This window comes from Podarcis muralis, chromosome 16 (genome assembly GCF_964188315.1).
Source record: "Podarcis muralis chromosome 16, rPodMur119.hap1.1, whole genome shotgun sequence".
Lineage (NCBI taxonomy): Eukaryota > Metazoa > Chordata > Lepidosauria > Squamata > Lacertidae > Podarcis > Podarcis muralis.
In genome coordinates, this window is record NC_135670.1 from 14460620 (window position 1) to 14531168 (window position 70549).

At 48.4% G+C, this 70549-nt stretch overlaps 3 protein-coding genes across 3 annotated transcripts in view; all 3 read left to right on the forward strand.

Annotated features, from left to right (window-relative positions):
• Positions 1-15303: 15303 nt before the first annotated feature.
• On the forward strand, positions 15304-27560 carry OVOL1 (ovo like transcriptional repressor 1). Its single transcript, XM_028711015.2, has 4 exons — positions 15304-16033; positions 25188-25378; positions 25722-25908; positions 26794-27560. The coding sequence occupies exons 1-4, from the start codon at positions 15934-15936 to the stop codon at positions 27090-27092; spliced, it is 777 nt and encodes a 258-aa protein (XP_028566848.1). The 5' UTR covers positions 15304-15933; the 3' UTR covers positions 27093-27560.
• A 7954-nt stretch (positions 27561-35514) lies between these two features.
• LOC114587066 (solute carrier family 22 member 6-A-like) lies at positions 35515-57674 on the forward strand. The gene is made up of 10 exons (XM_028710981.2): positions 35515-36630; positions 40203-40306; positions 41352-41506; positions 44071-44239; positions 45311-45434; positions 46525-46640; positions 48640-48854; positions 49638-49746; positions 50777-50980; positions 55475-57674. Exons 1-10 carry the CDS (start codon positions 36229-36231, stop codon positions 55560-55562), a joined length of 1686 nt encoding a protein of 561 aa, XP_028566814.2. The 5' UTR covers positions 35515-36228; the 3' UTR covers positions 55563-57674.
• Positions 57675-62197: 4523 nt separating this feature from the next.
• The window catches only part of LOC114587004 (solute carrier family 22 member 6-A-like), a 15366-nt gene continuing 7014 nt past the window's right edge, over positions 62198-70549 (forward strand). Inside the window, exons 1-4 of the mRNA XM_028710886.2 lie at positions 62198-62919; positions 65912-66015; positions 68481-68635; positions 70038-70206. Of these exons, the coding sequence (XP_028566719.2) occupies positions 62536-62919; positions 65912-66015; positions 68481-68635; positions 70038-70206 (812 nt within the window). The 5' untranslated portion in view covers positions 62198-62535. The remainder of the gene's footprint in view (positions 62920-65911; positions 66016-68480; positions 68636-70037; positions 70207-70549) is intronic.

Consider the following 70549-nt stretch of genomic DNA (forward strand, 5'->3'; position numbering starts at 1 on the left):
GTGCTCTATGGGCCTCACTGCCCCTCTGTTCCCTTGGGGCTCCTCTGCCCTTTCCTCCTCCTGGTTTTCTCCCGGGAATCGTCGCCGTATCTGGTCGCAGTGGCGGCGCCAGCATTGCCCCCCATCCGTTAGCACCTCATACGACACGGGGCCAGTGACCCTGGTGACTGTGGCGGGTACCCATGCTGGGCCTGCCCCAAAATTCTTTGCGTACACTGGGTCCTGAGCCTCGAAGGTCCGGGGGTTCTTGCCTTCCCCCACCACTACCTCATCTTGAGCTCTATCGGGGTGAAGGCGGTCCAATCTGATTGCAAGGCGCCGACCCATTAGTAGTTCAGCGGGGCTCCGGCCAGTCGTTGAGCTGGGGGTGCTGTGCTGTGCTAGAAGGAATGTGGCAAGGCGGTACTCCCAATCCCCTTGCGTCATGCGGCGAAGGGTGTCCTTGGTGGTCCGCACCATGCGTTCTGCTTGGCCATTGGTGGCAGGGTGGAATGGCGCCGAACGGATGTGGCGGATGGCGTTCTGCGCTGTGAAGGTTTGGAATTCTCCTGACGTGAACGCAGTCCCGTTGTCTGAGACGAGAGTGTCAGGGAGCCCGTGGGTTGCAAACAGCCTGCGTAGTACCCGGATGGCTGCGGACGTAGAAGTGGACGGTACCAGTGCAACTTCCAGCCATTTGGTGTAGGAGTCCACCACTATGAAGAATGTTTTCCCCTGAAAGGGGCCAGCGAAGTCCACATGCAGGCGTGACCATGGTGCTCGGGCGGACTCCCAGGACTGGACTGGGGCCCTTGGGGGATCTGGGCGGGATTCTTGGCAGGCCTGGCAGTGTTTGACCCAGGCCTCTATCTCTCCGTCGATCCCCGGCCACCACACATAACTCCTGGCAAGGGCCTTCATTCTTACTACCCCTGGGTGTGTCTCATGTAGGGCTGTGAGGACCCTTTTGCGGAGGGGCTGGGGAACAATGACCCTGCTTCCCCATAACAGGCACCCCTTGTGGGCCGACAGTTCATGTTTGCGGGTTGTGTAGCCGGCGAATTCTGGCCCGGGGCTGCTGCTGGGCCATCCCCTCCACACCCAGTCCAGGACCCGGGAGATGACCCTATCTTTCTTGGAATGGTGTGCAACTTCTTGTGCCTGAATGGGGCGGTCGGGAAGCAGCTCCAGGCTCATAACCTCTTGTGCAGGTGCTGGGTCGGGGCCTGTTTCCGGTAGTGGTAGCCTGCTGAGGGCGTCCGCATGGCCCATCGCCTTCCCCGGACGGTGAATCAGTGCATACTGGTAGCTGGCAAGGAAAATTGACCACCTGAGGACGCGAGGAGACAGCACTTGGGGGGTCTGCTTTTCAGGGGCAAACAAGCCAAGCAACGGCTTGTGGTCAGTCACCACGGTGAAGGGCCGCCCGTACAAGAAATCATGGAATTTTTTTACTCCCTTCACGATTGCCAGACCCTCCTTGTCGATTTGCGAGTAGTTCCGCTCAGTTGCGTTGAGTGTCTGGGAAAAGTATGCCACTGGTACCTCTCTTCCATCCGGGAGTTGGTGTCCCAGGACAGCGCCAATTCCATAGGGCGAGGCGTCGCATGCTAGCACCACCGGCAGCCTCTCGTCGAAGTGTGCCAAGACCGAGTTTGAGACAAGCAAGTCCTTGACTGCCTGGAATGCGGCCTCCTGGCGCTGGCCCCACACCCAAGGGGCCCGCTTGTCCAGGAGTCTGTGTAGGGGCTCCGCTACCGCCGCCTTGTGGGGAAGGAAGGAATGGTAAAAGTTCAATAGTCCCAAGAAGGCCTGAAGTTCAGTCTTGTTCTTGGGCGCTGGGGCATCACAAATGGCCCGTACCTTGTCCCCAGTCGGGTGGACCCCTTCTGCGTCCACCATAAATCCCAGAAAGTCCACCTGAGGCACTCCTAGTAGACATTTTTCCCGCTTCACCTTGAGACCCGCCGTCTGGAAACGGTGCAGAACGGTGCGGAGGCGGTCCTCAAACTCCTCTGGTGTGGGCCCGGCAATCAACACATCATCAAAGAAGGGGGTGACGCCAGGGATCCCTTTAAGTAGAGAGTCCATTAGATTCTGGAATATGCCTGGTGCCACGCTGACACCGAATTGCAGCCGCTTTACCCTGAATGCTCCTCTGTGCGTCACAATCGTCTGTGCCTCTGATGTGGCCTCATCTACTGGCAGCTGTTGATATGCTTGGGCCAAGTCCAGCTTGCCAAAAATTTTCGACCCAGCCAGGGTGGCAAGAACATGGCTGACCACTGGCACTGGGTATGCATGGGCCGTGAGGGCCTTGTTTATGGTACATTTGTAGTCTGCGCAGATGCGGACCGAACCATTAGGCTTGACGGGTGTGACGATTGGGGTTTCCCAGGGGGCATTAGGCACCGGCTCCAGCACTCCTTGCTCCACGAGCCGGTCCAATTCCTCGTCAATACGGGGTTTCAGGGCGAACGGGACCCGGCGGGCCTTGAGCCTGACCGGTCGTACTGCGGGGTCAAGCTGTAGAGCAATGGGGGGGCCGGTATACTGTCCCAATTTCCCATCGAAAACCCCCGGAAATTCCTTGCATATGGCGTCCACGTCCACTTGTAAGCTAGTGTGGTTCACCCCAGTGATGGCTAGTCCCAGTGGTCCAAACCATGACAATCCCAGTAAGCTAATGTAGGGGCCCTTGACCACCAGCAAGTCCAGTTGCCGCATCCGCCCCCGATATTGCACCCTGAAGGTCCCCACCCCCATTGTGGGGACCTTACGTTTCTGGAAGTCCCGGAGGGTGAATGGGGCCGGCCTGAGTTTGGGACCCCCAGTAGGACACAGTTTCCTTAAGGTCCTTGCCGAGATTATGGATAGAGTTGAACCCGTGTCAAGCTCCATGCGGCATGGGGTCCCCTCTATCTGTACCTCTACATAAATTTTCTCTACGTTGGGGTGGGGCAACTGGTATACCTGGAAGTCCGTGAGCTCTGTCGAGTTGCCTTGGTGCGTTGGGCCCCGGGACCTGGGGCTCTTGGATTGGTCATCTGATGCCTGGCGTCGGGTGGGCCGAGCCCGACACACCCGGGCGATGTGTCCCAATTTTCTGCATTGCCTGCACTCTGCGTTGCGGAAACGGCAGGTCCTCCTCTCGTGACTTTCTCCACAGCTTGCGCAGTTCCCTCCTTCTCGTCGAGGCAGCTGTGGTGTGTGGGCTGCTTGAGTGCGCTGCTGTACTCGGTGCACCTCCTCCCTGTTGGATCCTGAGTCGTCGGTGAGGTCTTCATGGTGGACCCTCGGTTGGGACGGCTGGCTCGGCCGTGCCTCTTGCGTCGACCTCTCGGCAGCTTCCGTTGCCAGGGCCTCCTCCAGAGCGACCTGGAACGTTAGGTCCTTCTTAGCGTAGAGGCGTCGTTGAAGCCTCTCATCCTTCAGGCCACCGACGAGGCGGTCACGAAGCATGTTCTCCAGCTCTGAGAAGTTGCAGAACCGGGCGGCTTGGCGGAGGGAGGTCACAAACCCAGTTATGGTTTCCCCAGGGGCTTGCCGCTTTGCGTAGAAGGCATTTCGACGAGCCACCACTGAGGGCTGTGGCGAAAAGTGCCCCTTCAGCTGTTCCATTATTGTTTTGTATGGAACAGTAGCGACGTCTTCAGGCGCAAGGAGAGCCCGGGCGATTTCAAACGTCTCCTCTCCGCAGACGCTGAAGAATATCGCCCTCTTCTTGGCGTCTTCTTCGTCGGTGACCCCTTTGGCTTCTAGGAGGAAGGTGAAACGGGAGGCGTACGCTTCCCAGTCTCCAGATGCTGGGTTGAATGGCGAGAAGCTGTTGTCGGTTGCCATTCTGAGTTCCTTGTGTCCCGGAGCTGAAGCCTGGATACACGGTGCGAGGCAGCGGTGCGGCAGGTGGCGGTGCTGCGGTGCTGTGTGTGGCAGTCAGCTCAGCGGGATCCCATCCTCGTCGCCAGTGAAATATACTCAGAGTCGCAAAGTGATTTCATGCTCTTTATTCAGCTCATAGTGGTGAGGAGGAATGAATGCATGTCCCCTCAAAGTATCTGCTTTATATACATTATTTACACAATGGGCTGCACATGATTGGCTAATTCCGGAATTCTACTGTAAGCCAATCAGGTTGTGGATTCACTTCTATCTGGAGCATGATTGGGTAGTTCCTGCCAACCAATCATACTGCTGCATTGTTCTAGGACCAATCAGACTGCTGCCTTTTGGATCCTATTGTTCTAGGACCAATCAGACTGCTGCAGTTTGGATCCTATTCAACTCAGTACATAACAGAACTGTAGCTTAGAGGGAGACCGTTCCAATGTTGAACGGCTTTTACCATCAGAAAGTTCTTCCTGATGTTGAGTCGGAATCTTCTTCCTCGTAACTTGAATCCATTGGTTTGAGTCCTACCCTCCAGAGCAGGAGAAAACAAGCTTGCTTCATCCTCCTTGGGCCAGCCCTTCAGATATTTGAAGATGGTTATCTTATCTCCTCTGCATGCATTGATTGTGGAGATGGAACAGTCACCATAGTGGTTCTTGGCAACCAGCCAGATAGGCAGAGTGAAAACAAAACAACAATCCATTGGGTCCTAGAATGGGTGTAGCCAGGATTTATGTTGGAGGAGCAAGACACCCACCTGCCATTATCCTCTTGTCTCCTTTAGTTAAGTATTTTTATTTGTTTACTTGATGGGGGGCGGACAGCAGTCCCCCTGCTTCCCCTGCCTACACCTGGGTGGTGCTGTGGTCTAAACCACTGAGCCTCTTGGGCTTGCCGATCAGAAGGTCGCCAGTTCGAATCCCCACGACGGGGTGAGCTCCTGTTGCTCTGTCCCAGCTCCTGCCAACCTAGCAGTTTGAAAGCACACCAGCACAAGTAGATAAATAGATACTCTGCGGCGGGAAGGTAAACGGCGTTTCCGTGCACTCTGGTTTCCATCACGGTGTCCCATCGCACTAGAAGCAGTTCAGTCATGCTGGCCACATGACCCAGAAAGCTGTCTGTGGACAAACACCGGCTTACTCGGCCTGTAAAGTGGGATGAGCGCCGCAACCCCCTAGTCCGGACTTAACCGTCCAGGGGTCCTTCCCCCTTTTTTTAAACCTAGCGTCTGGAGCAGGGGGGAAACAAGCTGGCTCCATCCTCAATGTGAAGATGCCCTTTATGCAGGTTCATATGGCTGCTGGGAATTATAGCTCTGTTGGCGGGGGCTAAGCTAGGTGCCATGAATTGGGGGGGGGGGCAGGGAGAGAGGTAAATGTGCTTTAACATAGGGGATGTAAACAGCCACTGTCCAAAGATGGCTGCTCCTTGGGTGCGCCTCTCCCCCAGTCTCTGGCCGCTTCCCGTCACTCCAAAACACCCTTTCTTGTTTGCGGGAGCCTTGGCACTCCAAGTGCCGTTTGGAGTGCCAGAGGGCGGAACGCAGAGAGCAGGTGCCTGCTGAGCCAGCCCCAATTAAGCACCCGGGACCTGGCTCGGGAGCTCCTGTGGCTTTGCCCGTCGGGCATCGGCAGGGCCCCAAGCAGGAGCGTCTGCCAAGGGACTCGACAACGCAGCAGCAGTAGCAGCAGCAGCCACCCCGCGTGGCAGGTGAATCACGTACGGTCCGGTCCTCGCCCAAGCAGAGGAACCTGAGGAACCGCACGACGCCGACGCCACTGGGGAGGCTCCCAGCCGGCACCGCAATGAAGTCGCGAGCTGCTTCTGAGCACCCGCTCCCTTCCCCGAGGGGGAAAACGCAAGATTGGATTCCAGCGCGGATTCCAGGAGCGTTGCCGCATCCACACCTGTTGCAGGCAGCCACTACAAAGAGCTTTCTCCTGGCACCTGGAAGGATAACGCATTTGCTGAGGAAGGGCCTTCACAGAACCGTAGAGCCCAACCCCCTGAAATGCAGGAATCCTTTTGCCCAACGTGGGGCTCAAACCCACAACCCTGAGATTAAGAGTCTCATGTTCTGCCGACTAAGCTATTCTTCCGGAAGTCATGGGGCAAAGCCAGCTTTTCAGGGATACAACCCCCAGCTTCGTACCTGATTACTACTACTACTACTACTGTTGTTGTTGTTTTGTTGTTTTTACTATGCCCATCTGACTCTGGGCAGCTTCCAACAGTTTTAGAAATATAATAAAACATCAGACCTTAAAAACCTCCCTATACAAGGCTGCCTTCAGATGTCTTCTAAAAGTTGTGCATTTATTTATCTTCTTGACATCTGATGGGAGGGCGTTCCACAGGGTGGGTGCCACTACCGAAAAGGCAGAGGCTTCTAGCTTCACTTCTCGCAGTGAGAGAACCGAACAGAAGGCCCTCGGAGCTGGGAGCTCAGTGTCCAGGCTGAACGCTGATCGTTCGCCAAGATCCCAGCTCAAGCCTAAAACCGCTCAAGGGGGATGCAGTGTCCCCTTCCCTCCTCCATCAACAGCCACGAGACGCAGTGGCTCCCATTTGCCCTTGCTGATGGAGGCAGTGAGCACTTCCAGATGACCCGTTCACTGAGCATTCACCTGGATCCATTTGTGGGGAAGTCAGAAGATACTGCATCATCCCTTTACTGTGCATTTTTCCATCCCTTTCTTTATTGCAAACAACAACAAAAAAAGGTTGGCTCTTTTGGGGAAGTGGGTTTCTTGCCCAAGAGCTTGTAATGAACTATAAATCTGCAACCTGAATTTTCTGGGGTGTGATTGAACCTGATCCCAAAATAATGACAGGTGGGGAAAGCGTGTTACCTGCAGGCACCTGTAGATTGGCACTAGGACGCTGGACTAGATGGGCCACTGGCCTGTTCCAGCAAAGCTCCTCTCATGTTCCCCCACTCCTGTCCTTGTGCCACAAAGAGGTGCACTTGGCTCTAGCCATTAGGCCTCACACCCTTTCGACATCCGGGGCCTCGTGGTACCAGGGCACCAGGTTGCCCTCCCCCACAGCTCATGGGAGAGGTGCTTCTAGGACCAAGGTGAAAGCTCCCTTGTTATTTTTGCTCTTCGGGTTTGGATGTTGCTAATGTAATCATGTTCTATTTACAGTGCTGAAATGTTTTTTTGGGTGCCTCGTTGTATTATGCTATTGCGTTGTTTTTATTATGAAACTGTTTTTTGCACGTCTAAATTTTCCGATGCGTTCCTGCGATCTTTGTTGTAACACGCTTTGAGCGTGACTGGTGTTTTTGTGTGTGGAAAAGTGGCGTACAGATAGCATTACGAATGAATGATTGGAGACCCTCCCCCAGCTTTGTTGTCCCCCCTCCCCTCAAACGAACTTGAACCCTAGAAGACGGGCTCCCCTCATTCAACCACCACTGAGCACCACAACTGCAAGCGCTCCAACCTGCTCTGCCAGAACTACAAAGAGGACCCAGGAGTCCTGGTGCCTGGCTACCATCCTTTTGAGTGAAATGAAAGGGTTTGCTTTGAGAAGGGGCTCCTCTGGAAGAGGGTCACAGCTTGTCCCCTGATCACTCACTGCTTCTTTAAACAGGTTACCTTTTGCTTCTGAGCTGGCAACCGGGGGCTGATGGTACATTTGAAGACAGATGTGGCCCTCGAGCCACCTGCTGTTGAACCCTGCTGCTACCAGAAATATGTACAGTTGCATTCTTTCTGTGGAGTGTATGGGGTCGTTTGTCCAGCGTTGGTCCTCACCCTGCACTCAGCTCTCCCCTGTGGCTCCTAGAAGCTGTCAGCATGTGACAGCAGCCACACCCCAGGAAATTGCTTCGACTGGCTGGCTAAACCAGGTAGCCTATTGGTCTCAAAACACTTGGTGAGTTAGAAATTCTGCCAGCAAGCGAGGATGAGCTTTGGCGGATTGAGCAGACGAGACCGATGGCAGCGGGACTAATGGTCAAGAAGGCGGTTTCTGCACAGGCTGCGGAGGGAAGTGAGGGGCAGATGGGGGCTCACCCACCTGGGAAGGTAGCCCATCTAGGAGAAGGAAAACTCTGCTCCTAAACTTCTGCTGCCTTGAGGGATATATTCAGCAGAAGAGAAGGCTAATAATAATAATAATAATAATAATAATAATAATAATAATAATTTATTTATACCCTGCCCATCTGGCTGGGCTTTCCCAGCCACTCTGGGCGGCTTCCAACCAAATATTAAAATACAATAATACATCAAACATTAAAAGCTTCCCTAAACAGGGCCGCCTTTAGATGTCTTCTAAAAGTTTGGTAGTTATTTTTCTCTTTGACACCTGGTGGGAGGGCGTTCCACAGGGCAGGCGCCACTACTGAGAAGGCCTTCTGCCTGGTTCACTGTAACTTGGCTTATTGCAGTGAGGGAACCGCCAGAAGGCCCTTGGCGCTGGACCTCAGTGTCCGGGTGCAGAGATGGGAGCTAAGGAGTAAACCCTACACAAATCCAGAGTGGAGTCCCTAAGGCGGTTGGGGGGTGCGTTGTATGCCTCCTTTTGGCAACTCTTGCAGTCAAGCCAGAGCCAAATGTATTGCTCTGCTTTCCTTTGGACCATAGCAGTGAGACAGGTGGAAGGGGGAGATCTTGTTGTCTGAGCAGCCCAGGACCTCCTGGTTTGTTCCCTAGGAGGGCACTTTGGCGCTGCTAATGCAGACATTCGACTTCACCCCCAGAGGCGCACTCCATTGTCTCTAGAGACAGATGGATGCCAACAACTTAATTTCATCCACTCCAGGTCTGCAATGTCCACTTCTTCACTGCTCATACTATCCATGCCCAAATTTGCACCAACTGCCCCTCGCACCACTGCTGTTCAGCCAAGCATGGAGACAACACTTCACCCATTTCATTATTAAGCCTTCACCCTTTTCACAAATGAAAACCAAATTATCTGAAACTCAGGCCCCAGAAACGCCCAGTTCCACCCCCTCCCTTCATCCATACGATACTAATTGAACCCTTCCGTTACTTTTTCTGTTTGCAAAACAGTTCACAGCCTTCGTTGTGTTTGCCACTTCAACAATCCCAGACCCGCCAAGTGTCCCTATTTTCCCGGATTTAGAAAAGCCGTCCCTGTTTGCGATTTGATCCCCGAATGTCCCGCTTTTCCTTAGGACGTTCCTATTTTCATTGGAGAAATGTTGGAGGATACGGAGTTATGCGACCCCTCCCCCCAGCCAACGAGATAAGTAAATCTACCACCTTTAGAAGACACCTGAAGGCAGGCCTGTATAGGGATTTTTTTTTAAATGGACAGTGTATAAATAATAAAATTATTATGATCATCATTATGGAATAGGACGTCCCTATTTTCTTAGGAGAAATGTTGGAGGGCATGCAATCCTTGGAAACAAAACACATCCATACCCCCCACTCTATTCACAAAACACACAGAACTCATTATACACCTTTAGGCGCCAGGCTAAAACATTTCTCTTTCAACCAGGCCTTTGGCTAATCCGATGTACATCCTATACCCTTTTAAAATGTGGGGTTTTTTGGGGGGGGGCTATTGGGCTGTTGTTTTATTTTTATTAAGTATATTGTGGTTTTATATCTCGATTTTATTCTGCGAACTGCCCTGAGACCCCTGGGTATAGCGCGGTATATAAATTCAACAACAACTGTAGAGGAAAGTGACAGTGACCTGACCAAGGTTGCACACCAAGGTCTGTAGCAGAGGTGGGGAATTAAAACCAGCTCTCTCTCCTTAAAAGCCACAACGATCTCCATAACCCTTGGGGAGATTCTCCTCCTCTGGGGCCCCGCAGTCCACACCCAGGGCTCTTCAGGAGACAGCAAACACGATTTGAAAAGGCACCAGGACTTGCAAACCCACGCAGGAAGGGCCTGATTTTCCACCTCACGCCACCCGCCCAGCTGACTTACCGCTGGAATATGCTCCGCCGCCCGCCTCCAGCAGGATCCTCCGTGCCGCAACCTGGAGAGGAACAACAGCGCAAGCTTCTCCTCCGCCGCCGCACCCCGCCCCATTCCCCGGGGCGCTGCGAGGCAGTTGTTTGCAAAAGCGCCCTGTCATTTCTTCGGAGGCCAGCGAGGCACACCTGGACCTGACCTTGCCCAAACGCTCACCTCAAAGAATCCAGGCACGCACCTCGGGAGCAGGTGGGGACATGGGCGTAGCCAAGGGGTGGGGGGGACAAGGGGGGCAGTTGCCTCCCCCCCCATCAAGTAAAACAATAGAAATACTTAACTAACTGACCAATCACGTCGGTTCTAACCCCCCTAACAAAAGTCCCCCCCACTAAAATCCTGGCTACACCCATAGGTGGGGAGGCTGGGAGTGAAGGGGGGGAGAGGGAGAGAGAAGAAAACACACACAGGTTGCCCAGTGCAGCAGCTTTTTTTGGGGGGGGAGGGGCTAGCTGAGTTTTTTGCCATGGGTTTTTTGCCCATTGAGGCTCCCAGCCTGTGTAGGTGTGTAGGGAAGTGTGCATTGGGTGTCTGTGTGTGTGTGTGTCAAACTGGGCCTTTGACCCTGGGTCCCCCCCCCACCCTTCCAGCAAGATCAGTGGCCTCCCCCCCCCCCCCTTTTTCAGCGGGATGGATAACAAAAGACTTCAGCAAACAGCAACACAAGCAGCAGCACTCAGAGCAGGCTGCAGGAACAGCCAGTCACCTTCTCTTGCGAAATCGCAACAGCTGGAAGGAACATCAAGAGTGGCTGGACGAGACCAAAACGGACGTGTAGTCCACTGTTTATCGTCCCTGGTGGGGCTCTGCCAGAAGCTTCTGGGAAGCTCACGTGTGAGCTGAAATCGCACCAAAAAACCACCCCTACCTGAAAGACAGGGCGAAGCAGCCGCTGCGCTCCCCACCCCCTGCATGCTGCTGTCCTAAGGAGGGAATAATGCACTTAGTAAGCAGAGGTGCTGTCGCAGAGAGGACTTTGGGGTAGGCATGGGCGGGGGGGGGGCATCCTGGAGAAGGACAGCCTCCCACACAGTGAAGTGAAATGTGTTGCAGCGGGTTGGTCTAGATGACCCTTGGGCTCCCTTCCAGCTCCGCAATTCTGTGATTCTATGAATAAATGCACACAAATGTCTAAAAGTTGCAGCGGGGTGGGGAGACATCATTTGAAGTATGACCATCTAAAGCAGTGGTTCCCAAACTTGGGTCTCCAGCTGTTTTTTGGACTACAACTCCCATCATCCCTAGCCAGCAGGACTAAATGGTCAGGGATGATGGGAACTGTAGTCCAAAAACAGCTGCATTAGGCACTGGAACAAGAGCATGGAGCTGTCTCAAGGGATGTTTTAACTCCACCCACCATCCACCAGGGCTGGTGGAAGAGATTGGACAAGCAATTCCCCTCAGGCTGCATCCTGCATTTTAATCTGTTTTAGCATTTTAACTTTCATATGTCTTATAAAGCTAAGGCTGTCAATTTCCCTTGATTTTATTTTTTTATCTTTTTGCAAAAAGCTTTGAGGTTTTTCCCCCCTTTTACAATCTGGCAGTGTATAAATTTCATGAAAAATATAAATAAAGCTGCCTTGGAGGAAAGGTGGAGGACATAGATGCAATCTATAAATAAGGTCATCTCATGAAAGTTGCAGCTGTGGCAAGATTTGAACTCGGGACTTCCCAGCTCAGAGCTGGGTTTACATCACTAGCACAACCTCCCAAACCCTGTCTTCTGGGCTTATGTGCTGAAGCATGCAGAATACTAATAAAGAATAACATGCCCCAGATCATGGGCAGAGTGCTTTTCTGTCACCATCACTAAGATTCACAGAATCAGAGTTGGAAGGGACCCCGAGGGTCATCTAGTCCAACCCCTTGCAATGCAGGAATAGGCAGCTGCCCCTTGTGGGGAATCGAATCTGTGACCTTGGTTTTATGAGGATCATGCTCTAACCAGCTGAGCTAAGCACCTTGAGATGAGGAGGAATGGGTTCTGGGACACAGAAAAGCTTTCTAAAGTGTTGAATCCTTGAGAAATTAAATTTTGGCTCCAAGGGTGACAGACAGCTGGCACTGCCCAAAGGGCCCCCAACCTAGCCTTACCTGGCAAGCAAACCTCACCCCTGAGGCTGAAAGTAAGGGGCTAGGAAATCAACACAGAACCACATCTGTAGGTGCTTGCATGCAGCTGGATCAAGGGGAGACAGTGTGGGGGACCTGTCAAGGTGTTGCAACTGCAGGAAGAACCCCACTTAGGGCTGCCTCAACTGCTATCAAGCAACTCCCCTATGGGGAAAGGTTACAATCTTCAGCACAGGTAGGCAAACGAAGGCCCGGGGGCCGGATCCAGGCCAATCACCTTCTAAATCCGGCCCACGGACAGCGTGTTTTTACATGAGTAGAATGTGCCCTTTTATTTAAAATGCATCTCTGGGTTATTTGTGGGGCATAGGAATTCATTTATTCCCCCCCCTCCAATATAGTCTGGCCACCCACAAGGTCAGAGGGACAGTGGACCGGCCCCCTGCTGAAAAAGTCTGCTTACCCCTGATCTTCACGCTAGGGATACAGAGGCAAACTGCCTCCAACAGTGGAAGGCAAACAGCCACTGTGGCTGGTAGCCACCGACAGTTTTATCGCCCACCAATTTGTCCAATCTTTTAATGCCACCCAAGTCAGTGGCCATCACTGTGCGATCAAATGCCACCAGCAGATCCACACCGCACATTTAAAGCACATTCAATGCACATGACTCCCCCCCCCAAAAAATTGTGGGAACTGTAGTTCCCACCCACCACACTACAATTCCCAGCACCCTTAACAAGTTCCCAGGATTCTTTGGGAGAAGTCATGTGCTTTGAATGAATATATGGGGTGGATCTGACTGCAATTCACCTGTCCCCCGTGTGAAAAAGTCATTTTTCTCTGTCCCAAATCTCCCAACAGTCCACTCCATTGGATGCCCCGAGTTCTAGTTTTACGTAAGGAAGCAAAACAGCACTCTAGCCACTTTCCCTCAAACCATGCTACATTCTGCACCCCACTTGCTTTGCCCACCCAAAACGTCGTAACTTTTCCTCGCAGGGGGAGTTGCTCTCCACCACCTCCTTGATGTTGCCCTTTTCCAAAGCTTTTCCAGGGCCTTTTGGAGGGGAGGCGCCCAGAACTGTCCACGGCACAGTATTCCAAGTGTGAAGCGAAGCCTTGTTTCAGTGTCACAGGACTTTTATTACTTCCAAGTAAGGCTGCAGCATTATTTGGGGTCCAACAATTAACAACAGCAACAGCCTCAAGGAACACAGAGTTACCTCCTACAATTGCATACAATGTAATCAGTTTGCTGTGAAAAAACACAAAAAACCCAACACCCTGGGGCAATGCACCCATTTTGGAAAGCCTTGCATCCTGATTCGATGCATGCTTAGGAGGAAGATTCCTAGGCATTTTGGTCACCTCCACCCTGCATATTTAGAGCAATATTATACCACCTTAATAGCCACAGATTCCCCCCCCCCCCAAATATATATATTCTGGGAACTGTAGGGGGTCAACTATTAGCATTGTTAACAGTTCCCAGGATTCTTGGGGGGGGGGGGGTTGTGACTGTTAACAAGGTATAGGAACGCTTTGAATGTATGGTGTCAATGTGACTAAATAGGACCGACATCCAAGTAGACACAGTGTTAGGCTTGCACCGTTACTTCCTAACGTGGCACAAACAGGACTGTGACGGAAGATTTTCTTTTTGAGATTGCCGAACTGGACTTGGGAAAGTTTAGTCTCAGAGGAAGCAGTAGCCAAAACAAAAAACCCCAAGAATAAGAAACTCATCAAATGTACTGGACTTCAGTGATTTTTCAGGCCCTGTGTTTGCCACTGATGCTATTGTTTCAGCCTTCTCCAGTCTCACACCCTCCGGATTCTCTGAATTACGTCTCCCACAGCTGGGCTGGGCTGATTGGATTTGGTCCTGAATGCCTGGAGGGCAGTAGATTGCCTAACTCAGAGGTTTTCAGCCTTTTTGAGTCCAGGGCTCCCCACCCCCTGCCCAGCCCCAGAGGCACCATTCACCTGGGGAACTCGCAACAAACAGCTCGGCAAGCCTTTGGGAGGTAGAGACGTGAGAGGGCATCAGAGGAGGGAGGGAAGGAAAGAGGGGCAGAGGCCAGTGTTGCCCACGGCACCCCTGAAAGGAACCCCAGGGGGCCCTGGCACACTGGTTGAAAACCACTGGCCTAACTATTTGGTGCCCAGCCAAGGAGGTGGGGGCACAAAGAGGATGGGGAGGGGGTGATCCAGACACTTACAGTGCCACTTAATCCATAATATAATGGGAAAGCACTGACTCAACCCTTGATTATTTCAAAAGTCTCATTTGATTCCCCCTTGAAACAGACCCTACCGATCCCAAATTCCACCCCTCCCATGGCCTTTGCTTGGGATCAGTGCATCTGAACTCTCTCCCTCCCTCCCACCCCCTTCAATTGTTTGACTGAGCTTTGTTCTCCGTGTTTACTGAAGTTTCCCATTCCAGGTAGGGAGGAAAAGGGGGCTGGGGAGAATGCAGCCCTGCCCCACTCGCAGCCTTTTTCTCCATCAAAGCCCCTTATCCAAATCCCCTTGGTTGGTTCCTCTTTTCTTTGGGTGGGGCTGGAGGGGAGAATATTGATAAGACAGCACAGCCTGGTCATACGCATGATTTCCCCCCTCCGCACAAGCAAACCTCACCTTTTGTTTTCGTTGATTCCTAAATGAACAGAGATTTTTCCTGGTGGTGGTGTAGCCTGGTTTTCCAGCAAATTAGGGGACTAGTGCTTGCGCACTTTATCTCACATCTCAGGTTCCGCAAATGCCGCCCCCCCCAAAAGCAGGCACATGCCTTCCCCCAAATGGGAACTGTAGTATACCCTCTCACAGAGCTACAGTTCCCAGAGCCCTTCAGAAACTACAGCTTCCAGGATTCTCTGCAGAGAGCTATGTGCTATAAATGTGTGGTGGCCTTACTCCTTTTTTCTTTTTAGGTGAAAACTGAGAATCTGGGTTTGTTTGTTTGTTTGTTTAGTTGGTTAGTGGGTTGCTACCAAAAAAAGTTTGAAAGTGACTTAGTGCAACAGATAAAAACAATTAAAACAAGAACTTTTAGACTAATGTACAATACAAAATATCTGGATTATAGGATATGGGTTCATGGGAGGGGAAGGGGGCAATTGCTCCCCCCAATTTAGGAAGGAAAGTCCAAGGGGGAGCATAAAAAACCGAATTGCCCCACCCTCCAAAAAAAGAAAAAGAAATGTGTGCGTGGGGGAACAACAGCCCTACCCAGGCGCCATCCTGGAAAATCGTGGGTGCTTTAAGCACCCGCCCCCTCCTTCCCCCTCTCAAACCGGTTTGGCAGCCAGGTAACAAAAGGTAAGGACACCGTTATTTCCAAACGCATGCGCCATCCCCACCACACCCCCAAACATCTGATCTAATTAGAGGCAAGGAGAGGGACGAGTTTTGCTGGAGTCTCTCATTCTCCTGGCGCAAACAGCCGAACTCGCGTCTCGTTGGGGTGGAGGAAAAAGCATCTCCCCCCCCCCACCCCACCACAACAACAGCGAATTCCACCGCGAGCGCGCAACTAGCCGCTGCCCAGACGAGGTGGAGGTGGAAAAGAGACGGCGAAGTGCGAGGGACTTAACCTGCCCGCCTCGCCGGCTCCCTCCCACCTTGCTCGCTGTACCTTGACCCTCCGAGTTCAGCCCGGCGCGCCAAAGACGAACCGGCTCGCGGGGACGGGCGAAACCGAGAGGCTTTGGAACGTTCGGCGCGCAGGCGTTCCATCCGTAGAACGCCGGGAAACTTTTTTTGCCTTTCTGAACGTTCCATCCGCAGAACGTCGGGAAACTTTTTTGTCTGAACGTTCCATGGGCGCTCGTTAATAACGAAAACTAATAGGGCCTTTTTTTTTTTTTTTTGCTTTGTTTTGTCTTGAAGTAGCGGGGGAAGAGGAAGTGGGCCGGGGTAAGGAAAAGAGGCCATTTTTGGGGGAGTAGCGGGGCTTTATTTATTTTTTAAATTTTTTAAGCGCTCACTAAAACAACTTAAGATGCCCAGAGCTTTCCTCGTGAAGAAAACTTGCGTTTCTACCGGCAAGAGGAACTGGAGCGAACTTCCCGATGAAGAAAGAGGCGAGATTTACGTCCCAGGTGAGTCTTGCAGGAGAGGGATCTGGAGTGCGGCGAAACAACGGGCTTTAGAATTAAAAAAACCTTTGCTTTCGAGCGAGTTTTAAAATTTATTTATTTATTATTTGATTGTTTTTAAAGAAAATTGGTTTAGAGATGAAAATGCCTCCGGGGTGGGGGGAGGAAGGAGAGAGGACGGAACCAGGTGGCGCATAACGGCCACCATCGTTGGAGGGCAAACGTACGGGCTCCTTCGGGGCTCCGGCGCATTCCGGAGAGGCTCCGATCCCCACCCACTTCGTTTCCTGGAGGAAGGAGGGGGGTGTCTGAGGGGAAACTGGGAGGAAGGGGGAGCGCGGTGGGTGAGGGGGGGGAGGAGCAGGAGGAGATCATAACTCCGTTCCCCATGAATCACCTCCAGGCAAAACAAGGGAATCGCTGCCTTACTCATGGCAACTCCCACACAGACCTTTTCTCGGAGCGGATCGCACCTGCGCGGCGCGCCGGGCCATCCAGACCTGCCGCTCGCCTGAGAATGCTGGGAAAGGGCAGTTATGCGCGACAAGGCTCCGCTCGAGCAGAGCGTGCGGCGTTTAAACACGCCGGCGAAGGGGCTGGTTGGTTGGCGGGGAAGATCGAGGCGCAAAGGGTGGCGGCGGCGGCGCCTCTCCTAAAATGGGATTGGGCGCTGCGGACGCCGCTCTTGCTGCTCCCACGCTAATTAAACAAATGCAAACAAGCAAATTTAGAAGTTAGTTAAAGCCTCGCTACGTGCTACGGATTGAGGTGTCAGTGTTTCTGCCGTCCGGCGGAGTTTGTGCTGATTTGGGGTTAAACGGTCTGAATTTTTTAAAAGGCATAAACATTTGAGTTTCTGCAATATTTTCACCAGTAATAATAATAGTAATAATAATAAAACATAGACGACTACTTTGGCAGCCTAGGGCTGTATCCAACTGAGTCAAGTGCCGGATTTACGTATAAGGTCAACAAGCTATAGATTAGGGACCCACTCAATTGGGGGGGCAAAAAAAAATTAAAGAAAAAAACCCTGGATGTACATTTCCAAAATATAAGATAAAAAAGACAAATAAAATAAAACCTACATACAGCAACAGTGTTTTGTGTTGTGTAGGCTCCTATGTTGTAAGTAATGGGCCCCCAATCATTTTATGTTAGAGCTTAATAATTGTTTCACTATTAATATACTTCTTCTTAATTGTATTTCAGTTCAACAATTACTTTGATAAAATACATATTTTGTTATGTGCAAATGGCTTTAGATACCTATTAGGTGCATAAATTACCATACTGTATAGCATATATTCAACACAAAAACAGCGACAATTTCTTGTTGACAAAGGACAGCTGGACATATAAAGGGCCCCATTACCTTCAGTAGCTTAGGGCCTCATCAAACCTAAATCCGGCCCTGAACTGAGTCCTGCTTGGAGTAAACCCACTGAAACCAACGGACTTTAAGGTAGTGTAGTCATGGCCATTGATTTCTATGGGCCTATTCCGAATAGGACTTATTTGAATACAGCCCTTGCTTTCAAAAGAGAGAGAGAGAGAGACTGCAGGAATTTGAAGTGGTATGCAACAGTCAGAAACTGAGCTGGGTGCACAGCAGGATTCCCAATGAGTGTGTGTGATTGGCCTGATGAATTTCTGCCTGCCCTACAGCTGTGAAACATGCAGAAAAGCAAAGTATAACATATTTTAATAAATCAGTAACCCTCACGGGTGTAGCTAGGATTTATGGCTTTATGTTGGGGGAAGGCAGAACCGAGCTGTTAAGTACATTTTTATTTACTGGATTTGGGGGGTGGGCAGCTAACCCCCCCCTTCACCCATGATAATCCTCCCACTAACATACACCAGAAACCTTTGCCTAATTCTTGCTTCATAGCATCTCCACCGCTCACCATTCTGCAACAGAATAAAACCCTGCGAGTGAGTTCTGGATTACAGCCTCTTGCCCTAACTGCTAGGCCCTACTCCTTTCCTTAATACAGGGTCCAGAACGGTAGTTAGTGCAGTAACTACTGGGTGTCACTTCCCTTCAGGGAGCAAGCAACAGAGAGCAAGAAACTGCATCTTGACTTTCCCCTCTAATTACTCTGCCCTTGCGCCCTAGTCCAGTGTTTTTCGGCCTTGGTCCCCCAGTTTCTGTTGGACTACAACTCCCATCAACCACAGCCAGCTTAGCCAACGGTTAGGGATGGTGGGAGTTGTAGTCCGGCAACATCCAGGTTGCACCCAAAGTTAAAGAATGCTGCTACATGTTTGTCACTTCATTTTACTTCCAATAATTATAGGCCACTTTTCATCATAGTGTGTCACCACCAATAAAACAATTGATCAGGTAATGCTGTGTTGAAAATGAAAACTTCAGACAAGATTGTGGGGGCGGGGGAATCATAAACAGGCGTAGTACAACTTGCTTGAAATGGTTTTTGAAGCGGAAAGGTCTTAGTCAAGCACATCTTGGGAGGGAGGAAGTTCTGCAGAACTGGGTCCACAGAACTGAATGCTCTGTTCCTGGTGGATACGATGAGCTTCTCATCTGAGACCACAAACAGAGATGCCACAAGAAGATCTCATTGATTGGGCAGGAGGCTAAGGGATCAGGTGGTCCTGAGGTTAACCTGGACCCAAGTTTGTAAGTTAATAGAAGAACCCTGAACTTGACGCAACCACATTACTGTATGAGATCATTTCCGTAAGGGTAACTCTGCCAGACTGTGTACACACCATATATTTAAAGCATATCCTGGGAACGCTAGCTTGTTAAGGCTGCCGGGAACTGTAGTTTTGTGGGGGGGTAAACTACAGTTCCCATGAGTCTTTGCAGTACGTGTGCTTTAAACATATGGTGTGTGCACAGCTTTAGTCTGTGGTAACAGCAGTCTTGTGACATCTTCAAAAACAAGCACATTTATTACAGCAATACGGTGGTGTGGTTAAGTAATTTTACAGTCTGGTTACATGGGGAGGGTGCCCCATCTTAAGACAGTAATGTGTGTTCCTTGACTGACTTTGGAATGTGGCAAGCCAGCCCTCCTGTGTGGTTTTTTTTTGGGGGGGGGAGCATTCCTGGTCATTCTACTGAGTGGGGACCTGGGCTTCTCCCCCTAATAGCACCACTTGTGGCGTAGGTTTTGCAACTCACATTTCGCTTTGATGAGATGCATGCTGCATAATCCTCTATTGGCAGGTGCATATACAGTGGTACCTCGGGTTAAGTACTTAATTCGTTCCGGAGGTCCGTTCTTAACCTGAAACTGTTCTTAACCTGAAGCACCACTTTTGCTAATGGGGCCTCCTGCTGCCGCTGCACCGCCGGAGCACGATTTCTGTTCTCATCCTGAAGCAAAGTTCTTAACCCGAGGTACTATTTCTGGGTTAGCGGAGTCTGTAACCTGAAGCATATGTAACCTGAAACGTATGTAACCCAAGGTACCACTGTACACTGTATGGGGTAGTGGGAGAATCCTGAGGTGTGTAAGAGACAGAATCATAGCATTGGCAGGGATGGCGAGGGTCATCTTGTCCATCCCCCTTCAATCTTTTGTCCAATTCGGGGCTCGAACCCACAACCTTGAGATTAAGAGTCTCATGCTCTACCAACGGAACATAAGAAGAGCCTGACTGCTGCTGGATCAAGCCAAAAACCATCCAGCCCAGCCTCCAGTGGCCAGCCCCTGGTGACTGGTATTCAGTGGTAGACTGCCCTTGACTTTGGAGGTTCCATTTGGCTATCGGGGCTATGAGGCCACATAGAGCAGCAGGGTGGTCATGAAGAGAGCGGGGTGGTGGTGGTGGCACCTGGCTTGGTGATGGAGGGGGAGCCCAAAGGAATTAGGCGGACGCCTGGCGCTCTGCTCGTAAACCTCCCTGTCTGTCTTGGCAAGCATCACAGGGCCTGTCTTGAGAGTCTGTAATTAGCTTTTAATTAATCACGCTGGAAGCCTGCTCCTGGTTTCCTCAATAGATTCCAATGTGCTGACACGGGGAAAAGAATTCCACTGGTTCCTGCTGGTCCTCTGCTGAGGACCAAAAGGAAAACAGCCTGCCTTTCATCTGTCTGTAAGCTGTATTAGTTCACTAGCAAAGTGTTTCCGCGGGGAGTCTGGGTTAAAGATAACAGGAGGGAAATTGAGGCTGTGTGTGTGAGACACACACACAATTACTTTGCTATATCCTGAATATCCTGCCTTCTCTACAAGGAGCTCAAACTAGTGCACATGATGTAGTATGGGGTGTGTGTGATTAGAATGTTGGCTTAGGACCTGAGAGACCAGGGTTCGAATCCCCACACAGCCACGACACTTGCTGAGGTGACCTTGGGCCAGTTGCTGTCTTTCAGCCTAACCTACCTCACAGGGTTATTGTGTGAATAAACAGGGGGACAGCCATGCATACCACCTTGAAACCTCCACCATGAAAATAAAATATCTGCCTCTCCCTGTGAGGAAATTGTGTGCTTCATGGCTAAATAAGCACTGGAACCCAATCTTTGGAGTCCTAGTCTGACACTCTAACCACTAGGCCATGCTTCCTCTCCTCCCACTACCTCTTTTGAGGTAGCTTGGCTGGGGTCACTCCCTCTCTTGAGAGTGGTCTGTAGCCTTCCTTCAGAGGTTGTTGGAGAACAACCGCCATCAGCCGTAGCGGAGTTCGAATCTCACCACAGCCGCAGGTTGTTCAGTTTCCTCCTTCCTGATCTTGATTGCAAGCTCTCTGGGACAGAGGCCTGTGTTGTGCCTCTGCTAGTCTACGAACAGCCGCACCGTGCCTTCTCTAAGTCCCACATTCTGATGCTCCATCCCACTCTCCTGTAATTGTGTCACATACTAGTGTGACCAAGAAAGTGAACCTGGGGCGGAGCTATGCAGATTAAGGTCTAGGGCTGGGGAAAGTTACTGGGCCACCAGTGATGAGGATATTTGATCTAGCCCCCTCCCCAATTACAGCTAATAATAATAATAATAATAATATAGTATTTATACCCCGCCCATCTGACAGGGTTACCCCAACTACTCTGGGCGGCTTCCAACATACATAAAAACATAATCAAACCATACCCTCCAACATTTCTCTGATGAAAATAGGGACGTCCCATTCCATAATGATAATTTTACCATTTATAACCCACACATCTTACTGGGCTGGCCCAGCCACTCTGGGCAACTTCCAACATGAATAAAAACAGTGCTTTTTTCTAAAAAAAACATTTTTAGGGTACACTCATTTTCCTACTCATATTGAAATATTGTCCCTCAATGAGGCCAAACTTAGATTCACAAAATGTTAAGGGGTATGCGTACCCCTGCGCCCCCCCAGAAAAAAAGCACTGTATAAAAACATAATAAAACATTAAACATTTTTTTAAAAAAATCCTTATATATGATTGCCTTCAGATGGCTCTGTGGTCAGATAACTCCATACCCTCCAACATTTCTCCAATGAAAATAGGGGCACTTTTCCTGAGGAAAAGTGGAACATTCCTAGATCAAATAAGAAACCGGGACGTGTTCTTTAAATCAGGAAAATAGGGGCACTGGAAAATAGGGGCATTTGGTGGGTCTGTAAAACATTACACATTAAAAAGCTCTCCTATACAGGTCTGCCTTCAGATGTCTTCTTAAGGTTATATAGTTACTCATCTCCCTGACATCTAATGGGAGGGCATTCCATGGGGTGGGTGCCACTACCAAGAAGGCCCTGTGCCATTTCCCCCCCCCCCCTACAGTGCCAGGCTGGAGAGCCTCTGGCTTGCCAGATGTGGCTGGACTTCAACTCCCATCAGCCCCAGCTAGCATAGCCAGTGGTCAGGAATGATGGGAGTTGTAGTCCTGGCAGGATCTGGTGGGCCACTGAATAGAGCAGGCTTGCTGCCTGGGGGAGAGCGTGATGAGTGTAAGGAGCCCAAACACCTGGAGGCGCACCAAGTTGGGGAAAGGGTGCTAAACTAATGAGCTGTCAGGGAGGATGCTGTGACGATGAGGTTAAAAACTACCTTCCGCCGCTGGCACTGGGTGCCTTGGCCCTTCATGCTGGTGTTCCCACAGGGGAGACCAACGTGTCCCAGTCACACAGTCCCCTTTTCATAACACTGGGTACTTTGCTAGTCACAGCAGCGAGATGCTATAACTAATTGTTCTAGTTGTGCATATTGGGGGGTTCTGTGAAAGAAGCACTCTGTACCTGCTCAGAGACACTAAGAAATTACTTTTTTAAAAAAGGAAAGAAAGCGGAGGATCTGGAGAGGATGGTTATTTTATTTTATTTTACTATTCTTTTTATATCCCATCTTTTCTCCAAAGAGCTCAATGTGTCGTTGAGCTGAGGTCCCTTTGCCCCCCCCCAAGAAAAATATTTGAGGAGGCTGCCCCCCCCCAAGTTGATGGGCATTGTCATTCAAATGGTGTGTGTGTGCTGCATCTTCTGATTGATGCAGGGTGGGGCTTACCTGCCCCCCCCAATATTTTATTCAAGTTGGCACCCCTGGATGATATACACAGTTCTCCCCCTGTCTGCTTTATCCTCACAACAAGGGAGGTTAGGCTGAGAGACAATGAGTGGCTCAAGGTCGCCCAGTGAGTTTTATGGCTGAGCAGGGATTTGAACCCTGGTCTCAGGTCCCAGTCTAACCCTCTGGCCTCTCTGCCTTGCTTCACCCCCCCTCCATTGATGACCACACTTCTCTCCTTTTTGTGGAACTTTGAAAAATAGCAGCTTTGATTGTGTCTCAGTTGGAACGCTTCAGCTCTGGAACGTGCCAGGTGGTACAATGCCTCTGAGCACATGCAGAGGTGCTGAGTACCTGCAGCCAGCCCTGACACATATATCTGCAATTAATATAGGGGGTGGGTGGGAAGGAAGGAAGAGATGTGACTTTCCAGGGAGATTTAAGTTCCAGACCCTCCTTTCAAATTGCAACTGCTTTGGAACAAAACAGTTTCATCAAACTCTTTTTAATTAAAGAAGGGGAGGGGGAGGAGGAACACCCTGACAAATTTGACAGGCTTCAAATAGCTTGCCAGTTCACTCCGGGCTCCTTGACGGATAAATCAAAATGAAACTTAATACTGTTTCCGTGCGAAGAAAGTGGCTCAAAGAAAATGTGCGGATATTTTTCTTTTTTAAAAAAGTTTGGTACAAATGGGTTCCCCAATCTGCAAGCTGTATCTGAAACTTTGCTTAATTCCCCCCCCCCCCCTTTAATATAATTATCGTTGATCAGCCCCATTTGGGCTACTGATCAGCCTTTGGCTGGCCATTGATCAGCCCTTTTCTGCAGACCCGGTGAGGAGAGCTTGGGTTTGGGCATCCTTTGTCTCCACGTTGCCTTTTGAGCCTGGCTTTTTGGGTCCTGAGCCTTTTGTGACTCCCACTTGGCCGCTGCCTAGTGCTGAGGTGTTCTTTCTCTTTCCAACGGAGCCAAGAAGAACGGGAAGGCCGGGAAGATGTGCTTCCAGTTGGTTGGAGGGCGATTGCGACATGTGCCCTCCCACCCCGCTTCCCCCCCAGGCAGGTGACAGGAGATGGAATTGTGGCGCCGGCCCGGAAACGCTTAATTAACTACCTGGGCTGGGTTGGACTTTCCAATAACATCCCGGTTAACCGGTTCTGAGCTGTTTACTTGCTGTTACAGCTGACCCTGGGTGGTGAGGATGATAGTGGAAGGGAAGGGGGTCAGTTGCGGTGGTGGGATGGAGAGGGGAACCCCGTGATATTTTCAGTTGTGTTCCTGTAATGAGGACTAGTGCCTTGGGGGGGGGGGGAGATGGGTGTTACGTGTTATTCTACGCTTCCTGTCTCCGTGTGTTTTCAGTATTGCATCCACTTACTCTACTCCTTAATTAGCCACTTAATTAAAAGTTAGGCTATGTACACCTTTAAAGCACATTCAGAGCACATTCATCCCCCCTCAAAGAACACTGGCCACTGTAGTTTGTTAGGGAGGCTGGGAATTGTAACTCTGTTTGTGTGTGTGGCAGGGGGAACTACAGTACCCAGAATTCTTTGAGGGAAAGGATGTACTTCAAATGTGTTTTAAAGACATGACCTTAGTTTTAGGGCAGGGTTGAGGAAGCTTTTTGCATGTTCTCGGAGTCCCACTCACATTGGTCCCAGCCAGCATGGCCAATGTCCATTTTTTATTATTTTTATTAGATTTATATAAACCACCCTTCATTGAAAGATCTCAGGACGGTTCACAAGATAAAAACACAAGAAAACACACACAATAGTCAAAACAGAAGCAATGAAACAGTAACCCTCCTTCCCACAAACACATTTAAAATACTTTAGAATATTAATTGGGGATAATGGGAGTTGTTGTTGTGGTGGCGTGGGCCACACGTTCCCCATCTCTGGATTAAGTGAACACATATTATAATCCTGTACCCCTTTACCTGGAAATAACCCCCATTGAATTCAGTGGAACTAAGCAGTGGGGAACCTGCAGCCTTTTCAGTCCCAGCCAGCCTGGCCAATGGTTGAGCAACATGCCATGGATGCTCTAGTTGAGATCCCTGCATGGCAGGAGGTTGGACTTTATGACCCTTGGGCCGTGTTAGAAATTAGCCAGGCGCATTTTGCTACTGCTGTGGGTCCAGTTGCAACTAGCTGTAGATTTCTGGGCACCAGGTTGGTGACCACAGTTTAAAAACTTCTGCCTTAATCCATGGAGACCCATGTTTGGGAAACCTTGACCAGGGGGGACAAGATGGCACTTCTCAGATCCTTGAAGGCCTATTGCAGCAGTGAGGAACGTCTTGCCTTCCAGAGATTCTTGGACCACAACAACTTCCACCATCCCTACTCCTTAGCCCTACTTGCTGGGGTGAGTTGTGGTCCAGGAACATTTGGAGTGCCACAAGTTCCCCACTGCTGGTGTGTCACATCTGTGGAGTCAAAGACTTGCTCCCTGCTGCTGTCCCAGAGGGCAGGTCTAATTTAATGGGATTGAGTTACAGGACAGGAGATTTCGGCTGAAGGCAAGCAGCTGGGAAGGGCAAGCAGAGAGAGGAGTTGTTGCACCCAGGTCCTGCCTGCAAGCTTCCTATTGGGGCATCCGCTGTGAATGCTGGGCTGGATGCAGCGTGACTGTTCCTATGTTCTTGTACCAGTGGAAGTGACCACTCCCTTTCCCACCTTGCAGTCTCCTTGGGCGGCTATGCCCTGTGGAAGGATCTGGAGCCTTCGGTGGCTGAGCCGCCGTCATACCCGATGCCCTTGGACATGACGATACGGAGCTCCACCTACACGGCCGCCCAGCCCCATTGCACAGCCCAGGTCCCAAGTGGGGTGCATCAGGATGAAGAGCCAGGGTTCTTGCACCCCAAGATCAAGGTATGACCTGATAAGAGGGGGAAATCTCCTATGTTTGAAGGAATTTCAGGTAGCTGCTAGTGGGAAGGGTCTGTTAGAAATTAGCCAGGCGCCAGGCGCGTTTTGCACCTGGCTTCCGGCCATTTGCGACCAAGTGAAGATTCAGGAAGGCGCCTGACATCTCCACCATCTGGAGGAGTATGCGTGGGGATCCTTGGATCTTGACTGTTTTCACACACTAATACCCCATCCCGTAGAATTCTATTTTATCTGCACAATCTGAGGGCAGCTGCCCGTGCCCCCTTCTGGCTCCGTGTGTGCAAGTGAGTCTCACAAAGCCTCTTCCACCATCTTTTCTCTGCAGGTGACGCAAGGCGACGGCCCCGGGGAGCAGTTCTCCTGCCCCTACTGCAAGAAGGGCTTCTCCTACCAGCGCATGCTGAACCGCCACTTGAAATGCCACAGTCAGGTGAAGCGCCACCTCTGCCCCTACTGCAACAAGGGCTTCAACGACACCTTTGACCTCAAGCGCCATGTCCGGACACACACAGGTGAGCTGCTCTTCTCTCTTACTTGAGAGCAGAGTTGAGCCAGGCCGGTGAAGCACAGGTGTCTCCCCCTCCTGCTGCGACAAGCTCCTCTCCCCACTGGTCTCCTAGGACCAGGAGAGGCGTGAAACGGGAGGAGCAAAGTCAGGCATGCTGGCGTAGTCTCGGATTGCTTGGGGAAAACTCTGGAGAGGTGTAGACTTAGGCAGCTGCAGGAAGGAGGGGACTTTTAGTCTCAGCAACTGCCTCATAGGGGCAAGACCTACCGGAGAGAGCTGCTCCGCTAGGTCTTGCCCCCATGGAGTTACTTACTCTTCTCTACTATGCAGCAGTGATTCATTTATGGATCTGCCCCAGTTCAGTAGCAGCTGCAAAAGTACCACACCCTTCTGAGTACACGTAAAAGTGCTCTGCTTTTTGCAGCAGTTGCTGATCTGCCTGCCCAAAGACGAATGAGAGGGGGTGGCAGCCCACGAAGGTGCTTTAATACCATTTGGAAAGTTGAAATGGAGCACATTCTGCTGTTGTAAGAAACAGGTCTTTCAGTGTTCCAGCACCTGTCCTTTGGAACTCCCCGCCTATTGATATCCGGCAGGCGCCTTCCCTGTGCCCTTTTCAGCGCCTGCTAAAATTGTTTTTGTATATGCAAGCCTGTCTGGACATGTATGAGCTGTCATGTGTTTCCATCTGGTTTTTAGCTTGTCATTGATTTTAATTAACTTTTTTTTTTTTTTTTAAAAAAGCGTTTAACTCTTTTTCTGCTAATCTCATTGTTTCAAACAACACGTTCAAGCTTTCCGATTGCACTGTTTCTCCCGCCCAAATGCCTCTGTGTTTTGTGCCCACCGGTGCACTAAAAAAAAGACTTTTGTTTCCCACTCCTTGCAGGCGTCCGCCCTTACAAATGTGACCTCTGCGACAAGGCTTTCACCCAGCGCTGCTCGCTGGAGTCTCACCTGAAGAAGATTCATGGGGTGCAGCAGAGCTACGCCTACAAAGAGCGCCGCGCCAAGCTGTACGTCTGCGAGGAGTGCGGCTCCACGGCCGACAGCCAGGAAAGCCACTTGCGCCACCTCCAGGAACGCCACCCTGACAGCCCGCTGCTGCGCAAGGCCACACGCAAGACGGCTGCTGCTGTCCACGCCGGCGCTGCGCCCACTCTGCTGCAGGGGGGGCCTTGCCTCTGAAGTGTGTGCCTGAGTGTTCTCACGCGGGTGGGGAGGAAGTGCCTGTCCCTGTCCCGCGACCCTCTGGCACCCCTCTTCTGCCCTCGGTGCCCCCACCCCCTCTGGCAAGCACAACCCTCTTCCTAGCTCAGGGATTCTCAAAACTTCTTATGCTCCAAGTGGGAGACAGGGCTGACATTTTTATTTGGAATCACGGCACAGAGCGAGAGGGGAAAGGAGAAGAGACTATGTTGGAAGTATGAAGTCAAATGTCCTTTTTTTCCTCTGGGAGGAAGGAGCCGGAAAGTGAAACCCGGAGTGTGAACTCAAAGTGGTTTTCAGGCCCAGGAAGGAGACTTTTCCAGTTGCTGCCTTCAATTCCTCCAAGGACCTGCCCTCCAAAAACCCAGTTATTTGGAGGGAATGGAAGGGGGAGGTTGGCTGTGTGGGCAGTGGTGTAGCGTGGGTTGCTAGCACCCGGGACCATGTGGAGGGAGTGGGTGGGTGGGAGGGAAATAGATGGAGTACGCATGCGCATTCAACTACCTAATGTTGTCCACGTCACCCAGGAAATCGCAGCTGCAGAGATTTTTTTAAAGAGTTGTTGTCCAGAGAGGTCACTTCCTGGTTTGCATGGAGAAGTTGTTTTCAACGGAGCCCAACAACGGAAGTGCAAAGCTGTATTGAGGCAGCACTGGGTGTTGAAATCTTGTGCCCCTAACAATTTTGCACCCGAGGCAACCGCCCCAGTGGTACACACACACACACACACACACACACACACACACACACACTATATGCCAATGTGTATGCCTCAGCCCTAGGACTTTGCATTGTTCTTCAGAGTGATGCTAAGAGTGCCTTAAGAAAACCCCTCTTAAGACAGGGTTGGGGAAGCTGGGGGGGGGGGGGGTCCTTGAGATGTTGTTGGACTCCAACTCCCATCAGCCCCACGTCACCGAGTTCAGAAGACGGGGAGTCCAGCAACTTTTGGGGTGCCACAGATTCCTCATCCCTGTGATCTCATGGGTTTTGTAAAAATGAAAAAGCATACCCTTTGTAGAGTAGTAGACAGTGCAGGAAAGGGCTTCTTTCTTTGCACGATGGTCATATAATCATGGAAGGGACCTCAGAGGCCTTCTAGCTCTGCCCCCCCCCCGCCCGTGCAGAAGAAGTGCTGCTACAGCATTCCTGACAGGAGGCGGCCCGGCCTCTGTCCCTCCTACAGACATGTAGCTTTCGAATCCAGAGGTTTGGGTGGCTGCACATTTTCCTGATTCTGTGAACCAGATGCAGCCTCTAAGACATGGATTTCCCTCTTTGTGTACCGTAAGAAATAAATGTTAAACATCAGGCTGCCTCTGTATGAGTCCCCGTTCTGGCCTGCCAACCAGCCTCTACCCAGAGCTGCAAATCCTCTTTTGCCTTTGTGCCATGGCTGTGATTGCATCCCATAGCTGCTTTCCTTTGGAAAGCAGCGGTGGAGTTAACTGTCCTGTCACATCTCTGTGCTAACCTGCTATAGGGCCGGCCCTATCGTTGGGGAGGTTGGCTGATTTGGGGCGTCATGAAAAGGCAGCAAATTGTGAAAGGTATTTAAGTTAATAATGTAAATTGTATTTTTTTTATATTGCGAGGGGGGGAGAGAGGCACTTGTGGGATATTCTGCCTTAGGTGCCAAAAGTAACTGGACTAGCCTGGTGCCTTGTTGCCACGCAGGTGTGATGGAACAGTGGGAACGTCAGCATCTTAATGGGACCGGGGCATAAAGTAAATTATATGAGGGTGTGAGTTTTGTTTACATATTGGTCTTCTTTCTCGGATCTGCTGGGAAAGGAGCCAGGCCTGTGAATTTTTAATGTTATTATATTATTATTATTATTCATAATCAAGGATTCTCCATCTCATGAATGAAAATAAAGAAACTGAATATTTTGCGAGTCTGTAGGGTGCGTTGTGTTTTTGGATTCCAACAAAGCAGCCTTCAGCATCCTGGTATCTCCAGTAGATGGGAGTTGTAGACCAACAACATCTGGAGGGCTTCAGATTGCTGAAGGCTGCAAAACTCTAGGGCTGAACGCTGCAACTACATTTGCTGGGCCCAAAGGGCCTCACTCTAGATCCAAACTGAGGCCCACAAGCTGGATTTGGCCTCCAAAGAATAAGAAGGTTTCTGCCCAGTTTGGTTTGTAGGGAAGAGGGGGGAAATGTTGCTAATGCAGGAAGGTTTCTGCAATCCCTTTCAGCTATAGGCACCCACGGCATCTCACGAAAACCTCAGCTGTCTACATAAGAAGAGGGACCCTGCTGGACCAAAGACCAGTGGCTCACCTCGTCCAGCTTTCTCTTCCACAGTGGCCAATCAGATGCCCAGTCTGGGAAGCTTGGATGCGAGGCCTGAGTAGTCCCTTGGGGTTACTGGAAGGAGGGCTCACATGGGATCATATTCAGAGGCAGAAAAGGCTTTTATGTGCGGGTGTGACCAAGTGTGTGTGTGTGTGTGTGAGAGAGAGAGAGAGAGAGAGAGAGAGAGAGAGTTGGGGTTTGGTCTTTCCCCTTTGATTTACAGTTATTGAAAGAGGGTGAGCAGGAAAGCCCTCCTCAAGGCCATCCCAATACATTTTGGCACCTGAGGAAACCACAAAATGGCGCCCTCCCACCAGGGAAGAAGCTGGGAGTGAAGATCTACCTCAGAAACAAGGGGTGGGGGGAAGCGGCAGCAGGTGATGCGTTCCTTGGAGGCCGGATCCTGCCATCCCTGTGGATCCTAAGGTGGTTGCCTCACCTTGCCCCATGAGTGGGCCTGGCCTGGCCCTCCTTCACACATTTCTGCCTGTTTTGTTACTCTTATTTAGTTATTGGATGAATTGACATATCACCTTTAAGGCATGGGTGGGTGGCAGCTTTCTTCACAAGAAAGTTTATCAATAGTGAAGCTTACAAATCAGTCTGAGGCCAAGGAGATTTACTCTAAAACAAGCCCTGTGGAGTCTAGTCCTGGTGCTGCTTGTTTCTTGGCTGAAAAAAAATTCTTGTTGAGGTGGTTTTTTTTTAGCTAGGGGAGCAGTGAGAGGGAAGACCAGAACATAATTACAGTGGTACCTTGGGTTACAGACGCTTCAGGTTACAGACTCCGCTAACCCAGAAATAGTACCTCGGGTTAAGAACTTTGCTTCAGGATGAGAACAGAAATCATGCTCTGGTGGCGCTGCAGCAGCAGGAGGCCCCATTAGCTAAAGTGGCGCTTCAGGTTAAGAACAGTTTCAGGTTAAGAACGGACCTCCGGAACGAAATAAGTACTTAACCTGAGGTACCACTGTATGTTATGTTATGCAAAGTTAACTAAGCAACCTCCTTTTGACAGGGTTAGGGTGCTGGGGAGACAGATGCCTTGTGAGGAGTGGGGGAGAATAAAAATAAATTGGAGGACAGAGAAACAATGAAGGAGAGCAGATTTTGGGGTTATCGGCGGTGAGAATGAGATTGGCTTTGCCAGGAAAATGGAGGAGGAGGAGATGGCTTGCCCAAGAGGCACATGTTCTTTTCTTCTTTAAAATGAGGACGCATTATACTGTAAACTGGGTTTGCATCCTCTTCTGTCTGGACAAATACCTGCAAAGAACAATCCAAGTTGTAAATGCACACACAGCCAGTCAGAAACTGTTCCTTACACTTAGCTAAACATCCCCTCCTGGTTAAACAGTTTAGGGAGCAGAGGAAAGAAGGACAGTGTGGGGATATATATACATACATACATATATATATATATATATATATATATATATATATATATATATATAATTATTTTGTCTGAGGATCTGAAATGATTTACATTGACAGGCGGAAACCTCTTCTAATCCTTGCTTTTTAAAAGCGGCCCGGAGAACATGATTTTGTTGGAGAGGTTCACCACAAAATTTGGAGAAGTGTGAATTTTTGAAGGCCATTTGAGTTTTGGTTGGCATGTTGCTTTTAACCTTTCCCAAGATCAATTCTATTTGCCAAGAAACAGACTGGTGATTATTATTTTTTTAGTAGGTAGCTTTGTATTCCTCAGCTATTTTGGCATTAAAACCTGCACATGGAATACTTGCTGTGGCCAGCAGAGGGTGCACAGACATTACACATACGCAGTGGATTTTGAAGATTATACGACAAGCACCTAGAATAACTACAAATGCCACACACCAACTGCAAATTTTCTCTCTCACGCCAATTGCAATGGTATGACACTTGCGGCAGCAGATATCTGCAGCATCTGAAAACAAAATAGCACTTCAGGCTTCAGAAATATTGCTTTTAGCTAAAGGGACCCCTGACCATTAGGTCTAGTCTTGACCGACTCTGGGGTTGCGGCGCTCATCTCGCTTTATTGGCCAAGGGAGCCGGCGTACCGCTTCCGGGTCATGTGGCCAGCATGACTAAGCCGCTTCTGGCGAACCGGAGCACAGCACAGAAACACCGTTTACCTTCCCGCTGGAGTGGTACCTATTTATCTACTTGCACTTTGACATGTTTTCGAACTGCTAGGTTGGCAGGAGCAGGGACCGAGCAACGGGAGCTCACCCCGTCGCGGGGATTCGAACCACCGACCTTCTGATCGGCAAGTCCTAGGCTCTGTGGTTTAACCCACAGTGCCACCCGCGTCCCTACCCCAGTGCAAATTCAACCCATAGATCAGGCATGGGGAATGTCAGGGATGGGGAACCTTAGCTTCAGGGCTGAATGTGGCCCTCCAGACCTCTCTGCCTGGCCCCTGGAACTCTCCCGATGCCACTCCCCATAGCAGGCCACACCCCTCAGCAGCACTGCTCCCCAAGTGTTTTTGCCAGACAGGAATGTGTCCTCAAAGTGGATGGAGGCATGTGTGTAGAAAGCTTTGACTGTTGGGTGGCTGGAAGACACCATTGCTTCATCTACTTGTTGTCTTTGGCCCCCTGTCCACCTCTGGCATGATGTCAGTGCAAAGAGGCAACGCAGCCCTTGTAGGAGGGCAGTGGCTCATTGGCAGAGCAGGCAGAAGCCCTGGGTTCAGTCCCTAGTGGCATCGCCAAGTAGGGTTTGGAGAAATCCCACTGATATCTCACACCAGCTCCTGGGCGCCACTCAATATGAAGTCCAGGGTTGCCTTCCCTCTGGTTGGTTTCTGAACCAGCTGTTGAAAAGCACAGTCATTTGGGGAATCTAGAAATGTTGCCTCTTCGTTGTGAGAGGAACACTCATGTAGCCTTGAGAGGTGCTGCCAGTCCGTGTAGACAATACAACAGTAGACAATACAACAGTTTCCAGTGCTCCTTTGGGCTGAAAGTGCTCCCCATCTTTCCTCTCAACTTTGACCCTGGGCATCGAGGAACTAGTGACCCGATTTAAACTCCAGGATTTGGGTGAAGGTTTCCCCCCTGCCTGCGTGGTTTCCCCGAACTTGATGTCTGTCCCTTCATTGGGTACTTAAATTCTTATTCCACTGACGTTGAAGAGCAGAGTCCAAACGCTGGTCAGCGATGCAGACAACTAAGTCATATGTCCCTTGTAATGGGAGCATGCACAAGTAATGAGGATGTAGTTGCAACATTTTGGCACTTAATTGGAATCGGAACATTTTATGTCTGGCTCTGGAGATGCCTTTGGTGGAACCACTGGGTGCTGCTGCTGCTGACGACCTGAGGATTTATTGCTTGAGCTGTGCAGACACCAGAACACCAGAGATGCTGCACACAAGCCAGCACAAGCACTCGGACTCTTGCTTTTAAATCACAAAAGTGTCGAATAATAAAAAATAATAAATTATTATTAATATTATTTTTATTAATTGAAACCCTTGAAAGAAGCTCAGAAGGGGATGCTTGTTTCTCATCAGGCATAGCATTAAAGCAGGAGTTGGGAAAACCTTGTAACCCAAGGGCCACATCCTCTTCTATGCAACTTTCCAGGGGGCCACACACCAGTGGGGGCGTGGCCAGAGGCAAAAGAGGGTGGAGCTACTGATTCAAATTTCTACACAATGATGTCTACACAATCGCCACACACCTGCCTATCATCCACCTGGACCAGGGTTCCCCAAACTTGGTTCTCCAGTTGCAGTTGCACTACAACTCCCATCATTCTTACCTAGCAGGACCAGTGCTCAGGCATCATGGGAGTTGTAGTCCAAAAACAGCTGGAGACCCAAGTTTGGGAAACCCTGATCTAGACAAGTGAGAGGCATGATCAGAGTTCAGCCAGGCAAGAACGTTTGGGATGCATAGCAAAGCCAGCGAGGGGCGTGGCCTGCAGAGAGGGGGTGTGGCCTGAGGGATAATTCTGAGGGTCAGATAGAGAGCCCTAGGAGGCCACATTTGGTCCCTGGGCTTAAGGTTTCTCACCTGCGTCAATGGATCTCCAAGGTTTAAGACCAGAGCTTTCCCCAGCCAAATCGGGAGTCCTCATGGATCGGCCACAAGGCCTTCTGCATGCACTATGGCCCTTTCACAGCAGATGGAGCTGTTGGCTCTGCTTGTGCCTTTCTTGCCTTCTGCTAGGGGCCACCTGGCCAAATTTATGGCGGAGGGTCTTATATTTGAAAGGGGATCAGTTCCTCTGTTTCTTTGGGATGCCTGCTCCAAATCTGTTTTAAATAGCAAAAGAACCTTAAGGAAGGATAACAGGGATGGGGAGCAGGTATTGAGCAGGCAGACTCCAACATCCCACCGATCAAAATCGGGATGCTCGTTTTTGGTCCTGCGCTCTTGCGGGAACCAGCTGACTTGTGAGAGAGACCCAAAAAAACGAGCGTCCTTTGGTCTGCTGCTCTAGTGGGAGTGTCAAAATACCAGACCAAAAGCTGGATCCAATCAGAAGCCAAGATGGCTTCTGTAATTCCAGGATGTCCCATTCAAATCAGGATGGTTGAGGGGTATGAGGTTACCTGGTCAATGTCTTGTTTCCGCTATGATGAAATCGGGGAGGGACCTTTCTCAGCTCAAAGGCCATATTCCACTTCCAGGTGCCACATGCCCTGGGGGGGGGGGAGGGTACAAGGAGAAGCAACAAATGTCAGTGTACTCACACGCCTCTCTCTACCTTCCATCCAGCAGTGGGCAGAGTCAAAGTGGGTGGAGCAACGGGGCTGGCTTCTACATGCACGGACCCCTTGTACATTTCTCCATCCTCCAATCAGGTAAGCAAGAGGCAGTGTCTGAGTTCAAGGACACACCCCCGCCTTACAAAAAAGCAAGAAGAAGCAGGGCTTTTGAGAGGCCTAGTCTGAGGATGGAGACATGCCCTGGAAAGAATACAGAGGCATATGGAGAAGCCATAGAGCACAGCCTCCAATATTTCTGTTATGTACTGAAGTTCTCACCCTGGGCCAGCAGGGGGATGCTGTAGATAGTTTTCACTCAGGTCCACATATGCAAATAAGGGATTGAAAGTGACGTTCAGTGATTGGATAGTTGCAGAAAATGGTTACTGTTGTGTTCTAGTGGAGCTCTATATAAGCAGGCTGGCTGAACCCTTCAGTTCAGTTCTGTTCTGGCCTGTGAATAAACAAGAGCTGTTTGAAGAATCGCTGTGTCGTCTGATATGTTCACCCACAACTTAACAATTTCTCTGATGGGAAAAGGGACATCCTATTCTGCAATAATAATAATAATGTTATTTTTTAATATCCCGCCCATCTGACTGGGTTGCCCCAGCCACTCTGGGCAGCTTCCAACATATGTAAAGCACTGAATGTTAAGAAACTTCCCTATGCAGGGTTGCCTTCAGGTGTCTTCTAAAGGTTGCATAGTTACTTATCTCAGGGTTCATGCAACTCCATGCCCGCCAATATTTCTCCGATAAAAATAGGGATATCCTAAGGAAAAGCAGGACATTCAAATCAGAAATGGGAACAGCTTCTGTAAATCTGGGACTGTCCCTGGAAAATAGGGACACTTGGAGGGTCTGATAGAGGGCCATATCAAGAGGCCTGGGGAGGGGGGCTGCACCCTCCCCCTGGCCTGAGGTTCCTCACCCTTCATTTAAATCCATGCATATCTATGAGCATATGGGGAAGTTATGCATACCTGGGCCCTCTCTTGCTCTTTCTTTTCTGCTGACTCACTTCTCCTCCAGAAACTTGCAGGCACCCCAACCCCTTCTATGTATCGTCATACCACATAAGCAATGGGACGGCACTTACAACTTTGAACTTTCGTGCCACACAACCACCAGATCCACTGCACTGCGGAGCATCAACTGTTCCGCTAAAGAAGACCCTGGTTAGGCAAATCTTCAATCTACACTGTTTGGGTGACCAGTGACCAGCAAGCTTTTTGGGGGGCGGGGCAGAGAATGAGGGGTGGTCGTGGCACATGATTGACACATTCCTAACCCTAAATGAGAACAGTTACAAATCTCTGCCGGCTGTTGCTGCACTTTCTTCCACATCTCTCTGGCTCTCCACTTGCTTTCTAAAACTTTTAGTTAATCCCTTAAAACAAGAGTAAAACTTTAACGGAGTGAGCTGCTTACTGTTTTACATAAATAATCCACTCAAAGACCTGGTAAAGGGGCAAGCCAGTAAGATTCCCTGGCAAAAGTGAGGAGAGAACATTATTTGACCTGTGGCTGCTTCTGAAGTTTTCCTCCTTCACCAAAGAGTGGATTCCTCTTGCAGGATTGAAGAATAAACACCAGGGAGATTATATATATATATATATCCTCCAGAAGAAGCCTGAGTAGCACATGGTGAGTGTGGAAGAGAAGACACACAGACTTCTAGCAAGTGTGTGGCTCCATTCCCAGACTGGCAGAAGACCCACAGCTTCCCAGAGAGATAATTTGAGCCATTTTTGATCCAAAACGATCCCGCCGTCCTGTTGAAAGCTGTTTGTTAGGTAAATTAAGACACTCCCTTTAGCGAGACGATTTTGTTTGTCTCCTCCACAAGCGAGAGAGCCATCGCCTCCAAAGGTCCTGCGGTCACAACCAGGCTCATATTAAACCAAATATTTCCAGCTGCGGTGGATTTGCTAAGCTGATCTGCCTTAATTTTCCCACGACAGGGTTTTGAATCTTACCTTAACGCTGAGAGAATTTGCTTTTTGGGCTCGCAAGGTCTATCTGCCTGTCCATCGCTCCATCGATCTACACAAGCCACTGCAACTCCCCAAAGCAAGGAATCTCTTGGAACACCATGACTTTTGCAGAGTTCCTGGACCAAGTCGGAGGCATGGGCCGCTTCCAGTTTATCCACACCATGCTTCTGTCCATCCCCATTGTGCTGATGGCAGGTCACAACCTTCTCCAGAACTTCACCGCTGCCATCCCAGGACATCACTGCCAGATCCACATCTCCACCAACAGCAGTGGGTACCCCAACACCACTTGGCCTCTGGAAGCCAGCGACCTGCTCAGAGTTGGTATCCCCACGAACAGCAAAGAGGAGCCGGAAAAGTGTCTGCGTTTTGTCCATCCCCAGTGGCATCTCCTTGACTCCAATTCCACCAAGGCAAACCAGACTGAGGCGGAAACCGAGCTGTGTGCTGATGGATGGGTGTATGATACGACCACATACACTTCCACCATTGTCAGCAAGGTGAGAGGGGAAGAGGGGAAAGGTTAGCTTGGAGGAATGAAAAGTCTGGAAGGGAGCAGGTACGTAAGGGAGCATATTATATGCCAAATGAATGCATATTGATGGAGGGCAATGTTGCTCAAACTTGGGTTCCTCAGCTGTTGTTGGACTACAACTCCCATCATCCTTAGCTAGCAGAACCAGTGGTCAGGAATGATGGGAACTGTAGTCCAACAACAGCTACAGACCTAAGTTTGAGAAACACAGATGCAGGGATTTAGTCTGAGCAGTTCTGGAGTGGTTTCCAGTGTTGCATCTGAGGATTTCAGATAACTGCACCAGAAATGGGAACGGGAGCAGAAATCACCACCCTTCGCATGTGCGCTCGAGGTCAGGAAGGGAAATCATGCAAGCAAATTGCTACTGTTGGGTTTATTCGGTCCACAAATGTTACATAAATAATGACATTGTTTTCTGCATTGTTTCTGACACCCCCCTTCCGCTGAAATGCATGGAAGTTCGTTATATAGCCATTTACGCAATTCATTATGTTGGTTTCGGCCACAGCAGATAGTGAGACAAATAGCACTGGTTTCAGCAGAAGCCGAGCTGCAGCAGGACAGAAACGCTGCTGATTGCGAGGAACATGGAATGGGACGGAAATGTCTGCCTCCTTACATCCTTAGTTGGAGTTTGGAAAGCAATAATAACAGCGTAGCAATGTAGGTGTCTTATGCACAGTTGGGCCACCCTGATTGGCTGTGGCTCTCCAGGGTTTCAGGCAGGGAACTTCCCAAGCTTTCCCCAGAGACGTTATTTGAACCCAGGACCTTTTGCATGAAAAGCAGATGCTTTACCACTGAGCTACAGCACTTCTCTCCCCCACCCCTTTTATTTAAAAGAAAAGGGTAAGATCTTCCTGGTTCTTCAGAATGGCCAATGGTCAGGAATGATGGGTGTTGTAGTCTAGAGGAGTAGTCTGGAGGTCCACCTCTGCGTCAATTGCTGAGCTCCTTTGGAGAGGCCTTCCAGGTTTGAGACTGTCCATACAGTACATCACATTGTTTTTAAATGCCTTTTGAAAGCCTCGCTGTTTCCTCACTTGTCGCTGTGTAGCTTTGCTTTAACCATTGTCCAACTCCTCCCAAGGTCATAACTTTGCTATTCCCCTCCTCTCCTCTTGATGTAAACTTTTCGGGTGGTCCCGTCTCATCTCGTTTAAGGGCTAAGCAGGAGCCAGTGTGGGATTGGGGCTGGAGTGGTCTTTTCCAGATATGTTGGCGATTGAATTTGGGGCAGTCTGCACATGCTCCGACCCTTCTCTCAGTCGGCGCCAATGTTCACCAGATGGCCTTGGGCCAGTCGCCGTCTGTCAGCCCGATTTACCTCACAAGGTTGTTGCAAGGTTAAAATGGGGTGCCTTGAGCTCCTTGGAGGAATGATGGGATGTAAATGTAATTAAGAAAGAAGTTGTTCTCATTTTACAAATAGGAAACTGAGGCGGGGAAGAAAGATGGGGTGAGGTGGGAATAGATAGGCAGTGGCGTAGCGTGGGGGGTGCAGGGGGGGCCGGCCGCACCAGGCGCAACATCTGGGGGTTAGGGTTAGGGGGCGCAAATCCACGGGTTAGGGGGCACAAATTACTTGCCTTGCCCCGGGTGCTGACAACCCACGCTACGCCACTGTAGATAGGTAGACAGTTTTGTGCAGCAGAAATGAGAATGGTGGGATTTAAATCTGGAGCCAAGCCCAATATAATCTGTCCAGAGAACCAAATGTTACTTTATTTATTACTCCATTTATATCCCATCTTCGAAGGAGCTCAAGGTGGTGTTCCTGGTTCTTCCCCCCCCTCCCCATTTTTATCCGCACATCAACCCTGTGAGGACGGCTGGGCTGAAAGCCACACACCTGGCCCAAAGTTATTCATGTCTGAGTGAGGATTCGAACCCTGGTCTCCCAAGCCCCAGCCCATATCTCTCACCACTGCACCACTCCGGAGCGGGCAATAGCCGAGAGCCTCCACTGCTGGATCTGATGAAATCTAGTCCATCAACCTGTGTTCTCGATCGTTTGGAAAGCCCTCAAGCAGGGCAGGCAGTACTCAGTGGTACACTGTCCCTCTGCATGGAGGCTCTGTTCTATCTTGAATAACAATAATCAGTAATTGGCCATCTCCATGCATTTCTGTAAGTGGATGAGAAATCTGTGTGTGTGTGCCTTACAGGGTTTTGTGGGCTTCAGCTTCCTTCAGCCCAGAGCGTAGAAGAACAATTGTTGCAGAGCCCTCCAGGTGTGGTGGGGGGCACCTGTATCCCTCCATTTGGACTACAAATCCCATAAGCCCCAGCCAGCATGGCCAATGATCAGGGACGATGGGAGCTTAGCAACATCTGGAGGGCCACTGATACCCCACTTCTGCCCTGCAAGGAAGAGGGAGAAGGTAGCAGAGAGAGGGAAAGTGAGCCTTTGGGACTTTCCAGCAAACAAGGGGTTCAGCAACAGGATCCACATGGGGTGTTTGCGTCCGGTGGATAAACAGGGTGGTAATTGACAGCCCTGCTGGGAAGAGAATAATTTAAAGCCAGCAGGCACTGCTGCTGGCAGTGATCTTGAGCCAAGGGAGCAGCTGGTTTTTCATGAGACAGCAAAATTTTTTGTCCTACATTCTAGTCCTTCAGCTCCCCCTTCATCCTTGTCGTGTTATAACAAGCCACAGGGGTGGGAAGGTGGGTGCTGGAGGCGATTCTGTGCTCTGCCAGGCCTTCTTATAAAAACAGATAGATGTGCAGGCAATCCAGCCAGACTCAGCGTTCATTCAGCCTTGTATCTGGGTAGCTTTGCACACCAAAGTTTGTTCTGTACAGAAAATCACCGCTGTCATTTGGTAACTAGGGAAAGGCCCTCTGCACATGCTCAGAAACACACGTGCAAAAGGCTAGCTTCTCAGGTTTGAGAGCTGAGCACTGGGTGTGGACAGAAGCAAAGGGTCCCTTTATCACATACACAGCCCAACAAGACAACGACAAAAATCCACCAACAGCATACAAATCAATAAGGCTAACCTGATCCAAAACACCCACCCACCCCACTCACACATGAAAACAAAGACCACCACAGCCAACCACAAATGAATAACCACACCCTCGGCCAACCCCAACCTCTCTCACCACCAAAGGAACACAAGCGAACAGCAAAGAACCTGCACAAGCAACGCTGACACCAAACCCTACATATAGTAAGTAAAATAGAAACATCGCCACCCGACCCCACCCCGACCCATCTCCCCCCCTCCACCTCTTTCTCCCTTTTCTTCCTAATGTCTCAACAAACGAAACTGATTTGTAAAAATGTTACATGGGGGAAAAAAGATGAGAGACATTGTAAACACTTTCGTAAATCGAGAAAATCTTTAATAAAAAAAGAGAAAAATAATAATAAGAAGAAAAGGGTCCCATTGCCTGTTGAGGGTGCAACTGCAACAATCCTGGGTGCAATTGCAACCTTAGCCACTCCCAAACCCATGGCTCTGTGGCCCAGGATGCTCCCCTCAAGCTTCTGTCCCCTGACCCAGTCTCCTTCTCCTACAACAGTGGGATCTAGTCTGTGAGCGACGGAAGCTTCGGGATATGGCCCAATCGATCTACATGGCTGGTGTGCTGGTTGGAGCAGTGGTCCTTGGGGGGTTCTCCGATAGGTAAGCTGAATTCGCTTTTTTGTGATAAAACAGACACCTTAAACAAGACTTGAAGGTAAAGAAATCTTGGCAATGGTTGGAGATAAAGAAATCTTGGCAACGGTTGAACTACCCTTGAGCCCAAGAGAGGGTTTAGTCCTTTTTCTTTCAAAACCTACGTTCACTTCTAATTGGTTTACAAAGAGCTGCTATCTACTAGCCGCACCATGGCAACCAATAGTTCTGAACAGAGTTGATCAATTCACTACCCTTCTGCCTCATACAAAATGTTGCTTTTCTGCTATCTGCTACATGAAGACTTGTTCGGGTCAGGAGAATTTATTGTCCTCTTGACTTGGAAGTTTCTGCTTTGGAAGGTCGACAGCTTCTTGCCAGGTAATGAGTGAAAGGGCGCTGCTTTGCATAGCAGAAATGCGTCTTCTGCTCACTAACTGGGGGTGCAGGGACACAAGAAAACGGATTTTTCAACTCTTAAAATGAACACTCATTGCATTAAGTTTGGAAAACAGATATATAAACGTTTCCCAACTAACTAACACACCTGCATCTGGTTTTAGTTTCAAGGTTTTAATTAGCAAGCGGACAGTTAAATGAGGGAAGAGAGACAGAGGATATAAGCATAGGTTTGTGTGTGCTGTGTGTTCAGGTATACTTCCTGGGCCACAACATTCACCTGGGTCCCAGGTCACAACACCTAGGCCAGCCCCCCCCCCACAAAACCCCACATGGATACATTAAAACCAAGGGAGGGAGGAAAAAAATACATTAAAAACATATTGCCCATTTCTAAAAGGCCAAAGATAGTTAAATGCCAAAGGCCTGGGAGAAGAGAAATGTTTTCACCTGGTGCCTAAAGATATATAATGAAGGTGCCAGGCGAGCCTCCATGGGGAGAGCATTCCACAAATGGGGGGCCACCACAGAAAAGGCCTGTTCTCGTGTTGCTACTCTCAGGACCTCTTGCAGAGGAGGCACAAGACGAAGGCCACCCCAACATCACCAATGCCTTGGTATTCCAGCTGTTTTCGCTTCCCTGTGCCTGCAGGTACGGCCGCAAGCCTCTCCTCATTTGGTCCTTTATGCAAATGGCAGTGATGGGGACCTGTGCAGCCTTTTCGCCCAACTTTATCTCCTACTGCATCTTCCGGTTCCTGAGCGGCATGGCGCTCTCTGGATTTGGCCTCAGCATCGCCTGTTTGGGTAAGAGAGGAGCTAGTGGTGCTGGCTGGGAACTTTTGCGCAATGTAGGGATTTATCTGAACATTCTATATTTGATTCATCAATGGAGGATATGTCTGTCAATAATTAGTAGCAAAGCAGCCTAGACCAAGGCCTGCCAGTTGTGTGGACACTTCTCAAAGTACAGTGGTACCTCAGGTTACATACGCTTCAGGTTACATACGCTTCAGGTTACAGACTCCGTTAACCCAGAAATAGTGCTTCAGGTTAAGAACTTTGCTTCAGGATGAGAACAGAAATCGTGCTCTGGTGGCGCAGCGGCAGCGGGAGGCCCCATTAGCTAAAGTGGTGCTTCAGGTTAAGAACAGTTTCAGGTTAAGTACGGACCTCCAGAACGAATTAAGTACTTAACCTGAGGTACCACTGTAAACAGAGGAGTTTGGCCACAGGACACTCTTCATTTGGCCTAAATTAGGCTTCCTCAAACTCGGCCCTCCAGATGTTTTTGGCCTACAACTCCCATGATCCCTAGCTAGCAGGACCAGTGGTCAGGAATGATGGGAATTGCAGTCTCAAAACATCTGGAGGGCTGAGTTTGAGGAAGCCTGGCCCAGATATCTTGTTGGACTAGGGAGTTGGTGGAACTGAGACAATAGCTGAAGCTCTAGCCCTAATACACAATATGAAAACTGACAAATTGCTAGGTTTGGATGGCATCCACCCAACAGTTCTCAAAGAACTCAAATGTGAGATTGCTATTTTTTAACAGAAATATGTAACTGGTGCCTCAGATCCACCAGAGGATTTGAGAAGTAGCTAAGGCAACACCAATTTTTATAAAGGGATTCAGAAGGGAACCTGGAAATGATGGGCCTGTTCACTTAATGTTGGTCCTAGGATAACTGGTGGAAATTTTGGTTAAAGGTAAAATAGCCAAACATACAGAGGAACAAGCCTTGCTGAAGCAGAGTCAGCATGGCTTCTGCAAGGGCAAGTCCTGTCTCACTGGCACTCTTTGACAGTGTCAACAAGCATATAGATAGATGTGATCCGGCTGACACAGTGTCCTTAGACTTTCAAAAAGCTTTTGACAAGGTACCACACCAAAAACTCCTGAGAAAGCATAGAAGCATGGAATAAAAGGAGAGGCCCTTTTGTGGATCAGGAAGAGGTTAAGTACCAGGAAGCTGAAAGTAGGAATAAGTGGAAGGTTCTCCAAATAGATGGAGAGATATAGAAAGTGGGGTCTCCCAAGGCTCATTATTGGAACCTGTGCTTTGTTGTTGTTGTTGTTGTTGTTGTTGTTGTTGTTGTTTAGTCGTTTAGTCATGTCCGACTCTTCGTGACCCCATGGGCCAGAGCATGTGCTTTTTTTACTTGTCCATAAATGATCTATAGTTAGGGGGGAACAGTGAGGTGGTCTGGCTTGCTGGTGATACTATATTGTTCAGGGTCATAAAAAGAAAGAGAGATTGTGAAGAGTTCCAAAAGAACCTCCCCAAGTTGAGTGAATGGGCAATAAAATGGCAAATGCAATTCAGTGTATACAAGTGTAAAGTGTTGCATGTCAAGGTAAAAAATATATTAATTTCACATATATTCTTATGGGGTCTGAACTGGCAGTGACTGACCAGGACTGGAACCATGGGGGTCCTAGTGGATAGCTCAGTGAAGTTGTTGACCCAGTGTGTGGCCGCTGTGATAAAGGCAAATTCCATGCTAGGGATCATTAGGGAAGAAACTGAAAACCAACCTGTGACTATCATAATGCAGTTAGACAAATACATGGTGCAACTGTGCTTGAAATTAAACATTAGGGAGAACTTCCTGACGGCAAGAGCTGTTCAACACTGGAACGGACTACCTCGGAAGCTCGTGGACTCTCCTCTCTTCCTATGTCCTTATGGCAATGTTGAGCTAGATGAGCCAATCTTCTGATGCAGTAGTGGGAAAAGTTCAGTACAAAATGGGTGGCAAGTATTACAGGGGTTGCCAGCCTGGTGACCATGGGCACCAGTGTGCCCACCAGTACCTTTTCCCCCCTCTTTCTTTTTTCTTTTTCCTTTCTCCTCCTGTGATGAGGCTGCACTTTAATATTTTAATGTTTCAATATTTTGTTGTATTTTAATCTTGTTTTTAAGTTGTATTCATTCAACTTGTTTTTATTATTGCTTGTTAGCCACCCTGAGCCCGGCCTTGGCTGGGGAGGGTGGGGTATAAATAAAAATTATTATTATTATTATTATTATTATTATTATTATTATTATTATTACCTCCTATCTTGCCCATGAAATATCTCAATGAATATCCTTTTTAAAACCTGCAGTTTGCAGAGACTGTTTTCTCTTCCTGCTGTTTCTCAGTTTGCACTGACTTGGTTTGTTCTCCATGCCTGGCCTCATGGCAGCTATTTTGTCAATGGCACCCACGACACTGTCTCAGAATTCCAAATCTACCATTTCCCCTAGAAAGGTCGGCAACTCCCGATGCAGGGTCTAAATTCCATACCGGAAGGCCCAGGCGGATGATCTGTCGGGTGTGAGTGGCAAAGCAAAAACCTGAAAGTGTTTTCCTTTCCCTTCCAGTTGTGGAGTGGATTCCTACCAAGTACCGCACCATCACCATTGCGGTCACTGGCTTCGTGTACACGCTGGGCCAGATCCTGCTGGCTGGCTTGGCCTACGGCATCCCGGACTGGCAATGGCTGCAGCTGACTTTCTCGGTGCCCTTCTTTGTTTTTCTCCTCTACTCTTGGTATGTTGTGCTGCCAGTGTGGTGTAGTGGTTAAGAGCGATAGACTCGTAATCTGGGGAACCGGGTTCGCTTCCCCGCTCCTCCACATGCAGCTGCTGGATGACCTTGGGTCAGTCACACTTCTCTGAAGTCTCTCAGCCCCACTCACCTCACAGAGTGTTTGTTGTGGGGGAGGAAGGGAAAGGAGAATGTTAGCTGCTTTGAGACTCCTTCGGGTAGTGATAAAGCAGGATATCAAATCCAAACTCTTCTTCTTCTGCTGCTCAGATCGGACCCCTCCTCCTCCTCGGGGTGCTGTGTTGGGGTACAAAGAGATGCTGGAATGCTGTTTTCAAATAAATAAGCTTGATATATATAACAAAACAATTGAAATGTATCCTGTGCTTGGCCTTATGCTCTCATCTGCTCAAGATTACCCCAGTGATGACCTCTTGGTCTTTCTATTGACAGCCGCCCATATGGAGATAGCCAGATGCTGGAAAAACTGGCACTGGGCTTAATATCGATTTGTGGTACACCAGTGTATGGTCAATAGAACTGGCTGAGAAATTGACATGTCAAGTCAGAGCGGCAAAGGGCAAGCAGGAATCCCTATTCCTTTTATAACATATGGCAAATGTTTACTGAATACATAAATTGTTCAGGCCGTGGCAGGAATACACCCAACACTCATGGAGAAAATGTCACGTGATGTTTTAGAGCAATCAAACAAAATTTTATTACACAGCATGACAAAAGTCTGTAATTTTATCGGGACAAGTCGTTTGTGGTTTACTTTTGTAACAATTGTTTCTGCAAAAGGTGTTTTCTGTACCATGAAAAATGAATAAAAACATTTTTTTAAAAAGACTACAGAGAGAGAACTGGATTAGAATGAGAAAACAGGGTCAATTCAAATATTTGCAAGCATATTCAAGTCAGGATTCTTTTCTCTTCTTCATTTTCTTTAATCGAATTCTCCCTCCTTGAGAAAACAACAACAAAAGGATTCAATTCCGTTTTACCACCTGAAGGTTTGTGGATGGATTTTACTGTTGGCCGAGATGACGAGTCTTGGCTTCTTTGGCACAGGTGGTTTGCAGAGTCAGCTCGCTGGCTGCTCCTTTCGGGAAAGGCGAGCACAGCTGTCAAGGTCCTCCAGAGGGTTGCCCGGGTCAATGGCAAGGAGGAAGCTGGAGCCAGCATCACCACAGAGGTATGAAGCCGGTGGAGGGAGGTGGCTCTCCATATCCAGCTGGCTGCAAATCCAGATGAATCTATGTAGAAAATAGAAGTCTTGGGAGCTTCTGGAGAGCAAAGCCTGCTAGAATCAGGGCACCTCCTGGTGAAGCTGATATGCAGCATTTACACTGATTTGCTTGCACAAAGCTTACACAGAAGTTAGATTATGGGCTCCTTATTATTGTGCATTCATGATGATTTGGTCCTGTTGGTAGAATTGCAGCAGTTATGTGCAGTCCCGCGTTTATTTGCTCCTGCAAAACTTTTGGGGCAAGTCATACTGACCTGCAAGTCGCTGCTGAAATCCTGTAACTCACTTCCCTCCCAAATTTGGACTTTATTTGAGATATGAGGAATACAGCGAGGAAATGCACAATGGAAGGTGTGGGATCACATTTGCTTGACACAATAGCAACCAAGTTCCCTGCAGGCAAATCAGTGTAAATTCTCAATAAACAGCCAAGCTTTGTGGGTGGGGGGAATTGGGATAAATGCTCAATAAACAGGACATCTGGGAATTCCTGCTTTCACTGAAGGGAAGCTGCCTGTGTAAAACAGGCCCTAGAATTTCCTGTTTGCAAATGTTAACCCAGATTTCCCTAGGGTAAATCACACGATCAATTCTCACCAAAATCTAGTTTTGTGCTGTGCATTGATTGTGCTTTTTAGGAGGAAGAGCAGTGGCTGATGCTGAAGGTCAGCCTTCCCCAGCCTTGTGCCCTCCTCATGTTGTTGGACTACAACTCCCATCATCCCTGACTGGCAGAGGCTCATTGGAGTTGTAGTCCAATGATGTCTCAAGGTCTCTGGCTCGGAAAGGCTGCTTAAGGACATGGGCGTAGCTGGGGGCCAGAGAGGCAGCTGCTGTCCCCCCTAAATCAAGCAAATAATTAAAAATACTTAACTAACTGACCAATTACATCACCATTTATGTCTGTTCTGCTCTCCCAACGTAATGCCTGCCCCCCCCTAAAATAAATCCTGGCTACGCCCATGCTTAAGGACATCACTGGAGCTCACCCATGTTTTTACACACCCACCTCCTGCCTCTCCTCTCCCCACAGGTCCTGCTTTCCAACATGGAGAAAGAACTGTCCACAGCCAAGGCCTCTTACACCATCTCTGACCTGGTGCGCACACCAGCCATCCGGCGCATTTTCTGCTGCCTCTCCATAGTGTGGTGAGAGAACTTGTTCCATCTGAGCAGACTCAGGAAGGAGAGAGTTCCATTCCGACTTCGGGAGCCCGAGGGGAGGGAGGTTTAGGCACTGCCTGACAATGTGACCCATTCTCAAAGCACAGGCACCAATATTTATTGCTGTAAAATAGGGATGGGGGACATCAAGCCCCGGGAGCGGATGTGACCCTACAAATCTCTCTATCTGGCCCTTAAGAGTCTCCCTCCTGAACCACACCTCTTACCAGCCTGGTTTTGCACTCTCTTAAGAGTGTTTTGGAAACATGCCCTTGCTTCTTGCTTGCCTGGATGGATGGAGGATGCGGCAGTATGATTGAGCACATGCAGTGAAATATACTCAGAGTCCTGCAGTGATTTCATGCTCTTTATTGCAGCTTGTAAAACAGTGATGAATTCCCCCCCAAGAAAACCTCAGGCTTTTATATACATTCTTTACACAACGAGTCCCATCTGATTGGCTGATTCTGCTTCTCTCCTGGAGCCTGATTGGGCTGCTGCTGCAAGCCAATCAGTTGTTGCATTCTAGGATCCTCTTTGCCTATTGTTCTAGGATCCAAGCTTAGTACATAATGTGCAGAAACTAGTCTAATACACAAAGGCAACATTTACCTTCATTTCTCTGCCCACCTTTGCCTATGACCTCATGCATCACTGGTACATGGACTCCAGAAAGTTGTCTGGAAAGCTGCTATTATTATTATTATTATTATTATTTGTATACTGCCCTTTATATACTTCCCTATGTATACCACAGGTCTCAGGGCGCTTCACAGCCTTTGGCTGGAAAAACATTCTCCACTCCTGCTTTAAAACTATCAAACTGCAGCTTTCATACAGCATGCTTTGGGACATCCTAACAGAAAACTATATTGTTTGGTTCAACTCTTGTTCATAAAGCTCTGAACTATTACATCTCCAGCAAAATCCACTTGCAGTACCTTAGATCTGAGCTGTGTAATAGCTCTGACTGAGCAATCTTTATGTGCATTAAAACTGCTCAGGACAAGCCTTACAAAGATTTCTCCTTTGAACTAGCAGCTCAGGTCTTGAAAGGCCAGCTGAAGGTCTAAGATTTGCAAAACAAGGAGCTACTTTGGAATACAGTCACTGAAGCTAGTTGGTTCATTGGTTCACTGAAGCTAGTCTCCACTGGTTGGGGAAAAGGAGCACAGACCCCTTTCTCCTCCATGGAAGGAAAACGTGAAGGTTCATGGAAATGTCAAAGGTTACGGAATTTGTCTGATTATTTAAGAGACAGAAATTCAAGATTTTCTGGACTAAATGCTCCCCTTTCATTTAATTTATTAGTAGTAGTGTTAATATTACTATTATTAATTTATTACTTAAACCCCACCCATCCAACTGGGTTGCCCTGGCCATTCTGGGTGGCTACCAACAGAATATAAAAACACCATGAGACATAAAACATTAAAAACTTCCCGATACAGGGCTGCCTTCAGATGTCTTCGGAAAGTTATGTAATTGTTTGTTCCACAGGGCAGGCACCATAAATGGGAAGCTACAGTTTAGAGACTGATTTGTCAAAGACTCGTTAATGTTGTCTGTTAGGAAGACTTTTCCAAAAGCATCCCATAAATTATCAATTCACTTATTTATTCAGCCAAGGAGGTCCCAAGAGTGGCTTACGTACGCTCAGTAAAAATAAGGCCTTTGCTGCCTGTAGGCTTACAGTCTAAGAGACATGACAAAAGCAAAAAAGTGACGAGGAGGGAAAGCGAAGGCAAGCAAGTTTGGGCTCCAGTTCCTAAAGTTGCATAACGTAATGACCCACAGGAATGAAACAGTCCAGGGAGAGGAACTCAGTGGAGCTGGTCACTCAAGAGTTGATGAAGTAGCCCTGCTTTGCATCTCCCCTTCTGCTGCAGCCTGAGGAAATGGCTGCTGTCAGGTGACAGTTAGAGCAGGAGGAGCCTCTTCTCACACCTTCTTGAATCTTGCCTTGTCTCTATCTTCACGTCAGGTTCTCAGTCAGCTTCTCCTACTACGGGCTGGCCATGGACCTCCAGAATTTTGGTGTCAGCATCTACCTCATCCAGGTCATCTTCGGGGCTGTTGACTTCCCAGCCAAGGTGATCGTGACCATTACCATGAGCTACATTGGGAGGAGGATCAGCCTCGCGTCCTTCCTCATCCTGGCTGGCATCATCATCATCATCAACATCTTTGTGCCCCCAGGTGAGGGTTGGCTCACTTTCCGCCAGGCCTCACCTTTCACTTTTACCTTTCACTTTCACCTTTCACTGCAAGATGTCCAGCTGGAGACATTTTGGCACAGGCTGAAGGCCCAAAGAGCACCACCTCCCACAGATATGCTGAGCCTCTGATCTCCTTCATTTCCGAGATCTCCACAAAGCTAAATGTTTTTGTCACTCTCACAAAGCACAAGAAGACCCTTGTGGTCCCTTCCAACTCTATAATTCTGTGATTCCAATTTATTATCAGCACTGCAGCCATTGAGTGGCGGTGCCTCTGCATCAATATTACAGCCACAGCAAGTTTATAAGCCCAAAGCACAACCTTTCCAGTAGGTATAAGGAACCTCAGGCCAAGGAGCTGAATGCGGCCCTCAAGACCTCCCTATCTGGCCCTCTGGAACTCTTTCTGGGCTACAGTTCCTCCCCAGCCATATCTTCCTGAGTGTTTTGGCTGGAAATGTGTCCTCGAACTCTGATAATGCTTCTTACTTGCATGTGTGGAGGACACGGGTGGGCGGGCCAATTCATTAGGAGAAATCAGCACTAAAATGTGAGAATAGAAATTAAAATCGCAAATTGCTGCAGAAATGTGGAGAGCCAAGTTTAAGTGGGGAAAAATGAGAAACCAATGTGTTAGTCTGTTAATTATTCTTGACAAATCTGCACATCAACCCTATATAAAGCGGGAGGGGGAGGGAGTCCCTCAGCTGCGCACTTTGTTCATGCCACACTCTCTCTGACCCATCCCACCTTTCCCCCAAAGATTTGCAGACGATCCGGACAACGCTGGCCGTCATTGGCAAGGGGTGCTTGGCAGCGGCCTTCAACTGCACCTTCCTTTTCACGACGGAACTCTACCCCACGCCTGTCAGGTGAGGAGCTGCTTTTCAATACAGTTTCTCCCTTGTTTACCTGCTTCTGGGGCTCCTGTGGAAATGGAGGTAGCTTTAAATCAGGGGTCTCCAACCTGGGACCTGTGGGCACTAAGGTGAGCCCCTCGCTACCTCCTAGGGTGCCCTTGAATGATCTCAATAAATACCTGCCATTGAAATTCTACTCAGTATTGATCCAGTGCAGATTGCAATGTATAGTTAGCAGAGTAAAAACGTTGCAGGATTCCAAAAAAATAGACCAGAGGCATTTCATCCAGCAGAGCTTTACTGATACTGAGGGCAAATGAGCATAACGGTCACAAATCCAATACATTCAGGATTGGCCCTGTCCATAAGAAATCCAGTTGCAGCAGACTTAACTTAAACTTACAATAACTTATAATAAGACTAAAACCGTAACACTGTATACAGAACATCACACCAGCAGGCAGGCAGGCAGGCAAGAAAGAAAGAAAGAAAGAAAGAAAGAAAGAAAGAAAGAAAGAAAGAAAGAAAGAAAGAAAGAAACCCAGGATACTCCTGGCCTCACTATTATAGTCAGCATGACCTTGACAGAAGAGATAACAGAACCAGTTTGAGCTGGCTGTACTCAGCTTCTCAGAAGGAATAACCCAAACATCAGGAACCTTCTGCTTTTCTCTTTCACACAGAGAAGCTTCCAGAACCCTCTTGAATTAAGTAGAATAGGAAAGATCTCTACATATCAGCTCAATGCTTTCTGCACTAAGAAATGCAAACTGACAAAAAGCCTGAATGCACAAGAGGCTGGGTTTTCTCTCCCTAGAAGGAACATGCCCCCTCAGCAGAGCTGGCCTGTCCATGGGGCATGGGTAGGTGGTTGCCACAGGATGGCAGACTCTGGACGGCTTGGAGGTGTGTCGCTGCTGCTGTGCATCCGTTGGCGGCGATCGCATGGCAGGTGCCCTTTTCTTGAGGTTTGCCAGAGATCCCTTGACCCAGCCGTATCTCTTGCCTGCTTTTCTTACCCTGCCACCCACCCCCACCCTAGGCAGACGGGGCTCGGTTTTGGCAGCACCATGGCCCGGGTGGGAGGCATCATCGCCCCGTTGGCCAAGATGATGGAGGACTACTCTGCCGCCCTGCCGCCAATCATGTACGGAGCAGCTCCCATCCTTTCTGGCATCATCGCTTGCTTTCTGCCTGAAACCCTTAATGTCCCCCTTCCAGATACCATTGAAGAAGTAGAGAACAGGTAAGTCATAGAATCATAGAATCATAGAATCATAGAGTTGGAAGAGACCACAAGGGCCATCGAGTCCAACCCCCTGCCAAGCAGGAAACACCATCAGAGCACTCCTGACATATGGCTGTCAAGCCTCTGCTTAAAGACCTCCAAAGAAGGAGACTCCACCACACTCCTTGGCAGCAAATTCCACTGTCGAAGTTCTTCCTAATGTTTAGGTGGAATCTTCTTTCTTGTAGTTTGGATCCATTGCTCCGTGTCCGCTTCTCTGGAGCAGCAGAAAACAACTTTTCTCCCTCCTCTATGTGACATCCTTTTATATATTTGAACATGGCTATCATATCACCCCTTAACCTCCTCTTCTCCAGGCTAAACATGCCCAGCTCCCTTAGCCGTTCCTCATAAGGCATCGTTTCCAGGCCTTTGACCATTTTGGTTGCCCTCCTCTGGACACGTTCCAGTTTGTCAGTGTCCTTCTTGAACTGTGGTGCCCAGAACTGGACACAGTACTCCAGGTGAGGTCTGACCAGAGCAGAATACAGTGGCACTATTACTTCCCTTGATCTAGATGCTATACTCCTATTGATGCAGCCCAGAATTGCATTGGCTTTAAGTGACTCTGTTATTTGTGGCAAATACACTTTTATTTATTTCATTGAACTATATTCACACAGATATTATTTGTTGCAAAGTATTTATTTTTAATTACATTTATATACTGCCGTTTGTCTGCACCAGCTGAATTTTCTACATGATCTCCAGAGGCAGCTCCACGTATAACATATTGTAGTACTATAATCTAGAGGTTATCAGGGCATAAAGGTAAAGGTAAAGGGACCCCTGACCATTGGGTCTAGTTGTGGCTGACTCTGGGGTTGCGGCGCTCATCTCGCTTTACTGGCCAAGAGAGCAGGCGTACAGCTTCCGGGTCATGTGGCCAGCATAACTAAGCCACTTCTGGCAAACCAGAGCAGTGCACTGAAACGCCGTTTACCTTCACGCTGGAGTGGTACCTATTTATCTACTTGCACTTTGACATGCTTTCAAACTGCTAGGTTGGCAGGAGCAGGGACTGAGCAACGGGAGCTCACCCTGTTGCGGGGATTCAAACCGGCTCTGATCGGCAAGCCCTAGGCTCTGTGGTTTAACCCACAGCACCACCTGCATCCCTTATCAGAGCATAGACAACAGAAATTAGGCTGTCCCTGTCCAGATATGGGCACAGCTGGGTCACCAGCCCAAGATGGTGGAATGTCTCCACGCCACCTGAGCCTCAAGCAACAGCAAAGGATTCAGGAGTATCCCCAAGCTGCTCACCTGCTCCTTCAGAGGGGATGTAACCCCATCAAGAGCAGGCAGCATCCCATCCATCTGGTCTAGAGAACTGCCCACTAATAGTCCCTCAGTCTTATCTGGATTGAGCTTCAGTTTGTTGGCTCTCATCCATTATAAGACAATATATCAGTCCAGCACATCCACTGCCTCACCTGCAGATGTAAAAGAGAAGTAGAGCTGTGTGCCATTAGCATACCAGTTGCCTCAGTTGGTTAGAGCATGGTGCTGATCCCCGTATGAACCACTTACACATTCCTGCATTGCAGAGAGTTGGATTAATCAGTGTTTCCCAACCTTGGGCCTCCAGCTGTTTTTGGACTACAACTCCCATCATCCCTAGCTAGCAAGACCAGTGGTCAGGGATGATAGGAATTGTAGTTCAAAAACAGCTGGAGGCCCAAGGTTGGGAAACACTGGATTAAATTACCCTCAGAATCCCTCCCAGCTCTAGGATTGCTGACAACATACTCCAAAACTCTGGATGACCCCATTCAGTGGTTCCGAAGTAATCCATAAACCTCAAACAGCTCAACTGAACAAGACAAGAACATTTTATATCATATACGCCTCGATACAACGAAGTGTTCTACCTCATACATCCTGATGGATCATATTGTTTCATATTCTTTTATAACTTTACCATAATGGTTCCACAAGTCATCTGAATGTGTCAAAGCACTGTCAGTCCATAGCCTGTATCAGGCAACTATCTCTTCCTGTTATAATAAGAAATAACATTTACCCATCTATCTACTTCTCAAACAGTGCCTTAACTTAGCATTTTTGCGGCCAATTCCCACTGTTCATCATTCCAGTCTTGGACAGACTGTATAGTAGATTACCTCCACTTTTCCACATAAGGAACCCTTAGCTGCTGCTAACAGCTTGTATACTTTTGAATAGTATAATTCAGAACAAAATATTTGTGTATCCCATCCTTGGAATTTTCATGATGAAGGGCGGCAGATTAAATACGTGTTAGTCAAATGCCCATCAGTCCTGCTGCATCCCTTGCAAAATGGATTTGGTGGAGCATATGAAACAGAGGGAAGAAAAAGCATGGCATTTTGTGGTTTAGGTGGAAGTGTTGAGTCATCAGCTTTTGATTTCAAAACACTGGCCCTTCTGGGAGAAGGTGGAGCTGAACTCCAGAGCTCAGTTTTCATGCTTGGGCTTGAAATCATAGGAGCAGAGGGTTTGAAGTTAGGGAGAACTCAGATTCGGTTCACATTTAAAGGTGAACTTACCTAATTCACACATTCCAGAAGATGTAAGAATTGAAGCACAGCTGTCCTTTGGAATTCACACTTCCTTGGCTCTTGCTGTGCAGGTCTCCAGCCAAGCAATGTCAGCAAAAATGCACATAGCATCATAGAATTTTAGAGTTGGAAGGGATCCCGAGGGTCATCTAGTCCAACCCCCATGTTAGGGTAAAGTGTGCATAAGAATGCATATATCCGTGCAAAATGCACTAATGCATTAAAAAAATTGCTTTGCAGAAAGGTGTAGAATTGGATACAAAAGTGAGAATATTAGGAGAAATTTGCACGGAGATGCTGAGGAATTGTCACGAGGGCAACAAAAACCACCCACCCACTGGTGTGGAAATGTGGAGGACTGAAAGTAAGATTAGAAAAATGATAAATGGAGAGAAAGTGAAATTCTCATCCCACACTTTCTGCTTTACGGCCCCGTCATTTCCCTTCTTGCAAAAAGTATGATCTTAGGGGCAGCAGGGCTTCCTTCTGAAGAGCTCCAAATCGACTATAATTGTACAACCTGAATTTGCAGATTATGTGACTGAATTTCACAGTGTTACAGAAAAATCTAGGTGCGAGGCTGCTCAGTCACCCAGCTCGTTGGGCAGAGCCTGCGGGTCCCTGCAGAATAAGGGAAGGAGTCCAGCCACCAACCAGAGCAAATAGCTGTAGACCAAAGATTATGGCGCAACAGGTTCAAAAAAGAAAGTTTGAACTCCGAGGATGGGGTGACAAGGACTTTTAAATGTTTCCCACCATATCCCAGAATACAGTTCGTACAGCATCATTGCTACATCATTGCTACATCACTGACATGTCACAAAAGGGGAGGGGTAGACAGGGGCTACACTAGTTCAACCTTGGCAAACATGTCCAGACAAGTCCTTGGTACAAGGTTAGCATAGGCAAAACATGTCTAGGCACCTCTCAAGTACCCATCATCAAAGGACAATAGAGCTCTCTTTGTACATCCATAACCTGGGGCAAGTCCCATGATGGGCTTTTGGAAACTATCTGCTCAGCAATTGTTACCCCTGGGCACTTCCCTGGGTGGTGGAGGTGTATCATGTCCTCACGATTGAGGGATTATGGCAGGGGAGTCGTTTTTCCGAAGGCAAAATAGTGTTGAAATGGAGGAAACTGGCAAAGGAGTTGATTTTATATGATTGTTCAGGGACGCGGACTTATAAAAAATATTGGGGGGGCCCGGGAAAGCTCATGAATAATAAATAAGCTCATGAATATGCAAATAAAGTGGCGCCGCCGCCTCGTGAGCGAATAGGGGAGAGCGTGCTGTGCCTATTAATCAGCTCCAAAGGAAATTGGGTGGAGCTTTTGCTCGGGAGGGAGGGCAGGAGGCATGCAGCCCGCCCCTCCCTGTGCATTTTGGGCTGGGGGAGGGGCGGCGATGGCGCTCTGCTGGAGGGGCGCCGGAGATTATTGGGGGGGCGGAGCCCCCCCAAACGAATTTTTGAGGGGGCTCGGGCCCCCTCAAGCCCCATGGAGTCGGCGCCTATGTGATTGTTAAAGCTTCCCTGAGCTGTCAAGTCAAAAGCATACATTTATGCATAATATTTGTAACATTTAAGAACTTTAAAGATGTCCGCCCGCACCCCCCGCCCCCGTAATTTCCGTAACAACACCGATAACAGTGACTGCCTGGAAGCAAATCAAGTGACTGCTCAAACAAATCAAGATTAATTCTGAATGTACAGGAGGTCTGGAGCACCCAGAGGCCACCAATATCTGGGGGTTCTCCAGACCTGCCTTATAGCAATGTTTACGTATATTTGAACATAGAGGGGAACCTTCCAAATTTATTTCTGTGCTCTAAACAGGATTGGGTGTCCCCAGATACTGAGCCTCTTTCAGCCCCATTGCTGATCTTTCTTTCTTTCCCCCCTGAAAGGTCCAGAAAGAAGACAGTGGAAGAAATAGCCCAGGAGAAGATTTTGCTCCAGAGCCCAGACAAGGCCCTGTTCAAAGAGGCTTGCTGATCCACAAAGGCCTCCGACCTTTCACGTTTCCCTGATGCTTGATTCTGGGAAAAGAAGTCTTCACGATACTTTGCTGACTGCTTGTTCTGAGCTAATCCCGGGGAATGCTTTATGAATGGGGAAACCGTGAAGGTGTGGGAAGATTCTGGGCATTTTTGAAGGCACTTTTAAAAAGAGAGCTAGAGAGAGAGAGAGAGAGAGAGAGAGAGAGAGAGAGAGAGAGAGAGAGCGCTAGTGTCTTATAATTTGATCTTTACTTTTTCCTTTTATACCCCAGGGGGGTAAAGGGAATAGGACTCTCCCATTTTCAGTTGCTGGGAGGACTCAGTGCAATAACAATAAAGACGAGGGTGCCTCTGAACATGTGCAGAGTGCATTTCCTCATTCTAAGGGGCCCACTTATCATTTTAGAAAGCAGTCCCAACCTACACCTATCTCATACCTAGAAACAGAACAAACTACCACTGCTCCTTCTAGGGCCACATTCATACCATAGATTAAAAGCACTATGATGCCATGGCTTTCCCCAAAGAATTCCAGTATTTTTAAAGGTGTTGAAAGTTGTAGGAGATCCCTATTTCCCCTTACAGAGCTACAATTCCCAGAGTTCCCTGTGAAGAGGGGTTGATTGGACTCCATTAGACTCACCATGACTTAAGAGAGTCCACAGAACTAACCACTTCTAAGCTTCCTTCCAGATTAGTGTTGTTTTTGAGGGTGTTTTCTGCAACATGTTGCTGTTGCAATAAAAGCGCATTAAGGGTATTCTGAGCCATCCACATGCCATTCTGTGATGCTTCCCCCATATTGCCACATTATTGCTATCTGGAGGAAGGTATTTTTCTTTTTTCTTTCTTCTTCTTCTTTGGCGATCACTTGTAGCTGAGTAAGATTGTCTTCCATAAACACTGTTTTAACAATAAGTCCATAAATGACTGTGGAGGCCAATTCTGGAACCACACATCCTTCCACAATGGGGACATTGGTTTCTGGGCGGGAGTTGATCACGGTGTGGATTTGCCGAGCGTGTCTTCCTCTTACCACGTTTCTCCCTTGCGTCCTGAGTTTGAGTGTCTTCAAAACCCATGACACCTTTGGTAAAGGCTGTTCTCCAGTTAGAGCACTCGCAGGCCAGTGTTTCCCAGTTGTCAGTGTTTATACTACATTTTTTCAGATTTGCCTTGAGACAGTCTTTAAACCTCTTTTGTTGACCACCAGCACTTCCATTTTTAAGTTCGGAATAGAGTAGTTGCTTTGGAAGACGATAATCAGCCATCCACACAACATGACCAGTCCAACGAAGTTGATGTTGAAGAATCATTGCTTCAGCACTGGTGATCTTTGCTTCTTCCAGTACACTGATATTAGTTCTCCTGCCTTCCCAAGTGATGTGTAAAAATTTTCGGAGACACCACTGATGGAATCTTTCAAGGAGTTAGAGAATTCTGTGGTGACCTATGTAACATTTGTAAGCTTCTTTATATCGTATTTTGTGTTTTAGCTTATATTATTTAACTCCAATTAAGATTAAACTCTTAACTATCGTCACCTTCCCTACAGTAATACTCAAGAAACATGCCACAGGTAGTTTCAATGCTTTCTTTTTATTATGTTTTGAAAGATGTGACCCATGCAAAACTTTGGCAACCTTGAGAATCTTATCTGTAACTTGGATAATTGTTTTCTCTAAAAGTATAATCAGAGCTTTCCATACTTTTCATGCTGGTGGCACACTTTTTAGACATGCATTGTTTCCCAACACAGTATTTCAGTTTTACTAGCAAACTGGAGGTTAAACTAACCCCTTTCCATTTCTGGGAGGAACACGGGGAGCCTTCGCGTGACACAACTGCACACTGCAGCCGACACACTAACGTGTCACAACACACAGTTTAGAAAGCTCTGGTATAAACTTTTTCCACCTGTGGAAACAAACCATACATAATGAGCTAATGTTTCATGGGCAAGTGTCAAACCTAAGGTAATATTGGAAATTGGGAAATGTGGGGGGAAGCTTTTCTGGCAAATAACTTGTGACCAATGTAACGTGACCAATATAACATGCGAAAATTCATTGACAGACACCCACAAATAAATGCCTCCAAAGAAAGACCCTGTGCGTGTGACATTTTACTATGCATTCAACAAGTTGCAGGTCAACATCAAGATCATGTGGGAAGTTTCAATGCCTGTGGCAATTTACACTTAGCTATGGCAATACCCATATGATTTGTCTGTTTTCCACCCAAATTTTATCATTTGCAGGGAAGACGAATGTCACAGAAGTCCCCATCTTTAGAAAGAAGATTTCTTACTAATGAATATCATATTGGCTAACTGCTTTCTTTTCAATTTCCTAGTCTCAAATTCAACAATAACAAAGCTACCAGCTGACACAAGTACTTCTGCAACTATTCCTGATTCTGCATTTTATTTCAGCACAATTACATTTCCCATCAGGACGTTATTCTCTGGGTTAGTGGTGTTTGTTTAAATATTATGTTAAAACTCATTAACACTTTGTGTTCGGACCTGTTTTCAACCTTTACTGAAGTTGTATTGTTGCCTGAGGCAAGGCAAGAGGCCTTCAGCTCCTGAGGTGAACTTTTGCATCTCTAGATCAGGAGTGGGGAACCTCCAACCCATGGACCGGCCTTGGCCCACCAGGCTTCCCCATTTGGCCCATGAGGAAATTTGGGGCAAGCCATAAGTAACGGCAGAGCTTGACCGAAAGGGTGGCGCTAGCCCAATGCTGCTTTGTGCAGCTCCCAAAGAGCCTGACCAACAGCACCGCACAAAGCGAGGACCTAGCGCTAAGCAGGATCGATCCCCCTTCACACAAGCTGACACAAAGAAAGAGGGATCCTGTTGAGTTTGGGTGAACATCCAAACTCAGCCCAAAGCAGGATCACACCCTGCCATCAGAAGAGCAGGTGGACACAACACCACAAAATACCTTGTTTGACTGCCAGAAGTTTAATGTCATCTGTTGAGCTAGGGTTGCCATATTTCAATAAGTAAAAACCAGGACACCCCAAAATTGTTGAGCTTTTTTTAAAAGATCCAGGACAAAGCACTGCCTGGTAGAAAGAGAGATGCTTGATCTGTGATGGAATCCAAAGCTGAGACTAAGGGAGAAGGAATATTTGTGGGGATGCTGCAAGCCCCTCCATCGAATGCTCGGGTTATGTGCAAATGAAACCATATAGCCTAAAGACACCACAGTCTCTGCTCACCTTCATCCCAAGAAAATGTGTTACTGCTATCCGGATGGGCACTTCTGCACGATAGCTCAGCAAAAGTGGGGAACATCCTACCAGCGGCCTAGGCATTTATGTTATACAAAGTTACAGGATTTCATCAGGAAGGTACAGGACATGCACTGATTGGAGATAAAGCTGTTTGTCTACCTCAAAACTATTGGACGTGTCTAACTGCCCTGATACCATCATGAGCACAAATGATGGATGCAGAATAAAAAGGATGTCTGAAGGGGGCCTTAGACTGGGCTTTAGTGAGCATTTGTTCTGACTTGTTTGCAGGGCACTAATACAGCAATAAGCATTTGTCCTGTGTTTGCCCTAACTCCTTTGCAGGGTGTTTACATGTCTTCCTGTTAACCATTCGTTCATCCCGTACTTTTCAATGTGCTTCCCAGTCACTTTCCATAACTGCAAAAAGTCTACTTTTTTTCAAAAAGCCTGTTTGTTGCAATAGGGTGACAGAGCAACTTTAATCCATGTTGACTGCGCAAAGATAAATTTCCCATATGCTCTTGAATCTTTCCTGCAAAATAGTGACAGTCTAAAAAACACCCCCAGAGATGAAAAGGAACCTCTTCTTTGCAAACACAGTGACCGGTTATTTTATTTCGAGTATTTACTTCCCACTTAATGTTCAGAATTCAAAAGCGGCAAATTGGGCATGATAAGTTTGTCCTTTGGGACCAAAACCTTTATCCAGTGCTGGAGATCTTTTGGAAGTTTTTGCAAGACACCAGGCTTTAGAAACAATTATAACTCAGGAGAAATAGCATTCTGGCCAGTAAGGTAAAGGTAAAGGTACCCCTGCCCGTAGGGGCCAGTCTTGCCAGACTCTAGGGTTGTGCGCTCATCTCACTCTATAGGCCGGGAGCCAGCGCTGTCCGCAGACACTTCCGGGTCACGTGGCCAGCGTGACAAGCTGCATCTGGCGAGCCAGCGCAGCACATGGAACGCCGTTTACCTTCCCGCTGGTAAGTGGTCCCTATTTATCTACTTGCACCCAGAGGTGCTTTCGAACTGCTAGGTTGGCAGGCGCTGGGACCGAACGATGGGAGCTCACCCCGCCGCAGGGATTCTAACCGCCGACCATGCGATCGGCAAGTCCTAGGCGCTGAGGTTTTACCCACAGCGCCACCCGCCAGTAGGTGGCAATAATCAGGCCCATTCTGTGGCCTTGCGGCACCATAGAAATAAATCTTGAGTTAAGATAAGGGTTTTTGTTTTGTTTTTTTACAAGCACATCCCTGTTTTAATCTGTGAAATGTTGGTGGGTAAGAAATGCTGCCTGGCCAAGATGTTTACTTCTGTTAATACTGGCAGAAAGCAGGAATCTTTTTCCTTAAAGGAAGCGCTGTTGTTTTTTAAAAACACACACCGTCCAGCTGGTTTCTGCTTTCTGCAAAGGCCGCGTCTGAAGGCCTGTGTCCAACGCCACCTGTGTGGCTAAAGGAAGGATGGAAGGAAGGAAGGATAACAAGACTGCTGGGTTGGATTGCAATAGTAATAATAATAATAAACCCACACAGAGTAAACACTTGTTTCTCTTTTCCAAAATTTGGAACCAGTTCTCGAGTCCCCTTCCCAACTGCAACCTCCTTTCCCTGCGGGCCACTACATCTCTCATCTCCATAGCAATGGATAAGGCGACCATTTTATGTCTGTCAGGGGAGGGGAGGGCCTGGGCCTGCCTTAGTTTCCTCTCATGTTGTCTATGAAGTGCAAGGAAAGAGAAGAGGGAGAGGGGAGCATATGAGGAGGGAGCCAGTGGTCATTTGTCAAGAATCACAAGGCGGAGGTCAGCTCGCCTCACCTGCATTTCCCCACAGCTTTTCCCTCCAGCCCCAACTCGGTCAGTTTTTTCTAACTGAGTCTGGCAATTTGCCTCTCTGGAAAAGGAGAGAGGGACAAGAGCAATAAAACAACAGCCCCTCAGGAAAGCTGAGGAAGCAAGATGAGGGGGAGAGAAGATGGGGAAAGTGGAGTCCTGAAGCTGCAAGGGCCCTTCATCTCCCTGGCAGGGCTCCTGTGCCCTCCACAGATGCTTGACAGGCAGAAACCCAACAGGTGAAGTGCTTCACTTAATCCCCATGCCAGGGGGAAATCAGAGGGATTTGGAGTGTGTATGAAGAGAAAATAGATATGTACGAAGCGGCACGAGTTGAAAGAGGGAGCTTCTGAAGCCCCTTTGGGGTATCTCGATGAGCCAGTAATAAAAAAAATGATGCAGACAAGCATCTGCTAAAAGTGAAATTAAGACTCTTAGCTTAACTTGTAAGGAAAAAAAGAGGGTGGCGGGGGGAGAGGGAACAGCTTTTCAAAATAGAAATTTATGTCTTTAGCCTAAGGAAACCACCAGGATCAGGAGGGGGAGCTCTGCTGCAACTGATAGGTGAAGATTGTAACTGGAAGAAAACATACCTGACAAGTCTATTCCCTTTTAGTTTCGCACACACCCAAATCAACTTGAAAGGTGCCTAGAACAAAAGTCCCTGGACCTATTTATATGCAGTTTAGCAGGTTTCTTAGGCAGATTCATATTTAAATCTGAACTGAAAATTAATGGACTTAAATCCGCCATGTCTGTTGATGCCAGTGGGTCTACTCTGAGTAGGAGTTGAAAAGATGCAGCCTAGTGGCACAATACCTAAGCTTGTAATACACAGAAGATGAAGAAAGTTTGTTTTTTGCTGCTCTGGAGAATAGGACTCAAACCAATGGATTCAAGAAAGAGAGTCCAACTAAATGTTAGGAAGAACTTTCTGATGGTAAGTGGCAGTGGAACGGACTCCGTAAGAAGGTGGTGGACTCTCCTTCCTGGATGATTTAAAGAAGTTGAATGGCCATCTGTCATGGATGCTTTAGCTGAGATTCCTGCATTGCAGGGGGTTGGACTAGATGACCATCAGGAACATTTCCAACTCTACAATTCTCTGATTCTATGACTCATTAAAAGCCTGGAATGTCTGTCAAAACGAGAGAGTTGTGTAATGAGTCATGTAATGAGAGAGCCTTGGTGGGGAGGGTATTGAAGATACGGTATGACTTCCAGAGCAGCCACCTAATCGCTACAGGGCTGCAAAGTCTGTGGGTCACTTCAGCCCATACCCCAGAATGGCAAGTTGAGAGGTGGCTCTCAGGACAGCCTGGATCGGTCCCAGTTAAAGTTAATCCCTAACATTGACGTGTGAATCATACACTCAGCCTCGTGAAATCAGGGTCAGAAGGAGCCCCAGGCGCACTTTGTGCTAGAATACAACCCAGATGTTTCCTCTCAACTCCCCCTTTTAGCACTCTCTGACCCCCTCCACCACCACCAAACCGCTGTCATCCTTTAACCAGGGCATTGATGGTGGACTTTAAATATTGCCCCAGCCGGTTTGTTGGAGGTTGAGACTCACAGGGCAGAAATAAAGCCCAACCCCTTTGAGAGGCTCTCAGCAAAGGTTGCCACCATCAAGAAGGCTTCTCCCATGGGATGTAGCACACTGCCCTGAGTCAGAAAGATGTTTATCTCGTGATCCAAGGAGATCAATTCCAACGCACCTCTGAAGGAGGCCGGGAACCTCTGGTCTTGGCAAGGTTTTATGGCAACCTCCAAGAGCCATCTTAGTGGCCAACGAGTGTCTAGTCCCATTGCTGTGATTGGTAGACTTGTCATAAACTGATAACTGCATCTTAAACCACAGCATCGTGCTCTCCAGCCAGGCGCAATGGGTTTTGCCGAACTCCTAGAACATGTTGGCAGCATGGGACGCTTCCAGGTCATCCACGTGGTCTTGTTGTCCCTCCCCATTTTCATGATGGCCAGTCACATGATCCTGCAGAACTTCACTGCAGGTACCCCAGGCCACCACTGCTTGGTCCACCACCCCAATGGCACTTCTGGGAACCAAAGCCTGGAAGCAGAGGATCTCCTCAAGGTCTCCATCCCCATGGATGAGAAAGGGCAGCCCGAGCAATGTCGCCGCTTCATCCACCACCAGGGGCAGTTCCTGAATGCCACCATAGCGAACTGGACCGAGATGGACACGGAGACATGCAAGGATGGGTGGGTGTACGACAAGACGGTCTTCCCAAGCACCATCGTCACTGAGGTGAGGACCAGCGTTGCTCAGGGCCAGGCTGCTGAGTTGGTGGGTGTTGTTCTAAGTCAGGGGTGAGCAGTGTTTTCTCCATGCAAGGGCCACGCTTCCATAGAGGCGATCCCTTTGGGGCCACATGGTGGTAATGGGCAAGGCCACCGAAAGAGGTGGGGCCAGATTCAGAAGTGGGAGGGGCTACCAGGCTGCAGCTCATTTGGTAGAGCATGAGATTCTTAATCTCAAGGTTGTGGGTTCGATTCCCACCTTGGGCATTGCAGGAGATTACACTAGATAACTCTTGTGGTTAGGGCTGGGAGATATATCGCTATATCATCCAAAACCAATTTGAAGTGATATCGGCTTCATAATTTTTGACCTGGCAGTTCATCGCATATCATGATATGTTTGTGTGCCGTGCAAAAATCACAGTGTGGGAGAAACTGTGAAGTTTTCTCGATTCCTGCAGCCCCTGTTATCTCTGCTGGCTAAGATCTCCCTGTCTCCTGCAGGGGGCAGAGAGTCACAAGGGCAGGTGCTGGCGAAAAGCACAAGTCATGAAAAACCATGAAGCCAGCCAATGCCTCTCCTTAGCTCCATGCTTACTTCAGACATCGTGATCTATTGGTATATCACGATGTTTAGCTGGTGATATCTCACAATGCTGAAAACCAGATATCGCCCAGCCTTGCTTGTGGTCCCTTCCAACTCTACAATTCTAGGATTCTATCCCCTCTTCTCTTTTCCTGCCATCCTGCTCTTTCTGTGGCCCCCTCTTCTGTCCTTCCCTTTCTGATGTCCTCTTTGTATCTTCCTCCCCATCCAGCAGGATGCCCCGAGAGGGACAGATCATGCTTGTCATATTTCCAATCGTCCACAGAGAGGGCTTTTGGCACTTAAGATTCAGGACAGACAAAAGAAAGTCCTTCTTCACGCAGTGCATAGTTGGAACTATGGAATCCGCCCGCCCCCCACAAGAATTGGTGATGGCCACCAACTTGGATGGATTGAAAAGAGGTTTAGATGAATTCACGGAGGTAACGTCTATCAGGGGCTACCAGCCATGATGGCTATGCTCTGCCTCCATGCTCAGAGGTGGTATGCTTCTCCTGGATAGCTCAGTTGGTAGAGCATCTGATTCTTAATCTCAGGGTCATGGGTTTGAGCCCCACATTGGGCAAAAGACTCCTGCATTCCAGGGGTTTGGACGAGATGACACTCGTGGTTCCTTCCAACTCTACAATGCTATTATTCTACCAGTTGCTGGAAACTGCAGGAGCAGAGCGTGTTGCTGTTGCTCTCAGGGCTTCCCAGAGGCAGCTAGTTAGCCACTGTGAGAACTGGATTAGATGGGACCCCTTTGGCCTGATCCAGAAGCTCAAGCTCCTATTGTGCCCTTACGTTCTTAGATCAAGGGCTGCAGGAATTTAGGCAGGTTGCCTGTTCCTTTACTAAGCACAGCAAGAGGCATTTTGAGGTCAGGGCTTGTGCGTATTGTGGACTGCTGAAGTTTGCATCACACACCAGCACAAAGCAGGGTCCTGGGTAGGTGCAGAATTTAGCTTTCTTGAGATCTCAATTGGCAGGCATATGTCTACCCGCTACGCCTGTGGCAGGCAAGCTAGAAGAACCTCATGTTGTGTAGTCACAAGCCTAAGGAGAACCCTACTGGATCGGAGCAGGCTTCAGAAGGAAATAATAATAATAATAATAATAATAATAATATATTTATACCCCACCATCTGGCTGGGTTTCCCCAGCCACTCTGGGAGGCTTCCAGCACAGCATGAGGACAAAAGCCCTTCCCTCTTTGAATGAATGAATTTATTATTTCAGTCACAGACCAGTTCCAGCCCACATACAATATCAAGGAAGTCATAAAACACAATAGGGATACATTTGAATAGGTATAACAGGGATGATACAGATATAGCAACAGTTAAAACATATATAAATTAAAACTTGGTCATTAACATATAACCTAAAATTATCATTTAAAACCTTAATCATTATGATAGCACGGCTTGTTCCCTAAGTTTTATGGCAATCACACAGAATTTGGGTACCCTTAACGTGATCTCAGGATCCTTGTCCTCTACCAGGGATTTTAGACATTGAAGTTCAGATTCATTTGGATATTTTTGCATAGCAAAATACTGAGCATATATCCCTGTAGAAATGGCAGCATAACAAAGCATGAGAGACAGTTTCTACCTATATCAAGCTACAGGGGCAGACTCGTTTCCACGTATGATTTACCCTCACATCTGCCCTGCAATAAGGCAGATGGCAGCACATTGAATCTAGCGAGGGTAAATGACCGTCTGTATTTAGGCATTTGTAATTTTGACAAATAATTTGCTGGGGTAAATACCCTTCCCTCTTGCTGATCCCTCCCTGCACATTTGGTAATTACTGGTGGACACCTCTTGTTCGTGGGGGCTCCATTTAGCTTCCCTATGAACATAGAACCATAGAGTTGGAAAGGACCTTGAGGGCCATCTAGTCCAACCCCCTGCAATGCAGGAATTGCAGCTAAAGAATCTCTGAGAGATGGCCACCCAACCTCTGCTTAAAAACCTTCCAAGGAAGCCCACCACCTCCCGAGGGTGTCTGTTCCTCTGTCAAACTGCTCTTATTGTCAGAAAGCTCCTCCTGATGTTGAGTCGGAATCTCCTTTCTTGTAACTTGAATCCATTGGTTCAGATCCTTACCCTCCAGAGCAGGAGAAAACAAGTTTGCTCCATCTTCCCTAGTTCAGTGTTGTTGATAGAGGCCACAACATCAGAGCGTCAAAGGAGCACACTAGATCAATTGAAAGACACATCTAGTCCGGCATCTTTCTTCTCACGGTGGCCAATCAGACTCCTGGAGGAAGCCCAGAAGCAGGGCTTGAAGTCACTAGCCTTTGTGGTCTACCTAAGGAGGGAAGAGCTTCAACACCACCCAGTCTTTTCTGAATCATTTTGTTTTCTCTTCTCTGCCGCCCCCTCCCGCCCTGTTGCAGTGGGACCTGGTGTGCTCTGCGCGAGCTTTGAAGCAGATGGCTCAGTCCCTCTACATGGCTGGCGTGCTGGTGGGAGGAATTGTCTATGGAGGCCTCTCAGACAGGTGAGGAGATCCAGCACGCTGTTTGTTTTCATTCATTTATGTTATTTCAATGGTTATCCCACCTTCCTTCCAACATGGAAGCCAAGGCGAAGTGTTTAAGTTTCCCAGGTGTTCGTCCAAGCAAACACACCAGATCCAGACCAGCTCAGCTTCAGCAGAGTGATGACCTGATGTGCTCTTAGGCCATATTCTGGGTCTACTGGAATTCTCTAGAGACTCTGAGATGCTGAGAAATGTCTATGGAGCATGTACAAAGTGCTGTTCTACAATTGACAGAGCAGCCTTAGCTTGCTTGTTAACAACATACTTTAGAGGCGACTGCAGTAGTACGCAGAGAGAGTATATAACTTGTTTAAATGACTATAAATAAATGCCTTCACAGAGCTACACTAGTATTGCATTGAAGATATGCCTGCTATTTGTTTTATTTTGTTTTTATGGTGTTTAATTGGCTTTATATTATGCATTTCTCTCTCTTTTTGCACTTCTAGGGTATCATAAGGTTGTATCCAATGTTAGTGCTCCTCAGAGTAGACTCACAGAAATTAAAGGGCATGACTAATGTAGGGCTGTTACTTTGAATGGGCCTACTCTGAGTAGGTACAGCCTCTGATGTTTAGTGGTCTCAACATTTTGTAAAATCATCATCATTATCATCACATCATTAAATTTTGCACACATCTGAAATGTGACAGCATTTTCAAAGCCAGCTTTTAGAATTTCAGCCACTGTTGGTGATGGTTTTAGAAACTCACCTGTGAAAGATGCTTAAATTGCAGGATTCCATACTGCTTTTGATGCCGGCTAGAAATTGTTTTTGCTTAGACAACCCTACCTAGATAGCATAAAGTTGACATATATTTTAACATTTATCAAATTTTATTTGATAATGTGTTTTTTAAACTGTTTTTTTAAAGTTAACTTGTTTTAAACTCTGAATTTTATTGATAATGTTAATGTATATTTTATTTATTGCATACAAATCCCATTTTTCACACACACCACACACACACAATTTAAGGGCTCTGTGGAAGGACACATGCATTCCATGCTGAAGCTCCCAAGTTTGATGCTGAGCACCCATAGTTCAAGGAAAATATAGGAAGCCATTGGTCCATCTAGCTCAGTACTGTATACACTGACAGGCAGCAACTGTCCTCATATCATGGGATTTGCCTGAGTTCCCAGAGAACCAGGATAGCTACTGCCAACCAGAGCAGACAACACCAGGCTAGACAGAGAAGCAGCCTGTCCTGCTATGAGGGAGCTCAGAGGTGGAGCATTTGCTCTGCATGTGCCCAGTTCTGAGGGAGCTTGAGGCCACAGGCGAAATCAAGGCAAAGGCAGCACCTTGGACAGCACCAGGCACAATGTCCTCCAGCCGCAGATACAGAAGACTGTTGGGTTTTCTTTGGAGGGTGTGCTCTGTGAGATGTAACTGACACAATAGCAACACATTAGCGGTGACTGTCCACACATCAGCTTTAAAATTTTGCTGATTAATTTATAACACATCAAAACCAATTTAATATTAATTTAATGTATCCCCCCAAAAAAAAACTGGTTTCCCAGTCTCTCAGATATATTCCAATTCATCCCCTTTTACATGCTGCACAGATTTGTCTCTAATTAATAACAATTTCTCTTTTTTTGCAAATTCCTCGTCCTTCGTCTGTCCCTTTACCACCTTCCCCAATAGTTGCCACACCGTTGCTGTCTGGAGGCGAACTTTTACGCTATAGCACAAAAAAGCAGGACAAAAAAATAAAATGGAGTGTTTGTGGTATGAGATGGCTGGCATGTATGCCTGAACTCTGATAACGACTCCTTGCTTGCCTAGAGAAACATGTGTGTGCATGTGAGCCTATAAGTACCAAGGTCAACTGTGCATCCATCATTGCTCCCGGTTTTGCCTCTGGTCACACACACCAAATGACATGTTGCCCCTGGATGGTTGCCTTGGGGAAAAGGTGGCCCTCCAGTCAAAAAAGGGCTAGACAGACATTTGAAGCCTTTGAAGCTGTCTAAGGGACCTTCCAGGGACACAGGTGGCGCTGTGGGTTAAACCACAGAGCCTAGGGCTTGCCGATCAGAAGGTCGGGTTCGAATCCCCGCAACGGGGTGAGCTCCCGTTGCTCGGTCCCTGCTCCTGCCAACCTAGCAGTTTGAAAGCACACAGTGCAAGTAGATAAATAGGTACTGCTTTGGTGGAGAGGTAAACGGCGTTTCCGTGCGCTGCTCTGGTTCACCAGATTCGGCTTAATCATGCTGGCCACATGACCCGGAAGCTGTATGCCGGCCCCCTTGGCCAATAAAGTGAGATGAGCGCTGCAACCCCAGAGTCATCCACGACTGGTCAGGGGCCCCTTTACCTTTAAGGGACCTTCCAATGTCCCTGTCAGGAGTTGCTTCTCAAAAGTCTCTCTCTTTCTTTCTCTCTTCTCCCTTCCTCTGCTACCTCGCAGGTTTGGACGACGGCTGATTCTCATCTGGTCCTGCCTGCAACTGGCAGTCACAGGGACGGCATCCGCCTTCTCCCCCACCTTCAGTGCCTACTGCGCCCTTCGCTTCCTGACAGGGATGGCCTACTCTGGCACTGTCCTCAATATCTTCTCTCTGTGTGAGTTGGATCCCCCTCCCCTTCCTGTTTACACTCACTCCTCACTTTAAGCCAGAAATGTGGCCCTTCAGTTCTCTCTGCCTGGCCCTCAGGACTCTCCCCAGGCTATGCTCCTCACTGATCCTGCCTGCCCCCCACCCTCTGTAAGTGTTTTGGCCTGTCTGGAACATGTCCTCGAACTCTGATAAGGCTTCTTGCTTGCCTGGATAGAGAGGGGTGTGAGCGAGCAAATCACGTGTGTAGAAACTAGGCTGCTGTAGAAAGGTAATATTTGCCTTTTCCTGGCTGTGTCTGCTTTTGCTTCTGGCCCCACTCACCACTGGCATGTGGGCCCCAGGAGGTTATTATTTATCATTTCTATTTATTAAATTTGAGGGACGCAGGTGGCGCTGTGGGTAAAAGTCTCAGCGCCTAGGGCTTGCCGATCGAAAGGTCGGCGGTTCGAATCCCCGCGGCAGGGTGCGCTCCCGTCGTTCGGTCCCAGCGCCTGCCAACCTAGCAGTTTGAAAGCACCCCCGGGTGCAAGTAGATAAATAGGGACCGCTTACTAGCAGGAAGGTAAACGGCGTTCCGTGTGCTGCGCTGGCTCGCCAGATGCAGCTTTGTCACGCTGGCCACGTGACCCGGAAGTGTCTCCGGACAGCGCTGGCCCCCGGCCTCTTGAGTGAGATGGGCGCACAACCCCAGAGTCTGTCAAGACTGGCCCATATGGGCAGGGGTACCTTTACCTTTACTATTTATTAAATTTATATACCGCCCTTTGTCAAAAGATCTCAGGGCAGTTCACAGAATAGGAAAGGTTGCCCGGAAGGAAATGCGTACCTGTCAACTGCCCTAGAAAAACCGGGACATCCTGGGGGGTTTTCCTGTGAGAGCATGGCAGCCATTTTATTATGTGAGCCGCCCTGAGACCTCCAGGTATAGGGTGGTATATAAATTCAAAGAAGAAGAAGAAGAAGAAGAAGAAGAAGAAGAAGAAGAAGAAGAAGAAGAAGAAGAAGAAGAAGAAGAAGAAGAAGAAGAACCTTGCTCTCTTGTGATTGTGAGCCAAGATCTCACCCCAAAAAAGCATATATATTTTTCATCACATGACCCAGAAGATGGTGTCCAGATTTTGGCCACGTCGTATTGGAGGGTATGGAAACGTGATCCTCATGCCAAAAAGTGGGGTGGGGGACTGACTCAGGATAAATGAGTGTGGCTGGAGAGGTAATAGTCTGAGGTGAGTCCCGAGGGCTAGGTAGAGCGGCCTGGAGGGCCACATTTGGCCCCCGGGGACTGAGATTCTCTTCCCTTGAGGTACATGAAGTGAATAGCAACACCACAATCCAGTAAGGTGTTACCTGGAGGGGGCGGACTGCCCCCCCCAGCTTCCGTTTCTCTCCCTGCTCCCCCCCGCCAGGTGTGGAATGGACGCCCACAAGAACCCGGCCCTTGCTGTCAACCTACAACGGCTTGGCCTACACGATTGGACAGATGATCCTGGCAGGGTTGGCCTACCTCATCCCAGAATGGCGCTGGCTGCAGCTGACTGTCTCCTTGCCCTATTTCATCTTCTTCATCTACTCCTGGTAATGTCTTTGTGTAGTTGTGGTTTTAGGGTGGAGAGGGGAAGGAGCAAACCAGTCAAGTTGGGTTCCTCTCAGTTTCTCATTGTCCTCCCCACCTCCCAGTCTTTAGTTCACATCCGTCTGCAATCTCTACAATAAAGATTCCACAGCATGTTAGTGTGAATTTCTCCTGACATAGGCAAAATTATATACAAATACACCTATCTTGATTAAAAAAACAAGCAACCATGCACAGATTCTTCTTAGCTCTTTATTCGGGTACCTGAGAGAGAGAACTCTCTGACCCTATGAGAGCCAGAGAGTCCTCTGCCAACACGCAGAATTCAAAAGATTTTTAATGCAT

Coding starts and splice junctions, on each gene's coding strand:
- OVOL1 (XM_028711015.2), top strand. CDS start 15,934: ATGCCCAGAGCTTTCCTCGTGAAGAAAACTTGCGTTTCTACCGGCAAG. Junction 16,034..25,187: donor AGGCGAGATTTACGTCCCAG/GTGAGTCTTGCA, acceptor CCCACCTTGCAG/TCTCCTTGGGCGGCTATGCC. Junction 25,379..25,721: donor TCTTGCACCCCAAGATCAAG/GTATGACCTGAT, acceptor TTTTCTCTGCAG/GTGACGCAAGGCGACGGCCC.
- LOC114587066 (XM_028710981.2), top strand. CDS start 36,229: ATGACTTTTGCAGAGTTCCTGGACCAAGTCGGAGGCATGGGCCGCTTC. Junction 36,631..40,202: donor CTTCCACCATTGTCAGCAAG/GTGAGAGGGGAA, acceptor CTCCTACAACAG/TGGGATCTAGTCTGTGAGCG. Junction 48,855..49,637: donor CAACATCTTTGTGCCCCCAG/GTGAGGGTTGGC, acceptor TTTCCCCCAAAG/ATTTGCAGACGATCCGGACA.